This window comes from Pithys albifrons, chromosome 3, assembly GCF_047495875.1.
Source record: "Pithys albifrons albifrons isolate INPA30051 chromosome 3, PitAlb_v1, whole genome shotgun sequence".
Classification (NCBI taxonomy): Eukaryota; Metazoa; Chordata; class Aves; order Passeriformes; family Thamnophilidae; genus Pithys; species Pithys albifrons.
Window position 1 is genome coordinate 65,804,801 of NC_092460.1, and position 72,089 is coordinate 65,876,889.

At 39.0% G+C, this 72,089-nt stretch overlaps 2 protein-coding genes across 7 annotated transcripts; one reads left to right on the forward strand and one right to left on the reverse strand.

Moving 5' to 3' along the window:
• Positions 1–1,803: 1,803 nt before the first annotated feature.
• On the reverse strand, positions 1,804–35,793 carry RAB3IP (RAB3A interacting protein). 5 transcript variants are annotated; one of them, XM_071552234.1, is made up of 12 exons: positions 35,686–35,792; positions 32,839–32,904; positions 27,351–27,626; positions 26,881–27,142; positions 20,129–20,224; positions 17,574–17,651; positions 16,994–17,197; positions 12,133–12,261; positions 9,956–10,068; positions 5,055–5,154; positions 4,874–4,943; positions 1,808–2,257 (listed from the first exon to the last, which is right to left on the reverse strand). In XM_071552234.1, exons 3-12 carry the CDS (start codon positions 27,599–27,601, stop codon positions 2,175–2,177), a joined length of 1,386 nt encoding a protein of 461 aa, XP_071408335.1. In that variant the 5' UTR covers positions 27,602–27,626; positions 32,839–32,904; positions 35,686–35,792; the 3' UTR covers positions 1,808–2,174. The 5 variants fall into 5 exon arrangements, with proteins under 5 accessions (XP_071408334.1, XP_071408333.1, XP_071408335.1 ...); XM_071552235.1 differs by having other exon boundaries at positions 35,728–35,749; XM_071552232.1 differs by lacking the exon at positions 32,839–32,904 and having other exon boundaries at positions 1,807–2,257; positions 35,728–35,793.
• Positions 35,794–52,192: 16,399 nt separating this feature from the next.
• Positions 52,193–70,200, forward strand: BEST3 (bestrophin 3). Of its 2 annotated transcripts, none has more exons than XM_071549961.1 (9): positions 52,193–52,344; positions 54,024–54,118; positions 54,679–54,912; positions 60,751–60,905; positions 61,611–61,688; positions 62,089–62,241; positions 65,423–65,536; positions 66,815–66,966; positions 69,300–70,200. In XM_071549961.1, exons 1-9 carry the CDS (start codon positions 52,193–52,195, stop codon positions 70,198–70,200), a joined length of 2,034 nt encoding a protein of 677 aa, XP_071406062.1. The 2 variants fall into 2 exon arrangements, with proteins under 2 accessions (XP_071406062.1, XP_071406063.1); XM_071549962.1 differs by having other exon boundaries at positions 65,423–65,503.
• The last annotated feature ends 1,889 nt before the right edge of the window (positions 70,201–72,089 follow it).

Below are 72,089 nucleotides of genomic sequence, written 5' to 3' on the forward strand. Positions count from 1 at the left end.
ATTCAGGCTTTGAGTAGGCATCTGAAAGAGGCATTTTGTTATGAACAAAGTTTCAGTGAAGTCAATTCTGGAATTAGGCTGTTTTCTGAAGTAATTGCAATCACCAGACAAGCAGCTGTTGTGCAATTTTTATAAGCCCTGAGCACTCACAGTGACACAGGTTTTTCATTATAAACAGTTCATATTAAAATATAGAAAAGAATTTCAGAATAAGGACTTGAAGACACAAGCAAGCAAGTCAGCATTTACAAGATGTTGATGTAATTGAGCCAAGTAGTCATTACCAACATCTTCATCACCTCTAGTACAACAAAACCACTTCAGCAGAATACATTTTAAGTACTACCACGTACAGAAAGGACCCTTCTCTCTTCTTGAATGAGCAACAGGATTTTATTGTTGTACAGGATATTAAGTCAGAATAGTAACAGCTACCGGCTACCATTTGCCTACTGCTAGCTAATCATGGAGACAGTTGTATCTCATTATGTAAACTCAGGATTAACAATCATTTAGGAAGCATTTATGAGCCTAACATAAAACATAATACCAACAAACACAGCTTTCCTTCTCAGAGTAAAAGCAGATTTCCTCAGCCTTACTGAAAGAATAAACAACCCTTTATCACTTTATGTTAGAATTTTTTCAGGTTTCTCCAAAAGCGAAGAGCACCCAAGCAGAAAAGTTGGATAAAAATATTCCTTCAGTACTGAAATTGCCCAGGTTGGACATATACACTCCATTACTAGTAAAATGCTTAAGTTTAGCTGTTTGTTTTAATCTTAACTTTGAAATGTCCAATCAAAGCCAACAATTGCAAAGTGTTTTCAGGCACATACAAGCAACAAATAGGGCATTAAATTTCACTGCTCATTCTGTTTACTCTTGTGAAAATGGAGAACATTCCCGTAAGACAGTGATGAATAGTGTTGGTTTTGCTCAGCATCAAAAAAATCCGTACTCACCAAGATGCTTCTTGTTAAAAAACCAACTATATAAACACACCTTGTAATATTTGTCTGTTTACTTGCCAATGTTTTAATCTTACGTGCAATTGATCAATGGCTGTCAGGATCGAGATCTAATGTTTTTCCAAAAGGGCAAGTCTAGTACATACCCACAACCATGTTCCTGTAACCTCATCAGCTGTCTGCTTTCAGCTTAGACAATGCCCAGGAAAAGATGGACCGCCTGAACTTCAAGTGCCAAAGTAACACTTTTAAAAAAGTGTATTTAAGAGGCCATGATACTTTTTTGGACTGTCTGACATAATCTGCACATGTGGGGGGAAAAAAAAAAAGTACCGTTATATAGAAATTATCATCAGCATGTTAAAGAAATCACATAATGGAAATTTCCCGCTTTCAAGGACAGCTGTGGGAAAAATTATGTATAAAACACTGGACACTGGAAATTCCTAAAAAGCAGGATTAAAAAAAATTATTTAAAGGAATGAAAAAAAATAACGGAAGAAAATTGGAGGGAAAGAGGAAGTTTTCAGCAGTCAGATAGGGGGCAGGACAGCTTTCTAACCAAAGAGTCAACAATTTAATTTTATTGTTCCTTGATATTTGAAAAGCAACCTACTTTAAAGAGAAGATACTCAGGTCTATTATGCTGTTACTCTTCACTGTATGTTTCTTTTCTTACATATTTTTAAAAATAAAAGTATAGGAAAGTAGCACTTCAAAGAATTCCAAGTTCTCCTAGCTGTTAACTGTATTGGCGTACATGCATAGAGAGCTACATACATGTATCTAAACATTACAATGAAGAACATGTCATGCATTTATTCCTTCTTCATTAAATCAACTCATTTTTACATTTTGGAATGTTTTACTGGGGAGGTTCACATCATTCTGCATCACAAAGAACAGAAGACAGAGGCTGTTTCAGATTAACACTTTAATTAGGATTTTTATTTTTAAATGTAAATTACAATCACTAATACACTTGCAATTGCTTACCACATTTGTTCAACTAAATATTATATGTATGCATATACAGCATAGGTCAGTTTAAAACAATCACAGTACTTCTTAGTGCCACCTGCAAACGGAAAAAGATCTTGGACCCACACTTCGTGGAAATAAATATCAAGTGACAAAAAAAGATTCAGCAATTTCAGTTATGTATATTCAATAAAGTTCATGCATGTGCAAGAGTAAAAAGATTTAGAGCTCTTCCTTGTAATAGCCAAGTTTTGCTAGTGACATCTCTCGTCTCAGCTGCATAACTTCCCAGAACATCTGATCCACTAAAAAAAGACATAAATATCATTAAACATACCAAAGTCATATTTTATTTCAACTCATGTATTCAGGCTATTTCGCGCTACATGAGTTTATGAGAATTTCATAACAAACATTTGGTAAAACCAGAATTAGTACGTGTAAGGGTTAATCGTGCTTTGACAAAATTTATTCAAATATATATTCTAAAAATTCTGGCAGTCCTATTAAAAAAATCCCTCAAATTTTATTTTCTTTCTAAAATGGAGCAAAAAAATACATCAGTACTTCTTATCAGCTTCAATTAATTACAGTGCCTCATTTTAATTGCCCCGTAAATCTTCTGTAAAATTAAGTAACTACAAAAAACCCCAAACTTGAATAAGAATTGCTTCCTCAAAGAATCTGTAATGTTGTTACAATTGTTCCATTTATCATCCTTCTTCCTCCCTCTTTTCCTACAGTAATCCACCAGCAATAATAAGCTGAGTAGGAAACACCATTTTTAATTATTTCATCTGTATTTTCCTAAACCCAACCAGCCTACCACATACCGTCACCTCCTAGATCCACAGTAATACAAATCAAAATTATTGAGTATATAATTATTCAAGACAAAAATAATTTCCTTGCAGTCAAGACCCTGATGTAGAATGTCTACTAATATAATTAACCTGAACAACAAGTATAAAGTCTTCCTGACCATATTTCAAAAATCACTTTGTAGAAGTGAGGTCTGTCTCAAACTTCTGTGGCACAATCATAGAAATGCACACAGCACATTATGCAGACAATGATCATTCTACATTCTTGTGAAAGTATTGTTGAAATACTTACATAAAGCTACAAATGCAAATTCTATATTTTAGTAGTAAAGATGACAATTGAGCTGGAACAACAAATTCATTTTTTTTCTGAACTACTCATCAAGAATAAATCAAGCTGATAATGTTGAAAATATTTCATTATTTGATGTAAAAAAATAGTAACTTTTTTACCTCAATAGCAAAGGAAACAATTGAAACTTCATAGGCCCTCTTGGTCAAAGGAAAAGCCTTTTAACTATAAACCATAATAAAATTTAAAGAACATATTTTCAAGATCTTTAGCAGTGCTAGTCAATCAGTAAAAATTACCACCATTTGAAGGTTTTATTAAACATAATTTAGTGTATGAAACAGATGAATTTCTAGTGAATTCCAAGAGCCTTTGAGAGGGAAAATTAACAGCATTATTTTTTGTAAGGAACAGTTTAGCACCTCAGGAGTACTTCAGATTAAAGATGGAAACAAAATACTTGGATGTAGCTTGTGAAATTTAAAAACATCAGAACAGATGACTAGAGGCGAGGTAGCCGAGTAGGGCTAATTGTAGGCAATGCTTGATGAAGCAAATCCACAGAAACTCAAAAACTGGAATAATGAAATGCACAGACATCCAGAAACATTACAATGATGGTTTATTCTACTTTCAAAAATGCAACTGAGCTCAAAGATTCATTCACAGTGAATGTGAATTTTTTTAATTAACTATTGACAAAGGGCTAATGACACATTTTGTATTTGTGCCCAGTATATCCAGGAGCCCAAGTGATAAGGCTTGTTTAAAAAAAGTCTTGTACTGAAGGCTGTTTGGCAATACTCTTTGACCTGAACAGGAAATACAATTAAATCAATTGTGTTCAGTTTAAACACACTCATATCATCTTCACTTTCTTTTATCGTGATAAACAGGTAAAATGGTCCTGAAAACAGAGATGAATAACTAAAACTCCAACATGCAGTATATGTTTACATTCCAGAATTAGGGCTAGGTGTACAGTGCACACATTTTCACAAACTTCTTTAAAATACCTTTTTCAATATGTCTGCATAAAACAGGCAGTTGTTGGATTATGGTATTCTGACAAGAACAAAGCAGCTGGGCAACAATGGTAAACAAAACACCAAAAAAACACACAGCCTGAAGCAATGGCAGTGAAAAACACATTTCTGTTTTGGGGTGGAGAGTAATCAAGCCTTACATTTATAACCATAGCCCTAATCAAGAGATGTTGCCATGCTACTGCAATGACCTCTCAGCTGCACTCAGATGAATTATTACGGTACACAGGTTTTATGTATATAGAATGCGTTTCCTGTTTACTTTTTATGATTGAACTCAAAATACTGTTACTCTTGCCAGCTCACCCTGAAAAAGGTCTGACAAGAATGACTCTCAATTCTCAATGCACAAAATGAGAAGAGACACCAACACACTCAGCAAAAGCAAAAATGGCCCAGATCAAACTGAAGTTTTTGGTCTACAATATCTCAATATTCTGTGAAAGAGACTGATTTTTTATCTCTGTGTGGAAAAGCTGCGACTAACTCCTCATTACAGATTTTTCAATACATTTCTTACTGAGTACTGTAAGGGGTTTTCAGATGGACTAAAAAGCAATGTGTCTTATGTTGTTGTTTAAAAAAAAAAACACCAAGCCTTTTAGTGGAGAGGGATCTATTTCCCAAAATTATGATTACAAGCTGATAGCTTTCTTGTTAACTGTGAGGTCACAGCTATTGGGCATAGAGAAGCAACTTCTAGGCACAGGCACTATGTAAATTTCTCTTTATATATGCCAAGCATAATTTCCTACTCACCATCTTGCTGCTTCAACAGTCCTTGCTGAATGTATCGAATATATGTAAAGAAGTTACACACAGAGGTAATCTAAACTCATACAAAAATAATGGTGGTGGTTAATATAATTTTGTATAACAGCATGGGAAAAAAACCTAAATAACTACGATGCAAAAATGAAATTACAGTAAATTTACTTACCCTGTAACGACAAAAAGGAGAGATGTAATAATAACTGCTTGAATCTCCCAATTTGATTCTATGCTTGCATGACTTACTTTGTCCACTGAGAGCACATTTCCTACAAATATAAAGATCACATGATTTAATAACCAAATCTGACAATAATGTCTAAACACCTGCGGTTTATGGTGTTAATGTAACTGCTTCATACTGGCAGATACACGAGTCTCTACCTTCATTTTACAAGTTGCAATTATTACATTATGTTGCCAATTATTTTAGTTCCACAAGGACTAATTTCATTTCAATACTGGTGCATTTTTAATTGTCTTTTTGAATTTTAAAAGTTTCTTTAGCTCTAGGCATGTACTTCCCATATTCACTAATTCAAGGTTGGCTTGACAGCTCTGGAGCAGTGGGATTTCTTCAATTAACTCTTGATATGTGAAATAAGATTTAAATTACGAGTTAATGTCAACATTTAAACAGACTTCTTAAAAAATCCTCTTGATACTGTATTTCATCATAGAAAATATGAGCCCTACAGAAGAGCAGTCAATTCTCTGAAGCTTCTCTTAGATGTGTTCTGAGGCCAGCTTTGCATTTATGCCCAAATTGAGATGGTATTTTATATTCAGAGTATAAAATAATTTGGGACAAAGGAAAACAAGCTGTGTAGCAATAATTCTTTCTGTTACCATTAAAAAAGTTATGGTAAAATATTTACTTCTGGTATATTGCAACTACGCAGCATTTAGGAAAAGTCAGTAGTCACCACAAATTCTTCCCAAAAAACAACTTAGGAAAAGACAATGAATTTGAAAAATGTGGAGAATTTGATTTATTCTGTATAACAGCAACTCAGATGAACGAGGTTGTCATGGCAACCACTGTTCCACTAATTTTAAAAGCTGCTGGCTCTTCTCCCTCCCATTCCTACCTCATGAAATTAAGGAGTCTAAGAACAAGCAGCCTTTCAAAAATGAAACAAAAATAACTAAGCTTCTGTAGTTTCAAACAGTGGCTCAAACGCCCTTTTAAATAGCCTGCAGTAGGACCACAGAACCATGTAAGACAAAAGGAAATTGAAGTGTGCATTTTTCCACAGCAATTTATGAGGACTGACAGCAGTGCATTGATACAAGAAATCCTGTAGCAGTTGAAGCAAGCCAATCACAGTTTCAGTCTAGCTTTTATCACAAGACCAACTTTCAATGCTAGGAAAATAAACCCTTTTTTCCTCCTGGCTACATAATTACCCTCTGTTGTCTTCCATCACACAGGGTTAAGTGCTCACATGGTGGTTACTCCTCATTACTCAGCTCGGCGCTGTATGGCACACATGCTGCTTAGCGCTTTGTTCCCCATGGGCACAATTATTTGAATCTTGTGGGGAAACCTGGCTGTCTCCTGCTAAGGCAACACTTACTGCACTCCATCACAGGCACCATTCAGTAACTTCTGTATATCCAGAACCTTTCTTTACTCCCACCATGGCTCTCCACCCTCCACTCCTTACTTGGCTATTGGGCTATACTACCTTATATACATCTGTTCCCCCAAGTAATTGTACAACAAAATAATATTTTAAAAAATTACCCTAGTTTTTGTTATTATTTATTAGTTTGTCTATAGTAGGTAAGAAGATGTTTCAGTAAAAGCTGAATCATCCCAGGGTGATGAAGGAGCTGGCAGAAGAGCTTGCCAAACCGTTCTCCATCATCTTCCAACAGTCCTGGCTCTCTGGGGAGGTCCCAGATGATTGGAGGTTGGCGAATGTCACCCCAATCCACAAAAAGGGCTGCAAGCAGGACCCTGGCAACTACAGGCCTGTCAGCCTGACCTCTGCGCCTGGCAGGGTTATGGAGCAGTTCATCCTGAGTGCAATCACACAGCACCTTCAGGGTGGACAAGGGATTAGACCCAGCCAGCATGGCTTTAGGAGGGGCAGGTCCTGTCTGATCAACCTGATCTCTTTCTACGATCAGGTGACCCACCTGGTGGATGAGGGGAAGGCTGTGGATGTGGTCTATCTGGACTTCAGCAAGGCCTTTGATACTGTCTCCCATAATATACTCCTGAAAAAGCTGGTAGCCCATGGCCTGGACAAGTGTACCCTCTCCTGGATTAAGAGCTGGCTGGAGGGTCAGGCCCAGAGAGTGCTGGTGAACGGAGCTGCATCCAGCTGGCGGCCAGTCACCAGTGGTGTTCCCCAGGGGTCTGTATTGGGTCCAGTCCTGTTTAACATCTTTATTGATGATTTAGATGAGGGGATTGAGTTCATCATCAGCAAATTTGCTGATGACACCAAGTTGGGAGGGAGTGTCGACCTGCTGGAAGGCAGGAGGGCTCTGCAGAGGGATCTGGATAGACTTGAGAGATGGGCTGATTCCAATGGGATGAAGTTCAACAAGGCCAAGTGCCGGGTCCTGCACTTTGGCCACAACAACCCCCTGCAGCGCTACAGGCTGGGCACAGAGTGGCTGGAGAGCAGCCAGGCAGAAAAGGACCTTGGGGTACTAATTGACAGGAAGCTCAACATGAGCCAACAGTGTGCCCAGGTGGCCAAGAAGGCCAATGGGATCCTGGCCTGTATCAAAAATAGCGTGACCAGCAGGACCAGGGAAGTGATCCTTCCCCTGTACTCTGTGTTGGTGAGGCCACACCTTGAGTACTGTGTTCAGTTCTGGGCCCCTCAGTTCAGAAAGGATATTGAGGTGCTGGAGCGGGTCCAGAGAAGAGCAACAAGGCTGATGAAGGGACTGGAGCACAAGTCCTATGGGGAGAGGCTGAGGGAGCTGGGGTTGTTTAGCCTGGAGAAGAGGAGGCTCAGAGGTGACCTCATCACTGTCTAGAACTACCTGAAGGGAAGTTATAGCCAGGTGGGGGCTGGTGTCTTCTCCCAGGCACTCAGCAATAGGACAAGGGGACACGGGCTTAAGCTCTGCCAGGGGAAATTTAAGTTGGATATCAGAAAAAAATTCTTTACAGAGAGAGTAATCAGGCATTGGAATGGGCTGCCCGGAGAGGTGGTGGATTCACCATTCGTAGAGATTTTTAAACACAGATTGAACGTGGCGCTGGGTGCCATGATCTAGTAAATGGACTAGAGTTGGACCAAGGGTTGGACTCGATGATCTCCGAGGTCTTTTCCAACCCAATCGATTCTGTGATTCTATGCACTGTATAAAAATAAAAGCCTGAAACTGCTACTCTGATTCAGTGTTTCCCATTCAATGCCAGTGATTACACATAAGGCAAAGCACATCTGCTGTCAAATTACACTAAAATACTGCACATTCCTTACATATTGCTTATCTACAAGCAACACCACAGAAGTTCTTATTGATACACAGCTATTGTAAAACTGAGAAAGGAATATGCCTGACCTTTTGATACACCTAAAAAAAGTAAAATACAATCCATGCATTGCCATCTCCAGCTGTTAATCTGTATCTAGTCAATTATTTAAGGATTTCGTAAGCTCTAATTAAAAAATTATCCTACCCTGGAGAAAACAGGTTAAAAATATGAAGAAGTTTCTCAATGATGCAATTGAGTCTCCTGTCTAAGTATTTCATCATGTCAAGATATAGGGAAGTTGCTTGAACAACGACTTTAAATCAATTTGCCAATTGCTCTTTAATGACACACGACAGCCAGTTGTCCAGATTCTCTACTGCACTCATGGAACACAGCTCACAGCTGTCTTCAGGATCTTGGACATGAATTCACCACCCCTTGAGTAGCTCCGTTATTGGTGTGGGCCCTTTTGATGAAGGGCTGTTACAGTTCAATAAGTGTGTTTTCTAGTGACAGGAGTTAAGTTGAGGAATATACGAATGCTAGAGTTTTGCAGACTAGAAAAGATCAAAGACTAAATCGGAAAATACAATTTTCATTTTATACAGCTTCTTTGAGGAGAAAGTAAATAATTTTGAGATATGTTAATTGTAGTTTCTCTTCCACTCAAAAACAGAGGAAAAACAAGTAATAAAAAGTAATAGCAATGATAAAGAAAGAAATCTTAGAGAGTCAGATGAAAAAATTTTCATGCAAGTTTTCTACCAAAATTGAGCTCTCAAATCAAATATTAGAGTGAATTGTTAACTTGTCCAAAAGATCTCCAACAGAAAAGTCACATCTTTCTCAAGATTTGGAAGGCTCCAGATTAACACTGACCTTGCTTGCTTACTCTGAGATATGCTAAAGCACACTACACATCCCTTTCTTCTTCACATTTATCAAAGCCTCAGTGCCTCAGGCGAGTCCCTCCCATCTAACTTCAACATCTGCATCAGTGCCTGACAAGTCTTGCTTCAGATTCCTCTAGGACCATTCAAGAATTTCTAAAACAACCTTCCTGTCATTCAAGCATACTTTCTACTTTAGGTTCAAAAACCCATTCATCTTCATTCCTACTTCATTACATTCCTCCTACTCAGATTCAGAGGATTTACTCTATGTATCTCCGTCAAATCCCTCAGATACCTTTCTAAGCATCCTTCATATGTCCTAAATTTCTTATGGCACAAACATTCCAGTTGTCAGATATTCGAGTATGCACTACTTCAACACCTATTTCTTTCATGAAGCTGAGTTCAAAAGCATCTGGTTTAAGTATCAGGATGGACTCTTCCAAAAGGTGAATGCCACTTTGGGGGTCAATGCATCATTTAAGTGAAGTACACAGCTCCCCTCAAAAGGCAAGGTTTGTCCTATATTAGTCTCTTTTAAAGTTTTATTAGTTGCTTACTTTTCCTTAAGATTTTTAACAACCGTCCGTGAAGTCTTAGATTTTAGGAAATTAAACGTAGGATACACAAATCTGACTGAGCTAATCAGTTGACAAGAGTTTTCATAAGCCAAAAGATATCTCACATAAGCCAAGATTACCCCTCTGTGTAAGCTTAACCTACTTTGGTCCCCCACATTCAACTGCAGAAGCTTTCACAAATCGAACGGGTTGCAAGCCAACAGGTTCAATGCTCAGAGTGTTGTTTTCAACAGCTTCCAAAACAGCTGAGGCCAACTACAAGAGAAATTTAGAAAGCAGTTAAAAACAGCTCTTTATCCACTGCCTCAAAGCAGTGACACATTTCTTCTTCTGGAAAGTTAAGAACATGGGGAAAAAAATCAACTAACCAAACAGAAATTCTATTACAAATGAGATTTTGCTTTCATTGTTGAGCCTATTTCCAGGCTCCTGCTTAAATTCTGCCCTCCAAATAACCCTGCCTTCCCTGAGGCAAGTTAACTTCCTTTACAGACAGGAATGTAGTCAAGCATGTTTAAAATGCTAACAGTGTTTTCAGCCATTCCTCATATGCCCAAATAGCACATATATTTGTACATGCTGTGTTCTTATCAGAGACTGAATACGGTATAAACTTAATTTTAAAAAATTGGTCTAATTTTGTGTTTTATGATAAATACAAAATTATGCAGCATGTTTCTTTATCTTGAATAAAACAAGTAAACATGCCACTTTTTAAGCCACAGATAGCTTTAGAAAGGTTTTCCAACACATAAGACTGAACAATATACAGAAAAGCCAACATAACACACAGAACAGGCAGTTGCAACTGTCAAACAACTGTTGAGTTAAAACAAAGTGCAACTTTGCTCAGGTTTTTTTATGTTAATTCTTTATAAACACAGAATCATAAGACACTAGAAATGTGATCGCTTTGCTTGATTTTGGACTAAACATTTGTCCAAGACCACTGTTTCAATAGCCATTACTTGATTAAAAAAAGGTGCAATTTATGTTATTAATGAAATAATTTTGTGCCAAGGTTCTTTCCTATTGAGTAATAAAGATATTTTTCCTATTGTAGTTTGAGTATTTTAAAACCAGATCATTACTATTCAAGTAGTTAATGTGAAATCCTCCTTCTCTGCCATTTCTCAAGAGCAAAACACAACACACATACACACAAGAGGCCACTGAGAGTTACCCACTCAGATAACTACATTTCCAATTATTAATCAAACAATAAATTGTACATGTATTGTGTTTTTAAGTGCACATTAGCCTATCAATAGTCAGGAGAAAACAGAAGTCTGTCACTATACACAGCATCTGAACACAACAAAAGATGTAACTGACAAGTGCCAGAAGCCTCATTCTTCCCTTAAGAGGCAATATAAATCTACAGTAATTATATTACCACTGAAGCACAAAACCCCAAAATTAAATTGCTGGGAAAAACAACAGAATGGCCTACTTACACATACTGCAGAAGCAATTTAATTCCTGTAGTAACCAAGTAAACTTCTTAGTGGGAATGGTTCATATTAGCGTGTACACCAACCATAAACTGGTATACAGTTAACAAAAGACTGTGCATGACCATGGCCAGCAAGTAACCATAGATTAAAAGCATGGGAAAAGAACATAACACCTTCTGAAAACAACAGATTAAAATTATGAAGAAAATTCAGGATTTTTCTATGCAAGGTGTTTAATATTATTGGAAAAAATATCAATACTTAGGTCTTGAAAATTTCTTATTATTATTTTAACAAAGATCTAAGAATACACTCTTTTTTACTGACTGATATCACAACTATAGCCTGTAAATGCTGCTTAAAAAAAACTAACAAAGTAAAGCAGTTGGAGCTGCAATCCTAAGACAGGTAAAATTCCAGTCTTTCCTCTGTATGGGAGAACATGTGGGAATAGCACAAGAGAAAAGTCTCACAAGTCAATTCCTCTAAAACCGTATTTTTAAACTGCCCGTTTTGAATAATAAATATCAAAGTCTAATTCTTCTAACTCAAACCTCTCTTAAAGAAAACTTCCAGACTTGCTTGCAGCCTGCTTTTTAACTGACCTGAGAGAAGACTGGCCCACAGAATTAAATGTATTGGTGTCTACTGCCCCCTATATAAACAAGAGACATTAACAGGACACTATAAAATGGTCCATACTGCCGACTGAACTTTAGCACTTCACTGGAAACTGTCACATGCTAATGAAATGAAAATGGTTAAACTTAATACTGAAAACAATTTAATAGTCTATTGGCTTCTTGTAATACATTCATTAAGGGGAAAGCATCAGTGCCCACATTTAGACCATTTCCATTACCTCACTTTTGGAGAAGGTTAAACATGGAAAAATATCTTCCCGATAAATTTTGTCCAAGAAAGGACATGTTCTGTCCATAGTAGGCTCGTCCTTCCAAGATCTGAATTCATTGTACAAAGATAGGTCAGCCTAGAACACACACACAAAGATTTGCATGTTTTAGTACTGCAATTATCACACTACTGTCCAGCATTTGCAAATATCCACAGGTAAATAATGAGCATTAAAACACTTTCCACTGCACTGTGAAAGGATGCTGTTGTGGTACAGCTATGAAGACCTTCTTAAACACACTTTCCTAAGATTGCAAATATAAGCAAATCAAAACAAATAATTTTCAGGACACAGAGATAATTCATTTACTGTTCACCACTACACAAAGGACAGCTAATCAATTCTCCCCCATTTCCTAAGCTTCCAGGATAACTTTGAAAATGTAACTGATAGTTAAAAAAAAACCCCAAAACTAGCTTCCTTCTGGATGCATCTTCATTACAGTATTTTAGTCCACCTCCATTTCTCTGAGTTACAGAACAGTGAAGAAATTCAAAGAAAATTACTGCAATCCTAGACATCTTACATGTTCACCTGGCATCTGACTGTAACACACTGCTATCCAAACACTAAAAGAAAATAGAGTAACACACTAAATACACTAACAGAAGAAAACACAAGTCAATGTACAAATCAATTAAAAGTATACTGTCCTTCTTAATTTTTCATCTTTATGCCCAAACTCTCTCCTTTACCACCCCACAATAAAGGCAAAAATATTCACTGGGAATGATTTATTAGCCTGCTCCCCTACAGCTCCTCTAGTCAAAGACGAAATGCTAAAACAACCCATTAACTCATGCTAGGAGTAACCATGCTCAGTGTTATAACAAAATAATTTTACCTGCTTTGAAAACACCTTGTTTTGTCATCTCCACACCGAGAACAGTTAACAGTAGGAAGGCACCTATCCAGTCTGGTGTTTCAGTGATCAGTACTAGGCCATTATTGAAAATCTACATTCACATTATGGGACAGCCTGTCCCCTGGGCTGACTACCCACCAACAGCCAGAGCACACAGAGGTGCTCCCGGAACACATCACCTGCTTCATGGGCTCCAGGACACAAACCAAGCAGAGTGAGGATAAGTGCTTCTGACACATGCTCTAATCCAACATAAAATACTATTACCAGTCCCCAGTGGGATATGCCACACCATTCTGCTCCCCAAATACACCACCATCCTCAAATTGGTTTTGACATTCTGCTTCAGCACCTTTTCCCCTTCAACTGGTTAAATCCTTTTCTTGTACTATAACAGATCAGGATTTGAATTTTAAATTTTGTACTATTAAAAACAAATAGTACAGATAAGAGAATGAAAGAAGGAAAATGATGTATGCTAAAAACTGACTTTTAATGCTATTAAAAAGATCAGTATGCTGTTTTGAATCAACCTCATTGAGTCTTTTGTTCTTTGCCCATGCATTACCCCTCTCCTCTGAGTTCCCAGCATTTCGTCATTCTTTTACACATATGTTTTGCAGAGGTTTTTTTGTCATTTTCAGGGGTTTTTGGCTTAAGGGGTTTTTTTGCCTTGAAAGGTAACTTGCAAAAATCAGACTGCAAAATTTGTTTTTCAATAGAGTTACTTGCTTTATACTCAGGTACAATCAGGAATAACTATCTTAATTAGCCTAGCTCCTAAATGTTGTGGTTGCTAAGCCACCAACCTCACTGTACAAATAAAATTGAATAGACATACCTTGCTCCCTTTAGAAACATTTCCCGTACCTTAAAACCTATCTTAGGTCTGGCTTTAAAATGAACACACTCAAGAGATATCAGCAGAAAAACATCTATTTTTGATTTATACTATAGGATTCTAAAAATAAAGATGCACTTCTTATTAACTTGGTTATTTTCTAGATTAAATTCAATTTGAACCCAAACATACAGTTTATAAAGAAGTTGCCTTGAAAATACTGTTCAGTGAGCACAGTTTGATGCTCTTCCTTTCCAAGCTACAATGTGATACGCATGTATACAATGTGACACACGTGTAGCTCCTCCCTGCCCTTACTTATATTTACACTAGATCACAGTTTTGATTACCACAAATTAAATATACAGACAAATGCAATAATAATTATAGTTAAATTTTTAATACTTTTATTTATAGTAAAATAACAACATAAGTGAAACATTTCAAGCTCTTCCAGCAGCACTGATGCACTTACCGGCATTTAAAGTGAGTGGATGCTGCCTGTCTGCCCAAGAGCCAGGCAGCTACTCAGCTTATCTCAATCTTTTTAATTTGTAAATTAATTTGACAAGTCTATTTATCCCAGAAGTTACTACCATATGATAGGAAATATTTCTCTGGGATGTTGGGCACCCTTCCAGCTTCACTGCAATTTAGGGTGGACAGGCAGCCACTCTTGACTCTGTCGACATTCCACAAAGAAACCTGAGAGTTGACATGTGTTTAAACCCAGCCCCATCCAACACCTCCAAAGGCAAAGCTCTAGGTAGCAGACTCTCCATAAGGGTCCAAAGATACATTCCCCACACCAAAAGACTAATACATAGCCCCGAGCAAGGATACTCTCAGATCCCCTTTTGAAGTGGAGTCACTCAAAATCAGAAGAATGACACGCAAAGGGTAACTTAACTCAGTGGCAAGAACACTCAGCAAGAAGGTGACAGAAATGGGTTTTCAGATCCAGCTCCCATAAATGCAAAAACATTTACCTCAGACTAACTCTAAACAAAAGCAATAAACATAACCACTAAGCACTGGATAACAAAAGCAGGTGGGAAGGCATGCCTCCCCTGCTTAAAACAATGTCCTAGCCACCACGCTAAAGGCAGTCTTGCTTTCTTCAACCCCAAGCTACATTCCATTAAGTACTCCTGCTCAGAAGAAAAATACAAAGACTCAAATACCAATGGGTGGAAAAATCTGCATGTTTCTTAGTGATTCCCTGGGCTGTCACTGGAAGAAACAGTCACTGGTTTGAGCAGACGTCTCAAAGCGTCTCCTTATATGCAGCCAACAAAAAAAAAAGAGACTGAATTAAAGAAAAGTGTCAGACAGACTGGGTTCTCCTGCAGCATGTCCTTCACATTCACCACTTTGTCTCCACAAGAAATGGAGGCAAAACAGATTTCTCCCCTTTTACTCTTGCCCAACATTTAAAAATTTCATTGAGTCATGACCTCAGTGTGGTGCTTACAAAGCAACAGCATTCCATCCCAGCTCTCCACTTTTCTGAAGGGCAACATGGATTCAGTTTTAGCATGGAAAAGATCCTGAATACCACTGAAAGTAGGCAGGCAGGTTGTAAAGCTTCTGATTTTTTTTTTTTGAGTATGAAATCAAAACTGAAAGACACTTTCATTTTCTAGGTTTATTGCACAAAGGCATCTAGTACAAATGTAGTTAATGATGACTGGCAAAATAATGGCCACCATGAATCACACGAGATGTCCAGTTGGCCTGTTCCCCCTCTCACAATGGCCAGCAGCCACAGAGCTGGCTGAAGAAATGCGTGAGAGGAAAGACAGTGACATGTACTCATTTAACAGTCTCAAAACTTCTAGCAATCTGTAGTTAAAGAAGCTTTCAAAGCCAAATGCCCTATCTATCTTCTATATACCTTGAGAGGCTTTTCTTTTGTCACTTTGCATGACACTATTTTGAACACATTTGTATTTTTAATCTTGCTACCTTCTGAGGAGTAAAGTTGTGTTATGTAGTGACTGGAAATTATTTTCCTTTTCGCTTCCAGAATTTTCTTAGCACAAGAATTCATTAATAATCGTTCATCATTCGTCTTCCACATGTCACCCAAGATTGCAGAGATTTGTCTTATACCTCAAGTATCTCTCTCCACACAGAAATCCTTCCATAGGTTTGACTATCTGGGTCACACTTCCTCATATTTTCATTATGTCCTTTCTGAAATGAAGGCATCATAGCTGCATGCATCGAAACACAAATTTACAATATGTTTACACAGCAGTAGAATGCTTTTTTTTTTGCTATTTATTCCTTTCCTAAGAAATCCTAAGTCTCTGTGGGTCTTTGACCATCACTGAGCACTGAGATGGTGTCTTCAGACAATAATCAACAAGGACACTACCTGATTTTTTCCAGCACATTGTAGCTCTTTCGAAGTTCACAACTGCAACCTTGCGAGTTGCATTTTTTCCAGAGATGCCTCATTTCTCATTTACTAATTTAGAATTTCATCTGCTGTAAAATGAGGTCCTTCTCAACTCTGGTCAATTTTTGTTACTATCATTCCAAAGACTCAAGTACCAACCTCTCACCTCATTATTTCCTCATATTCAGTTACATTAGTAGCTTTAAAAAAAAAAATATATAACACACAGGTCCCTGCAATTACAGTGATAATTCTCCTCCTGCTCTCTAAAAATTGTCTTTTCCTTGTCATCTTTCATCCATTATTCATATATAAAATGATTCTTCTTTCCTATGATATTTTATGTAATGTTTATGAAAGTTTATGAACTTTCAGTAAAGAACTTCGTTAAAAGCCACCAGGACTTATTCAGTTTTGTTGCTTTGGTTTATTGGTTTGGTGGTTTTTTTTAATTACCATCATTAAATTATTAATTCCAATATTTGAAATCTTATCTTATTTTTCCTTAATAATTTAAAGGTAAACAAGACTTGAAAAAATCACCACCTATTGGTATGTAAGTGAAGTTCTTTCATTAATGAAAAATATCTCTAAAACATTACATGAAGATTTATTAGGTACTAGATTTACTGTGAGTAAAACAAAACAATAAAGCTAGCTTATCAGCAAAAATAGAATAATCCTTATACATTACCTCTTTACAGTCTTTTACAATTGGCTGCATCATGGTAAGGTCCTGATGACTGCCACCCATAGCACTGCTTGTACTTTTGTTTCTTGCATGGCCTTTCTTAAAAGGAGTTTTTCCAGCAGACTGGAATTCCTTAGTTGGAGATGTTGGTGAAGTAGACAGTACTAATGTTTTCAAAGCTGCTACTTCAGCCTGGAGGACATCAATCTTCAGGGGGCAGGGAGAAATAAAGTCATCAACAAACAAAAATATATTAGGCTATGAGAATGTTAAATCAATAACAAAATCTCCAGCTATCTTGGTTCAAATCAAGACTTCATCTTCCAACAGTACTAGCACACAGATGCCTAAGCAATTGCATATTGTAGTAACACTGGCTTCCTATGCACCTTGCTGGTTATCTGACATGATGCTAAACATTCTGTGGAGTGTGAGCTAAGAATATGTCAAGCAATACAGAACAACTTAGTACGTATTCTAATCTATTGCATACAGGTAATGCTCTATTTACATCTTTATGAGTCACACTTTAGATTTAAAACCATGTGAAAAGATAAAGTAAGCAAGCTGGAAAAAAGCTCACCTTTCCTTGTGCTTCTTTTAACTGTTTTTCTGCAGCAGCTTGTTTGACATTTGCTTCTTTAACCATTTTGTGTGCTTCCTACAAAAAATGTTTAACTGGTGTAAATGCTTCACACAAATTTATGAAAAATCCACCAACTAAGCACACACTTTTGCTTCACAGAGACTACTTGGGAACATTAAGTTGTGCAGTAGTCTGAAATGAAATAGGTACATTAAAAAAACCTCCTACGAATCTATCATTTAGATTAATAACTGGCCCACCAAGTTTCTTCTGTTTGGTCCTGAGCCCAGATTCAGGAATTCAGCAACTCCACCCACCCCTCTCCCCAGTAGGAACAATACCTGTCCTGAATGCCAGGCTCCAGTCACGCTTCGGTGGCTGACAAGTCAAGGTCCTTGACCCCCAGTGAAAGACTCAACCAGCAGCAACAAAAGCAACATGGGCACAGTAGCACATTCATAAAAACTTCTACCTTCTAGCCAGAATAACCAGTTTTAGACAACTGTAAACCTCTACATGAATGAACCAGTCAAACAACTATGAAGTCTAAATTCTTGCCATCAGTAAAACAAAGCAACAGCATAAAAACAGTTTGTCATTTAATAAACACTTCTTAAGTAGAACAGAGAAGGCACTAAAAAAAACAATCCAAGTGAAGAAACGCAGCTAAGCCAATAAAGAAAAGAGCATAAAAGGACAGAGGTTTTTAAACACCCTTTTACCTCGTACCTCCAAACCTTTTGTCTATATAATGTATTTGTTTGGGCTCTGATCCATCAATTTGCACCTATGATCAAATTACTGTCCTTATGTGGTACTTAGTGAAAGCAATGAACATGGAGATATCAGAGCCACCAACTAAATGACATGGGATAGGATCCTTTTCATATCTGTAAAGCGCCTAGCACATCTGGACACTATATAAATAAAACAAAAATGTTCATACATCACCATACCAAAAGATCTGGCTCCCACTGGCGTACAACACGGCTGTGTAATATGGGTTTGTAAAATTCTCTTAAGTAACAAGACACATGCAGGAATGGGAACATACACATTTATACAATGTGTACAAATACATTTAACATTGATCATGCAGTTTCTGCTTAGTGATGCACCTTTGAAAGCAAGGCATGTTACTGTGCTATTACAGTGTAACAATGTAATGTATGCATTCAGCTGTGCAAAACAAGTCTCAATCCTCCACTGGGATGCATTAATGTAAGCTCTAGCATTATCCACTTACATGGTTGCTGAAATTAGTGGGATACAGAACAAAACATGAATTCAACGGCTGTAGATCCCAGTGCAAAAAAAAGAATCAATAACTCTCACCACTGTGTCTTTTTAGGGCCTCTTAGTGAAATCATATCACAAAATAAAACTCAAGTAAAATGCCTGTAACAGCCTGAACAATGCAAACGTAAACTATTATTACTAATACATCATACTTCAAGCATTGTTTTAATAAACTGACACATGGTTCTGTTATAAAATGTTATGGATATAAAATTTCACTGATAACTTTATTTTTATTCCTCTATAGTTAAAATACCTGCTCAACATATTTGTTCTCACAAGTATTTATTCTAAAAAGTGACCTTCCAGTCTACAATTTGTTTTTCACGCAAAGGAACTGCTTTAATATTTTAAGTAAACTTGCCCTACTAGGATGACAAAACAAAATCCACAGAGCGGTTTTTCATTTTTGCAAGTCAGTATTTTCAAGGTTTTTTTAACAGCACTATTCTATTAATACAACATCATTGATTTAAACAGTGATACTAAACATATCTAATGCATCTTGATGTATATGTTGAAAGTCAACACTTACAATTTAGTAACATATAAATCATCCATGGATTATGAAATATATTCTTACAGTTAAAGATATTGTAATTTAGGCCCAAGGCATTCCTATATATATCCTAAGATAAAATGAGAACTGATCCTGCTTCAAGTATGTATTATACACACAAAAAATCCTAAATCCAATCTCACAATCTCTTTGCCTTTTCCTCAAATGAAAAGGTCCCACTTAAAGTCCAGGCTTCTCACTTGTAACCAGGTTTCACCTTGGTTCATCACTCAGTACTAACGTTTCTTTTGAAGCCTGTGGGTGTAGCGTGCTGACAGACCCAAAATTCAGAAGCTGAAAGATGCTTATGTAATTCTTACTTTCATTGATCTGCAACTACGTTATTTTTTTCTTTAGTCACCATGGCAACCCCACATTTAGCTCTTATCTAGATAGCCTTGTTGTCAGACAGAGAAGCTGTCTTAAAATAGATATGCCAAAAAATAAACTGATATAATTTCCTTATTTTCATCATTTTGTGTCTAGGCAGATGGGCAAGCTCAGTAAGATGTTTCTCATCTAAGTGAAAAGTCTGCTGCTGGCTCTTTAGCCTCTACAACACCACCCAGGTCTTCAGGACACAAACCCCCTTACAAGTTTATTGCAGAAAAATGCAGCACACAATATACTGGTTCTACATAAAACATCTGGCTCAGCTTCCTTTAAGTATATCACATCGAAGACTCCAACAAACCTCAAACAGACTAGCTGTAAGTTCTTCCAATTCCTGTCCAAGTTGATCTCGCACTTTAGAAAGCCTTTCACATTCTTCATCTTTTAACTTCAGCTCCTATGGAAAATTGAAAGTTATTTATTCTGACTTAGAGTAGTAATTTGGCCTTTTAAAGCTAATACCACAAGAGAGGGGGGACAAAAAGAAAAAAACAATCAGAGGAGCATAAAACCTTTGCTAAACAAAGCCTCTCAAAATATTCATCTTAACACTAAAAACAATTAAATTAATGCTATGCATATATAGCTATTTCTTCCTGCTGTACGGAAATATGCCAAGCCAATCTAAAGCATCCCTAAGTTAGACATCAGCATTTCTAAAATACTCTGAAGTAAAAAACCACCTTTTTCCCAAAAGTGTAAAAGACTAAATCCACTTAAAATATAGATTAAACTGATTATTGGGACAGACAGAACTAGCCATTCCTTAAAAGATAAACTAATCCTTTTTAAAAAACACAAAAAGAAAATTAAAAAGAAATCAAAAAGCACTGTCTCAAGACAATCCCCAATTCTAAACAAATCTTAAAACATATTTTACTATAAGCACTGTCTCCCAAATATATCCTTATGATGCATACAATTCCAAAAATCATACTGTAATTATATCCTTGCTCTTGTTTATGCAGATATATAAATAAAATTAAAGCAACTTGTGTTACTTGTCTACACTGCTAAAAAAATTGAGCAAAGGTCTGACCATAACCACTTTTACAGTAAGATTTTAACACAAATTTGGCAGTGTAAGGGTCCAATCTCATCTGTACTGAAGAGAAAATGGGGTAATTTGCAGAGGGGTACAAAAAGATTGACAAGAAATTTGAAAGAAATGTTCTTCTCCCCTTCTCCAACCATTAAACCCTGGAATCTCTTGCAGGAAGAAAAGAATGCAGAGAAAAAGAAAAGCACCTGACAGCCAGTTCTAACCTTTTAAACGTGGTTTTTTTTTTTGGCCTTAACTTCCTCTCTTTGCCCTCTTCCCTCCTGCCAAGACAGCTATTACAATGCCATCACTCTGGAAATGCAGGACCCAAGCCTGTTACTGATAGGTTGAAGACTTCAAACACAATCTAGCAATGATTTGCTCTGAAAACCTTCACAAGACAGCAAAGAAAACATCTGCCTTCAGAAAACTCTGGGAGGCCAGTTTAGTACTAGAGTCTCACAAAAAAGGCCCAAATGGCAGCCTCCCTGGTGGTTTTGGGAGGTACTTACTATTTCCCCCAAAGTCTTAGTGACTGAAGCAATGTTGCACACAACAATGTGGAAACTGCATCCTGCCTTGTAGCATGCCAATATTAGGCCTTGCTCTCAATTTCTGCAGTGAAATTGGCAACAGATTTTTCTGTAAGGTGAAGGGTCCTCTTTGACTTCAGCTCCCAGGCCTGAAAAGTGCTTAAGGACTCTTCCAGGCTCATTTAGTACCAAATGTATTATTTCACCCTTCTTTTACTTGGTTGTAACTTCAGACATTCAGGTTTATTTTTGGTCTAATTTGCCATTTGCAGATTTTTTTTGCTTTCCATATGCAACCTTTTAACTATTTTGAAAGGCACCACTTCATTTATGGGGTTTTTTCCAAACATGGTATTTCTCAAATAGTACTCCACTCTTACTCACTAGTTACAATTCTGTGTGATGACCTCTCTCTTTCTTTCTCAAAAAACACCAAACAAAAGGCAGCAGGAAAACAGCTACAGATGGAGGCATGAGAAGGAACAAGAAATAAAAAAAACCAAGATAAAAAACTGGAAAAAAGAAGAGGTAAAAGAAAGAATACATCTTAAATGGAGGTTACATTAATATTCAAGTCAAGAGTCTTCAAACTAACAATAAAACTACCCCAGGTCCACTTCTGGGCTACCATTACCAATATACTATTTATATAAAACAGTTACAGTTTTACCTGCAACTGAAAATACTAGGAGAGATCAGATTAAACTTTAGGCAGATGAGTAAAGTTACTTAACAAAAACGACACGAGGACAACACCAGGCAGTCTACTAAGCATGGCTGTGTAGCTGCATTTGTCACATATTAGGCAAGTCCCCACGACATGATTCAGAAGAAGCATAATATGCCACATTATTTTTGTCAAGCAAGTTTAAGCTCAGGTCTTTTAGGCAGGGCAGAAATAAAGAATGCCCAATGCAAAAAGCTTTGCAGTCATTAAAAACTTTATTTCTGCCTGTGTCTTAAAGTCATTACTGGAGACTTCCCTGCTGTACTCAATTAAAACGCAGAAAAGACAAGTCTGTGTGATAGATTAACCATTCATGCTGCAGTGCTCCACACAGTACTGCTTTGAAACAGTAGCAAAGATGATGAACTGTTATAAAGTACAGGACAAACACCTTTACTGAAGTAGGCAATAAAAAAAATTAGCTTGCATGGGAAAAAAAATCTGTCTCAAAGAGTCATATTGTTTATTTCGCTTTGATCTTCTCAAACGGACTACAGGGTGGGTCTTTAAAAAGAACCAGGGAGATAAGAAATGCAAATTACTGCTTCAAAACCTCTCGCACTTTAAATTCTAGAAAGAAAATCATCCTGCATCTAGTTCAGCAATTGAACCAAGTCAGAACTAGATGCATAACACCAAGGAAACAACATTTTCTACAGATATCACCTAAATTCTGAACTGTGGCGTTCTGCTGAATTCTGAAGTTGTCAAAGAAGTATTTATATTAGAATGTATTCCTATTTGACTGGTCTTCACTCAGCACACAAGTGAAAAAAGCTCCATAAAAATTAGTCCATTGCAACTACATTCACAAGCATATTTAATGTGACAGAAGGTTCAGAATATCCTTCCAGAATCAGCAGCATTTCACAAACTATTGAATTATCACCTTATGGCATGGGTGCAGCAGATGCCTCTATTTCACTTGCATGTAGTTTTCTACTTGCCTGAGAAAAGTTCTATGCCTAGGACACACTGCAACAGCAACAGAGGTGGGCAAACTGAAAACTTGCATCACTCCAAGACAGCCAGGAACTGCCAAAACACCCTCAGGGAACCAACACATCTTTAACAATCACAAGCCTGTGGCCTTACAATTCAACTACAATTTGATTTTAGAAAAGCTTGAAAGCACTGGAGTTATAGAGCATCCTCATTTTTACTGTTTGTTAGTTTATAAGCAAATAACAAGAGATTTTTTTAAATGCTGAATACAGTACTACTGGAATTCCTGGGCAGTTATAGTGAACCTGTTTGTTGATTAACCCATGCAAAGTTTTAAAGTGTCAGGTTTTATTGTCGATCTGAAGACATTAGATCAAATTGTAACACTCAGTTTGCTTCTGAGATAAAGAATCCATAGAGATTTAAGCTTTTGTAAATCTAGATCTGAGAACCAGGTTCTCAAACTACTGACTGAAATTCACAATACCACATTCTATACTGTCAACTCTTTCACAAGACTCATGGTATCATCAATGGGAAAAAAACCCTCAATTTTATCCTATTAGGAAAATACCAGTAATTCACATTTCCATTACAAAAGGTCAAACTTGTTTTACTTGTTACCAACAAGCATACACAACTTACTCTAAAAACCAAAGGAAGCATGGAAACTAAAGACCATGCTCTTTCCTCATCAAAGAGGAGGGCTGACCAGCAGTGACAGGTGATAATCTCAACTCTCCAAGAGAAAACATATCAACACAGAACCCCAAGTTTCTTTCTACGGTCACAGGTGACATCACTATATTGACAGTCTGACTGATGAAGAAATAACTTTGGGCCAAATCACACAAACATTCACAGGAAACATGACTATGAACTGCTACAGAAACTGCAAGCAAGCTGTCCAAAACACATGTAACATGCTGGTTAAGTCAGATGAAAAGCAAAACGTATTCCTTTGCTAGGACTCTGCTAAATCTGTACATCAAGAAATACCGTACATCAAAATACCAGCACTTTTCTCTCTGAGGATATCTACATGTGGTTGACCTTCCTTCAGTAACCACAGACACAGCTCACACCAAACATGGCAGAACAAGTGCAAATACATAGAGACATGAGGAGATAAGGTCACTGGCATTCAATCACTAAGACTTTTGACAATTTCTCAATTTCCCTGATGCTCCTTTAAAAAGGCAGTGAAACAAGGAGAAAAGTCCAGATCATGGAAAGCAAAGATTACTCAGTTCCACTTTTGGAACATCACCAGAAATTAAGACTTCAGTGAGAAAATAAGCAAAAACTTATCTGAATTGTCTCAAAGATTGAAAATATCTACATCATTTCAATTAAGGAAGCACTTTAAAAGGCAAAAGTATGTAAACACTCTTAGGTTCCATTAGTATAGAAAGCTGTGCTGCTCTCACCTCTGACTTAACTCTTCTCCCAATCTCATGACATGACTTGATGCTGCAACTGATCTGAACTGCAGCACAGTTTTCTCTCATCAAGAAACAAATTTTTGAAAGACTTTTAAAATTAACCTTTCTGCCAGCAATGCTGTTTATTTTGAAAGTCTGCAGTCTTAAGAAATACAAGGTATAAACAAAGCAAAGAAAAAATAATATTCATTCTATTCTGGAATAATTTATTCAGGAATCATAATTAATGTCTAACCATTACACACCATACATAAATTATCTAATACTAGGAGAAAAAAACAAAGGAGCACATTAAGAAAAAAGTTTCACTGCAAGTAGAGACATGAAAAAAACCTCAAGATCCCTAAGCTTCAAAATTTCCATTTTCTTTCTAGTTCCCTTTCTGATCACAACTGCAACAAATTAAAGCCAATCTTTAATGTGTATTACAATTGCATAAAGTTTGGGAAGGAAATTTAAAACAAATAAAAATTGCAAAACAGCAAATTTGCATTTACTTTGTTTGCTCCTGGGAAATCTGTAGCCTGTGAAGTTTCCAGGCTCAATGAGCTCAACAAAATAGAAGTGCAAATTGTAAATCTCATTTTGCTCACTGTTCTTAATAAACAGCACAGAGAATGACAGTGAATTTAAAGCCATTAAGAAAAAAAGACAATCAGCTACACAGAGACACTACCTATTTAATTACACTCCTGTAGGTTTTGAACTGAGTCTTCATCAACAAAAGTGAATATACTTTGAAACAAAAGTTTAAGGATTGTATGACACATGAGTATCACACAGTGGGTACAATACTATGTGAACAGCCACGACTCTTGGAAGAAAGAAACCAGAGGTGAATTAGGGATAGAAAAAACTAGTCCTCATACAGGAAGGGGAAGAAAGTAGATATTAGGGAACCAATAGGGTTTATTTCTGTAGAGTTTGTACAGACTCCTGCTGTGACTGTGCAATTATGAAACAGTGCAAGTTTAGGAAGGCAAGAAGACCAAGTTACCCATTCAGTATAACACTGCTAAGAATCACAGGAGGAGCTGAGAATTAGCAAAAACTTTGACATCAACAGTCTCAAGTTCGTGCTGAATTGCTTTTGCTAAGACCACCCAAAGAGTGTGAAAAAAGCTAACATGCAGTTAGTATGTCCTAACAGCCTTCATGCCATTTCCTTAGTAACAGCCTCAGCAAATTTCAGACTGAAAGGTAACAGTAGCAGGTCCAAGCTGTGGTGTTTTCAAGTACATGAGGTGTAATTTGGTATACTGTAAGGAGTTAGAAGAGCTTTTCTAAAGTTTAAATGTTAATTTTTTCTTACTTTCCAGGGTTCCATGCTTAACTGCTAGGATTATATGTTCACATGCAAGGCCCTCAAACTTAGCTCAGGTTAATGTTTTCTTTCAGTGGTCACAAGCTAACCAACACACACATTAGCAAAGGAAGCCACTACACAGCAATAAAACAATCAACACAAGATGGGATGTCAGAATCCATATTTAAGATTCACATTGACAAGGGCAAATGCAACTATGACAGAAATGAAGACGCATCCAACAAGATGAGGTAACAAACAGAGGAAAACAAGTTCAAACACCAGACAAAATGAGCGTAAATCTGAACAAGAATGGAATCACAGAGCAGACGAAAAGGCACAGATACAAATAGCCAAGATACAAATAGCACAAAATCTACTTGAAAGTTTAAAAACAGAGGTATGTTAAAATGACAAATAATGGCTTTGCATTTATATAGCACCATCCATCCAAACAAGACAAAGCGCTTTACAAATATTAATGAATTGAGCCACAGTGTCTTCAAAGGTATCCATATTCAATTTGAAGTGTGGTGTAACTGCACTCTAAAGAACACCAGTGACATCTTTATTGCTTCTTTCCTATGCAGGCATTCCCCTCTGAAACATCCCTGTTTCTAAAGCATTTGTATATTCCATGAGACATGCTACACTTTTATACTTTGGGAGAAAGAAGACTTGAAAGGTATATAATCAGTGTCTATAAATACTTATTCACTAACAATGGAATGACAGAAAATTACTCCTGTTCTCAAATGTCAGAATGAAGGAATGGCCTGCACTTCAAAGAGAAAGTTTATTTAACCAAATAATGCAGCAAAAGCTTTCATGGCTAAGTACCAGCAGCAGCACTAGAAAAACAACATTAGCAAGGAATAATTCTAACACATCAGCACTGCACACACAAAGAAAATTTACATAAAATAATTACATCATAAAAAAATCTATAAGAAATGAGTAGACTCCAACTGCACCTTCTGGCACATCTACCATTCTGCAATATTAGAAACACTTTGCAGAGAGAAAAAGCGGGAGGAAAAGACAATGAACCTTACCCTCTGAGCTTTTGCAAGTTCTTCTTTCAATCGTTCATAGCCCTTTTCTCTTACTTCCAGTACAGATGGGCTCCGTAAGTGAGATAAACTGTCTGTACTCAACCCCAAAATATCTTCATTTCCTTCAGCAACATCTGCTACTGTAGCACCCTGCAAAAACTCTCTCTCTACGTTATTGCTCTCCTTCCTGGCATTATTGTGATTGAATGACCCACTCTGAGGTCCAGAGGTAGAACAAAGAACTGCGTCGGTAACATTGATGCTGTAAAGAAAGCAATATATTTTTTATTTATGTAATACATTAAGAATAAATAAAATTGTAGAAATGGCAGTAGTGGTGTTGAATGTACAATTATGGGCACAACTTAATATTACAACTTGGTAAGGAACCTTAAAATTTTACCTTTAATAAAGCAAACAGCTTATATGCAACAAACTTCAGGATTTTAAACACAGCACGCAAAATTTACCTGACACCTGATACCTCTCCACAATTCAGCTGTCTGGGAGATGAATACACAGGTTGTGTGGGAAGGTCAGAAACACTTAACGCATTGGGTTGGATTGGTGTGGAGGACACGACAGAAGGATGTGGTCGGTAGATGACACTGGGTGAGGTAGTTTGTTCCTGAGTCCCTGGCTCATTTACTCCCAGAAGGTCTGGTGTGGTAGGCGAAGCGAGGTTCACTTCATGGAAGCCTTCCAAGGGGTCACTGGCCATAATAAAAGCCTCATCATATGAAACCCTGAATGAGAGAATTACATTAGCAGAATGCAAACAGGAAATATACCTGACAGATATTTGAATTAAAAAATCACTCATATATGGTCAGAGTACTTCATGACAGAATGCAAACTGTGGACTATTATTGCAAAGTGCAAACTTCAAACACCAAACATGTTTTTCCCACATGTTGCACTGGTGAGTCCAGAAGACCTAACCACAGGTTACATCTAAATGGGATGATAAAATCAGGAACACATCCTACATCATAAAACAAAGTACTCTTTAATATATGCTAGAGCTGTTTTGTATCAAAACAAATACATTTCATTCATGAAAGCGAGGGAGACCTGAAAATCAGTGAAGAAAAAAAATGTTAAACCTAAAGTTTCCACTTTTAATCTCAATGAAGCAAATTATCTAGGACAGAAATAAGGGAACCTTTAAATAAATTACAGTCTATAGTGGTTTTGGTTAAATTACTGATCTGATCTTGTAACAGATCACTGAAATGAAAGACTTTGCCAGTAGGATTTCTCATGAAGTGTGATGTATATTTACTACACTACACATTCAAGTGATCATCACAATCACGAATAAGTTTCCTACCAAAAATACATTACAGGTAAAAAAGCATTACAAATTGGCAATTTAACTGACAATATCTTTCAATTTATTTTTAATTACATATGTGTTTTGTAAGATCAACAGAAAACAAGTACAGCACATGACTTTTACAAGCCCTCTTTTTCAGCAATTTATCAGAGATGATAAAAATCTTTGCATAATTCAAAACTGAAGTAGGAAGTAGTATGAAGGAATCTGTGAAGCAATTACTTAGCAGTACTTATTCACTGCAAAAAAAGAAACATTTTCCATGTTATAGAAATACAGAAGAGAAAAAAATTCAGGCTTAAAAAAGGTACTTAACATGCCAAAAAAGAACTGTGTATCTAAACAAAATAATACATTGCAATTTACAGAGAAAGTTAGTTGGATTTTACAACTGAAAATACATGACAGAGAGAAGATCTAGAAAGATGATGGTCATAATCATGAACAGATTATGCCATCAACTTAACATGTACACGTAGTTAATTATCTACTTCATAAAGCGCACAAAACCACCAAGAATGGAAGCCCCAAATTACATATGAAATAATGTTTTAGGTATATTAATACTTTCTGGTCATCTTAAACCCAAAGAAGACTGTTCAAAATTGTTTTGCATCTCAAGGATTGTGGTGTTTATACACCAGTGCTGAACAAGTAGCTTTACCACATTGGCAGGCATGTGTGGGAGAAAATTCAATTGTTCTGACTGCAAGAATATGTTACTAATTTTTCTCTGTTAATTCCTACCAGGAGGGAAAACAAAACAAAACAAACGAAAAAAACCCCAACCACAAAACCCAGGCCCACTCTAAGAAATTACCCAGACTTAAGGGACAAAAAGGAGTTTACATGAATAAAAAGGAACATTTTTGGGGTCAGACTTTTTTTGGAGAAAATTTTATGCAGAAATCTGTTTTACTTTGAAGTATCAGAAGCAGTTGCACAAACATGATTTACATAGGAAAACACGGCAATAGTTTCATGCTTTGGAGCTTTTCTACTATAACAGAGATGAAAAGCTTACTTCTGAGTTTAAGTAACTTTAACAAATACTGTTTATTTTCCCTACAGTTTTTCTTAACTACTAAACCCATTATAATTACATGCTCTACATGATCATGAAGTCTGTTGAGTAAACAAATCAAAATGAAGGGACTGACAGAGCTACAGGACACTTTTTCAAAGTTAAATTTCAAAAATAGTACAACTATTACATGCCATTGTTTTACATTTAATAAGCTAAAATACTGCCATCTTGAAAAAATAAAATTACAGAAACAGCTCCCTATAGTACATCAGCCCAGTCGAAAAATATGCATTTTGCAGGTCTCAAAGTCAGGCTGACATCTACACAAACACAGTCACTTTCTAAGTTCCCACCACTCTCCTCTTTTTTGGCCACTAACTACCAAGATGTCACTTTCAGTTCTTGATTGTTTGGATTCCAGTCCTCACTATTAACAAAAGACACGGGCTTCTGAACAGGGATGTGGAAAGGCTGCCTGGATGGATGCCTTGCCTTTTGTAAGTCTACTGCACCTAGAAAAGTTCACCCAAGTCCACACAACAGAAGTAAAGATTGAGTCCCAGCTCAGAACAAAACGGGAACAACTCTTCTGCCACATATTCCCCTCTGTTGACTAGTTTCTACTTTGAGTTTGAAAGGCACATTCCTAAGTCCAATGAAAACTCACAACCTGCCTTGATATTCAACAGAGGTACCACAGAGTTTCACATCACCAGCATCATTATTTGTTTTCAGTTGCAGAGCCCCCTGGGGTGAAATTTGCTATCAAAAGTTTTTTTTTTTCAAACTGTTTTTTAAAAAATACTATTTAGCTTTTTGCAAGGAAAAAAAGAAACAAAAAGGCTCAGAAAAAGTTATTTGTTGGTTTTTAATATATTTTACTATTTCTGTACAAACCTCAGGGGTATCTGTTTGGAGCAAATACTTTAAGTAAATTGAGTAAGCAACAGGCTAAAAGATGCACCACTCCATATATTTGTGATAAGAGAAACAAATTCATCTACGTCATGAAGGGCAGAAGGTCATGTTGGCTCACAGAAAGAAAAAACAACTGGAAGCCTGCTTATTATCTTCCCAGTGTTCAAATGCATTTCCAGCTGTCCCTCTAGACCATGACATCAATTTACGATAAGCAAAGTAGCATGTTTGAAGGAATGGGGGGAGGACTCCACTCTACCTACGTGTTCCCACTCCTGCCTTATCTGCCTATATATCCTGCAGTACTTTTAACAGTAAGAAAAACAAAAAGCCCAAGCTAAAAAGATTATGGAATTTTATTTACAAGACCATCACTCTGCTTATATGTTAAATATGTATCACAGTCTAAAGCAACAAGAGACAAGTAATTAAATCCATGCATAACTTCTCAGCCATCAAAAAACAAGCTCTTTCTCATACAGTAAGTAAAAAAAGTTACAGAAGTTATTCCTGGAAGAGCTGAAAATAAAGTCCCTCAGCTAAGCTTTTCTCATAGCCAGTCAAATGGGCACTCATAAGCAAACCATCTGGGTAAAACACTTTCCATTCACAACGTTTTTCTTTCCCAGCATTACTCCTCACCAGGCTGTGAGCAGAGCCATGTACACCACCCAGACAAGACACAGCAGCCCCGATCAAATATCTCAGTTTCAAGACTCACCAACACCATTATGCTGTTACCAAGGCATCAGCTGAAGACATATTACACCTTAATGAAACCAAACAAACATGCCAAAAACCAGGTGGTCCTAAAAGTAAAAGCTCTCCTTTGGGAAAGAGCTCTTCAGGAGAACAGTAATCAAAAGAAGGGGAGAAAAAGCACATTAAATTTCAGTGACATTAAAGATTAGAGGCTTCCTTAAGACTTTGTGGGGTGGGGGTCGTATTATTGACTAAGGCAGTGATGAACAGCCTTGCTGTGAAGGGACATGAAGCAAATGGTAATTGGAGAGCTTTTCTAGGAGCCAAGCTGACGATGTGTAAAAAAAACCCCACAGAGCTTGACACAGCACTCTTTAGTAGTAGTTCTGCTGCTGTGAACAAAAGCTGATATTCTGACACTTCAGGGCAGCACACTTATTAAAAAAAATGAATTTTCTTAATACTTTTTCTATCACATTAACTTAAGGTGAAAGCCCGGAATTGCATTAGTGCCTACCAAACACATTATTTTTGTCTTAGCTGATACTATGCAATTTGGATTATATAAAAAAAACCCAGTACTGCAATAAATCAGGATGAAACAACAAAATAAATTAATTTCCTTATGCTTTCATCTGGAAATAAAGCAAATTTGCTGGGAGCTGTCACAATACTGTAGATTTTTACTACCTTTTCACTGCCACACGTGCACTCCTGACTAACCACATAACTTCATGAAGAAACTATGCTCAAACCTGTTATTTTATCTAACAGTAACTAAAACACACTACAAAAATGAGTTTAACAAGTCAGATTAACACTTCCTATAGCTTCTAACAGGAGTCAAGAACTATAAACATTTTTAACAGCGGTGAAATTAAAATGCTTAATCTAATTTTCTGTTATTCCTCTAAGAGTGGTTTAGCCACTTGCTTGAATCAAAGCACTCAATAAGTAAATACTAAAAAGCTCCCTAAAAAGCAGTAATTGCTGTGGTTTGTTTCCTTTTGAAAAAATTTAAAAAGTTGTTGAAAACCACCTAGTACAAACTCTAGAGTTTGTCTTTCACAGATTGCTTTTAAATACATGACATGTTGAAGATGACAGCTCTGAACAATCTCCTAACTGTTACAGTCTATTTAAAAGCAACACCAACACCAAACATTTCGGGAATCAGAAATCTCATTTTAACTATGATGGTAAAAAGTACCACCACAACAGGATGGCTACCTGCTCAAGTGAAAAAAAATCCTATCAGGAAAAAGAAGTTAATGTGTTTCTAAACATTTTGATGAAGAGCAAATTCTAGTTAGCATTTATCAAAAAAAGGTGCCTATCAGATACAGTGGTTTAATCTTCATGCTGCAGGTCTTTCAAAACATAACAGGCTCCAAGACCTCATTTATTTGACTCCTGAATCTGTTTCAGTTCATTTGGGAGGGGTCAGGAGAGTGGATTTTTTTGCAGTAGTTCCTCAGATAGATTGGCATTAGCCCACCACTGGGTTTCCATTCTTCTCAATGGGTTTAGAAATAAAATATTTTTAAATATTTGGCATTATAGAGTCTGTAATGTAATATGGTTTAAGCTTCAAAGAACTCAGTAGGGAATTACAGTAGTGGACTAATGAATACCTTTTAAAGCAGCAGTTAATTTGAGTACTGCTATTTCATACCTATCTGATGCAAATAGGCAGTTTAAAATTAAAATTGTAAGGCATATATAGGCATTAATTTTAAGTTCAAAATCTATTCAATTACATCTATCCAGTATTAAACATTCACCAGATGTAGGCACAGGAGGAAGAAGTTTGGTGGATATTTTTTTCTTAACTGTTTTACATTTAAGCTTAGCTACAGAAGTCAAGCCAAGTTTTAACACCATTATTGATGCCAGCTGATTGCCCGAACACAATTCAAGCTTTGGCAGAGGAGATCCCTTAAGCTTTGCAAAACGTAATTCCCACACTTACAATTTCACAATTATGAGAGAAATCTCTGCTTCAGGAGCGAAAATACGCAAGACATTTTTTCTGAGCCTGTAAGATATGAGAGCAAAGAAAGAGGTGAACTACTCCAGCATTTACATATTCTACTTTTATTTACAAATGACCTTACACCACATATTTACCAACCTGATATATTAAGCAAGATGGTAAACAGAAGGTAAATTGTAAATTAGGCAAATCTACAGAATTTAACAGCTAGCAAAACTTGGTTCAATGCAAGAGTATTTTTCTACTCCATTCCCTCTAGTTTTGTCATATAATACTATGATGTGGGTCTTTTTCCTACTCTTTACTGTCATGTTGGGCGTTCCATTTCATGCTGTTTTAAAAGAAACTCATAGTCCACATGGTAGCAAGATTCTATAAAGTTAAAGGGACTTTTGTTTTGATGAACTGATGATTTAAAAAAATCTTTAAAAAACTTTATTATAGATTTATCTTCAACTAGAAAAATACAGGTGCAGATAACAAGTCTCTCTCCTACAGAAAACAAGCAGCACACAAGATTCAATGACCTATATTTATGAAGTGCTTGTGAACTTATAAATAAACATGGTTTAGAGTCTGGTAGATAGTACATTAATGAGAGAAGGTAGTGCTTTGCAAAGTAGAATGCTACAAACTTTTACTGTACACTACATTCAAAGAATGCTGTTCTGTTCACAAAGACTTTCTAAACCAAGTTAATTAAACTGAAAATATGATTCTCTTTGCAGACACTGTTCTTTTTAAGGCAGAGCCTTACCTTGGAAACAACTTCACAATCCCATCTCAGGTTTAAGCCTGATCACAGTGACTGTAGTTTCATTCTCATTTTCAGTTAACACTGAAAACATTCAGTAAGTAAACTTAAATAAAACCTATCATGATTTTCATGACATTGTATCTGCAAATGCATTTAAAGAAACATTTTCTTGATTCATGAAAAATGGTTAGTATATTATTAAGTGCAATAAAGTCTCTAATACAAGTCTTGACAATCAAGTTACAGCAAGACCATATTTTAAATGCCACATTAAAAAGGGTCTTAAAAATAAAAATCCAAAGTACACATTTCTTTTCTGGGAAAATCCATAAACCTAAGTGGAACACTGAGCAATGAGCTCATTGGGTATTTTACATGAACTTTTAAATCAAGTCAATAAAAGCTATGAAGATAGCCGCAATCTATAATCAAAAGGTTTACTGTGACTGTTCTCCTACAGAAAAAAAAATCCCCCTTTTAAACATATTGCAAGAAGATAGATGTTCCAGTCACAGCTGTGAGGTGCACTCCCATTTGTTATTTATTAAAAGCATAATGAGAATGGTAAATTATTTATCCTTCCTTGCTCACTAGGTAACATTAACCAAGCACAACAGAATAATTGACTGCCAAGACACAAATACAGAAGGTCTAACTTTAACCCTTCCTAGAACTCATTAAACAGATCTATAAGAAAAAACCCAATAAAAATATTAAAGCAACAAGACTTCAGGTTTGGCCCTGGAATACAAATATTTGAACAGATGGTAGCTGCCAATACAAGCTTGTAGACTGAATAACTTTGCATCTGCTTCAAAAGAGAAGCTGACAATTTCATAGTTACAGCAGGTCTGGAGAAGATTAATTATTTTATCTGTCTAGATCACTGTTTTTGAGACTTCCTAAGAACATGCTTACAAATGAACACAGGAACATAAGAAGCAACATAAAGCTTAATACAGTATCTGCAAACAAAACAGAGAACACTTTCAAACTGATGAAAACACTGTTGCTTTCATTCTGCAAGACAAACATTGAGGGCATCATAAGGGCTCTGGCCACTCGGCGATCTCCTGCTTCCAGACTCTCGGGGAAATAGTGGAGCATCAGCACTTCGGTAGCACAAATACCTGCACAGCTCATCGCTTGAAATCAACTTGTAATGACAATTTACTTTCTGAGCCTTACTCTCTAAAGTAGCTGCATCAGAAATTAAGGCTAATTGCAATCTGCTACTAAACTACTACAGCTTAAGACCACTTATCAGCGACCACGTATGACACTCAATATTGCTTGACAGACCAAAAAGCAAACAGAAATCCTACAGGCAGGGGCAGCTCCACTGTCCTGGAGCGCAGAACACCCCTCCGGTCCCTACCCACTCTGCCCTGGCCCCTCTCCAGGGGGACGAAACCTGCGAAGGCTCCGAGGGGCCCTGCCCGGCCCTGCCCTTCCCTTCCCCCTCTGACCCTCTCCGCGCTCGCACCCGCCGCGCCGGCGGCCGAGAGGTCTGTGCGGAGAGGCGAAGCGAAGCCTTCACTGTCCGCTCAGCCCCGCCGCCCTTCTCGCTTCGGTCACTGCCCGCCCGTGCCCCCGGCGCCCCGCACTGCCCGGCAGGACGGCGGCCGCCCCGGCTCCGGCCGTGCCACAGCTCTTTGTCCGCCGCCCGTACCCCGGGGCAGCTGCACCCGGCGCTTCCCGGCGCTACTTTTCCCCAGTTCTGCTTTCGGTCGCGGCTGGACTCGGGGCCAAGCGCATCCCTGCGCCGGCTGCTCCTTCCGCGCCCACGCAAGCCCCGACGGAGCCGGGAGTGCCCCTTCATGGCCCGGGCCACCACCTATCCCGACGCTCTGCCAGGAGTGGCCCCACAACCCGCCCGCGCCCGGTCACGGCGCCCGGGCAATGGGCAGCGCTCCCCGGCGGCGCCGGCACCGCCCGCCCGGGCACGGGCTCCCGCAGGCGCGGCCCGAGCAGGTGCAGCGGCACTACGGGGAGGCGCGGCCCGGCCAGCAGCCCCCCGTTCCCGCAGGCGGGCCCGGGGCCGCGCAGCGCCCGCGCACACGTACCCGCCGAGCCCCGGGAGAGAAGAGAGGAGAAGAGCAGAGGACCTGCCGCCTCCACCGCGCCGCGTCCCCTCGGCCGACCCGCGGGGCGGGGCCGCGCGTGCGCACCGTGACACCGCCCGCAGCGGCCCCGGGAGGGGGGTGGTGTCAGGTGGGCGGGGGGCGGGGCCTACGCGGAGAGGCGGGGCCTACGCGAGGGGGCGGGGCCTACGCGAGGGGGCGTGGCGGGAGAGCCCCCGGGAACCGGGAGCGGGGCGGGAAGGACCCCGGGAACAGGGAGGGGGACGGGGAGAACCCCAGGGACCGGGAGCGCGGTGGGAGAGCCCCCGGGAGCGGCGCAGGAAAGCCCTCGGGAGGGGGGCGTCGAACCGCCTCGCTCTTCGAGGACGGGCAGGAACAGCGCTGTTAAGAGTCTGAGTGTTTTGTTGCCGTTGAATACACTAGGAAGTCAATCATTCCATGTTTAATGGCATGCAGTAACAAAGACACGGGATTGCACAATTAAAAATGAGAAAACGAAAGATATGCCAGGTCATTATCCAGCAATTTTCTTTTATGGGGAATGCATTGCTCCAGATCAGGTTCTGAGCCTCCCTAATGTATTATTAAAGACTGAACTGTACACGCTAAATTTCTGGAATGTGGCCAAGTACAGAGCTGGAAAAGGACTCACCTGCTAAAAAGAGGTGGTTTTCGTGTTCCCGTAGTTTGATAAAGAGCTCTCACCTCGGCCTGCCTGAAGCCATCATTCCTGCCATGCTGACACAGGCACGGGACTCAGAATTCCAGCTTTTCAGAGCTTAATGTGCAGCAGTCACTCTTTTCCTTACAGTCCTGGTCTGTCCTGTTTTGTGTGTCCTATGTCTTTAAAGGCAATAGGTGGAATGTTATAAAGGTGCTATAAATAAGACTCCATTGTAGCACTGGTCTGATTACGATGCCAAAACATGTTTCCAGTGCCAGCAGCGTTGGCTGCACAGCTTTCCTCGCTCTCCGTGCCACGGAACTGAATCCTGTGCTGCACAGTGAGGAACTTCAGCAAAAACTAATGCAAACATTATCTTGTCCCGTTCACCAGTTGAGGAATCGAGGCCGCATTCCAGTCAATAATTGAAACTTTAATTATCTTGACAGCTTTCCACTGAATATGGAAGTATCCTGTTTGGCCAGTCCTGCAGGACATAGCAGCAGACAAGTAATAATCTCTGTGGCACATTCCCCAGCCAGCAAGAAGTTAATTGAGAGCAAAATAATATGACAAAGATGTCGAAAGGCAAATGTACCAATGCCATTCTCATAAAGTAAATACAATACCTATAAATAGTATTATCTTCTAAATTACTTTTCAGATTGTAAATCTACACTGACTACAGGGGCACTCAGGCAGAAAAAATGGCTACAGAAAATAATAATCTATAGCTTTTCTTTTTTTTTTTCCTTTAGAAACCAAGCAAGAAGTGCAAGAAGTGGAATATTCAAATAGCAGTTATAATTTGAAGTTTGTCATGAAAAGCATCATAGAGCAGAGACATTCAGTTTAAGGAGCTTGAACCTTTACATTACTTAATTTGCTAATATTTGCATGCAATAGAACTGAGGCAATGCTATCAGAATACTGATTTGACAACTTAGAAGATGCATCGGAGTTCATTAAAAATATGATTGCAAAAGAGACATGGCAAGTGAAATTAGAAGTTGAAAACAACCTATTAAGACATAGTAAACCAACAAGAGTCTATAATTAGGATCTGTAATCCTACAGCTCTTAATCCTGTACAATGACTGTTCTTGGCATGACAATCTCCTGTCTCAACCAGATTAGACATCTTGCATTTCAAGAAATAAAAGCAATACAGTTCCAAAGACATTTGACTGTGCTAAAATTAATCACCAACAGATTTATTTTGTCAAGTACTCCTATATTTTGCTGTGTGTAATACTCTAAAGAGTCAGACAGCAGCAAACCACAGTAAGCATAAGTTACATGGTTAAAATTAAAAATTTAAATAAATTAACTCCAGAATCATAAATAAGAGAAGTAGCTTGGGGGGGAGCACACTGGGGGCGTGGAAGAAGAAAAAATTACTTTAATAGAGTATTTTTATCTAGCCCTTGACTCCTTCCTGAACTGCAAATCACTGTCAGAACAGGGCTACTCCTCCAGGCATCATGAACTGAGAGCCAAGGCTAACCCCACTAGCGAGGGCACAGTCAAGAGAAGGGATAGGGTGGCAATAGCAACAAGCTTTGGCATATATGTAGCGACCATCACACAGAGTAAGGTGTCAAATCAAGTCAGATTTGTAGACATGTAGATCTACATCTGTAATGCAGGTCTGAGGCACACCCAAGGAGGGATCAACCAAGGCAGACTCAGAAGACAAAGTACAGGCAAATCCTGGTGGCCTGGGTCTGAGCTTAAATGAAGCCCTGAAGTCCCTGCCCACTGTGGGAGGTTGATCTGCCCCCAGATGAGTCTGATCCTAGCAATTTAGACCTTTTAGTGCCCTTAGGTTCCTGGCAATCAGGAAAACTGGAAGTCCTTTGCAGAAACAAAACCATGGATTGTTGTTCTAAATTAGCAAAGTCACTGTTATCATAGGAAGGTGATGTACAGTTTGTAGCTTTGGTGGAATAACATATGGCATGGGTGCCATCTCTGATTAAATAGATGTAATGTGACAGGACCATTCAACAAACTGCACAATGTACGAAATCTGGAGGATGGAGTTTGCTGAAACTGCATTGTTTCTAATGAGTGCTAATATTTGCTGCTCCCATCAAATATTTTCACTCAGTTTGTTAAATCAGTTCTTCTGCTTATTTTGAACTCCTTGGCATGATTAAATGTCCCAAATCAGCTACATGGAAAGCTGAAGAGGTATCTTGGCACAGACTTGGCCACAGCAATCTATATGCTCATAACTGACAGCCTCACTTGTGTGGCTTCTCTGCAGTCATGCTGTGCAAGATGTGATAAACATCATTGCAAACAGTCCTTGCACTGCATCAGAGTTCCCATGAACTGCATCTCTGTCTGTCCCTGTCTTCTGTCTGTCTGAGAGACTGTATCTTCAAATGCTGTTTCCACAAGGATGGCTGCGGGATTTTAAAGAAACGACAAGCATCATTTTTCTTTGATCTGAATTTAATTAAATTTAATTTCTCACCTGTACACAGAAGCACAAATGCCAACTAATGAATTTTTTTCTCTTACAGGTTGGGAAGAATAAAAGAATGAGATGGTTGTTCTCTTTGTAGAAGATGTTCAAATGTGTGGTAGGGGAGGATGTCCCAACAATTTCATGGATAAATAAAGCAAATAAACTTTGAAATCTCATATTCTATTTGCTTACGGTACTTCTTACCTATTTCTCTATTAATTTTTTAAATAATGAATAAATTCTAATTATTGTGTCCCTTTCCATGATGATGTTATACAACAATACACTAAAGAAAACTAAAGCATGAAACTATTAATAGTAATCACATGTGCATTGCAACCCCATGGTGCAGTGAAAAGAAACAAATTATTCATTTCACTACATACAAAAAAAGGCACAGAGACTATAAGTCTTATCTATTTAGAAATTCACACCCCTTCTACTAGATCCCCTGAACCAGTGCTAGCAGTTTTGGGAACCATAGTACCCCAGTCAGGTATATTTCTTCATAGTTAACAAAGCATTTGGAAAGCAAATTTATCGGTACATTTGCATAAATAAGGATCCAACTCAGGAAGTCCTAAAAACTTCTCTCTATGCTGCTTTCCCTGGTCAACTGACAGAATGTTAAAACCAGTGAGGTCTGTGATTTTCTTCAAATCTACCCACTAAAAAAGACCCAAAATAAAAGAAAATAAGAAGGATTGATATTAACTGTTCCTGAAACTCCTTCTCAAAACTTCCAATGGTAGAGGACAGCACAGCCTCTCTAAGCAGTGCATTCCAGTGCTGAACTAACCTTGGAGGTAGAAATACTTTCCTAAATCTAATCTAATCTAATCTTCTTTGCTGCAGTGTAGGAAAAGAAGTAATAAGCTTATCTCAGTGGGTACAGAAAGCAGCCAAATTCAGAGTATTTGATAGCATCATCTATCCCCCACATTTTCTCAAAGAATAAACAGTTATTTTAATCTTTCCTCATAGATGATGCTTTTTAGACCTTCAATTGTTTTTCTTATTCTCTCTGTGTTTCTTCCTGTGAGTCTTCATCAGAACAATGCACAATTCTGGGCACAATGCTCCTGCTGAGATCTGACCAGCATTGGCTTTAAGATAGCACACACCTGCTTCTACATCACAGCAAATATCCCTTGCTTTTTCACTTATGGCAGTGGAATGCTGCTTAACCAGTCCCTCTCTGACTTGTGTGTGACTTCACTTGTGAGCTTTCTTCTATGCCCATTGATTCTTTCTGAATTCTAATCTTGTTCTGAAAAAAAAAAGTTTATGGCCCTTCATACTTTGCAGATTTGAAAAGTGCACTCTATTTCATCAGCCAAATCTTTAATCAAAGTGTTTCACGTTATCAGAACCAGAATGGTCCTCTGAGCTGAAATGCTGTTCTTTAACAATTGGCCATCCAAACCCATGTATTTGCAGTAGTTTATGCCAGGCAACATATCCCTCCCTTTGTTATGAGGTGTCATAGGAAGGAATTTCAAAAGCTTTATCAAACTCTATCTGTATCACATATGTTGATTCTTTCCTATTTGTCTTCAAATCATGTGCTCAAATCATTCAACCAATCTGTTGCAGCATCAAAACCACAAGCCACTTCACAGTCTTCGCCTCTGTTATCAGCGTTGTCACCTCTGTTGTCAATGCACCAAATCAGTGTCAGAAACAAGAGCTTAAAATGATGTCTAAAATGTGAATACTCATTAAAGTCCTGTATTCATTAGTTAAAAGTCAAGGCTTGAATACCAAAAAATATAAACTTGGGAAATAAATTCCTTTTATACACATCGTATGTGTAGACACAGCCAGCAGAACTCATTGTCATAGTATTAAAAGAATGCCACATTCTTTACTGAATTAAAAAAAATAAAAATACAAACCCACTGTTATAGGAATACACAGAACACAGGGAAGATACAAATTAATGAAGAATATAAATTCTTCATTAACTATTGAATTACAGGGATTAGTAAGAAATTTCCTTTTCAGGCACATTTGTTTACAACTGACCATGAAACTGATTGTTCAAACAAGCTGCCCAACTAGGCAGATTCTGCTGTTGAATATGAAATAAATAATGCATCTAAGTTTTTTGAAGGTACTTATAAATGTAACAATGCTAAGTAGAAGAAACATAAAAACTGAAATGGCCTTACCAACTTATGTAAGGACTGACATGTGGTTTCGTTTATCTTTAGAAGCAAGCCAGGGATGGATCCAGAGTGCAATTAAAAATAGCACATGTTCATCCCTGGTTGGAAGACAGCAGACATGCCAAACCTGAACTCAGAAAAAAGAAAATAAAAATCTGACAATTAACCCTCCAAAATCCAAATAAACTTTGTAGCTCTGACATACCTGCATTTAAAACTCACAATTTTTTTACTTGATAGACTCCAAAAACAGCTCCACCAAACACTGCAAATAAAAGCTGTGAAAAGCATAGAATGAGAATTCAGGAATCCTGTATTTTGTTCACAAGTCTGCTTTGGACCTGGGTACCCTCCCTGTGCCTTAATTTATCCACATCTAAACGAAATTAATGAAACTTCTTCCTCCTTCCCCATAACCTGTTACATGATAAAGTTTGAATAACAATATTTTTGAAGGTTTTCATTCTTTCCAACAGAAGTGGCTATAGAAATGGAAGATGGTCTGATTTTTCTTTATTTTTGCTGAGTGATGCAGAGATTCAAAACCATACTTCAGTCAAGGCTGCCAGGTATTGCTGCGTTCTGCTCTGCAAGGGAAAGTTGATCTTATGGAAAAGTTTTTACAGGGATCAACCGTTTCCCTGTGTGATAGAAATACTGTTTTAGTCACATTCTGTCCAGCATTACCTAGTTGGTATGGACATCACTGCACTGGGCAAAGGAATGCCTCACAGTTTAGAGTGGCTTTTCCATCTCCTTGCCCCCTTCTGTCTTCTCCAGCTTGGCACACTCACCGTGGCTCTGCAAGTTCAGCGCAGCAGAGAGTCATTTCTGAAAAGTAATCTGAATCCTTTGCTCAGTTGTGTCAATGGTAAAAAATGCTGAAATAATATTGAAACCAGAGCAGTTCCAGTGGCACAAAAGAGATGGATTACTGCTACACCTTCCAAAGTGACCTTAAAAATTCTAGGCTTCCCAGGATTCTGGTCTCCAGTATCATGTACATCTGTTACTTTGGCTGGAAATGTTCTCCAGCACTCACCGTGTCAGGAAACACTTTCCATCACCTCACTAAAACAGTCAAAGCAGGGATTTATCCAGAGAAGAGTGAAGGATAAATTCCCCAGCCAGCACCATTCAATGCCCATTTGTTTTCTGGGCCAGGTAATGGCTCAGCAGCCACACAGCGACCACAGGTTTGTGTCATCTGCTCTTGGCTCACAGACTGAACCTCATGTCTGGGGTAGCAATGAGACTTTATATGCTGTTTAAGCATTTTTTCTAAGTGAAAAGTTGCAGAAAGCAGAAAATGAGAGGGTTTGTTGTAATTCAAGTAGAAATGCTCAGGATTGCTGTCCATAGATAAAGGTTAGTTGTTTACTGTTGGTTCACTAAACTCACGATTCTTTTTCTTGAATGCTACTTTCTCTCTTTGTACTTTTTTCCCCCTCTTAATCAACATCTGAGAAGTGAACAAGTGAAATTCTGAGGGAAATATTTAGCATTGAAGTGTGTAAGGGAGGAAAGTCAGAGTTAGCTCTAATACAGGACTGGCAGGACCACCTGGCTCATGGAGTAAAGTCCTCAGTTTTATCCTTTCCATGTGTGCATTACTGCTATTTTTAATAACAGGAAGTATTATTAGAGTTCTCTGAACTAAAACTAGCTAAATAAGGAAAACACCTCACATCAGTTGTTCCCTTTACAAAAAGAAATTCATGGTCATTGGCCATCTTGATGTAATCCTATTTTATGCACAAATACCAATAATCCTAATATCACAAATACAGCAACAACAACCATTCCAAGTCCTTTCCAGACAATAACTAACTCAAAAGAACTTGCCTTTTCGAAACCCTTTTCCCTGCAAATGCTTTTCTATCTGTTCTTAGCCACCATCTCATTTTTGGAATCTCTTCTGTCTCAGCTTTCCCTTTCTCTATCATACAAGCAGATACCCCCATAAATCTCTCTGCCCAAGAGACAACTCAAGAAGATCCTCCATCCTTACAGTCCCATTTGGATTTGCTGGTAACATGACTCTAAATTTTGGGTTGAGGCCTCCTTTAATTTGAATGCAGATAGTGAAGCATGAACTTTCTCCCATGAGTTCCAGCATGGTTTAATCAGACCTCTAACAGGGTTGTATATGGTAAAATGCACCACAGTTTTGTAACAGTCATTACTGCATGGTGTTTTTATCTTAAAGTAGTGCACTAATCTGGATCATTGTCCTTGGATTTTCAAATACAAAAATAGAAATTTCTTCAAAAAATAAGCAAAAATGGTCCTTGTTAATCATTTAATGGGAGAAACAGAATGGTTCAGTTGTACTTCTATATGTATTGTTCATTGTTATTTATTATTTTTATTTTTTATTTTTATTGTTGTTGTTATTGTATTTCCATGCAAAGAACAAGAGTAATCATTTGCTATTCTCAGAGATGTAACATCACTCATTGAAAACCTAGACCCTTAAGCCATAGAGTATGAATTTATGAGGCTTCCAGTGTTCCTCACAAACCTTGACTGAGAGAATAAACATGCTTGTTGCACAAACAAAGATGCTTTATTAACTCTAGTACAAATAAGCACTTTTAGTGTTCTTATAACTTAAACATTTAAATGGGAGAAAAGATCCTTCTTTGTCAAATTTAACTGCCTGAGAAGTGAAGAAGACATTAGTATATATTATAAAGCACAGACCATCTACCATCAATATTCTTCAATGTCCACAACAATACAGAATTTTATTAATATAACTTCTTCATTGAAAAGAAAAGAAATTACAGTTTTGCAGCATCCTGCCTGTACAAAAGGATGATTATGCAAATGGGTGTGCAATCAGCTGCATTTTTAGGTAAGCAAATTCTCTAATATCCAGTGCTTGACATTGTGCAAGAAGTTTTGAAACCTTGGTCATCTTGCAAAGCAGAATGACACTGACGTCAAATAAGCCAGTTCATAAAGCAAAATGAAGCACCTCTCCTTCTGTGATTGCCTTTTTACCAGTTAGCTTTCACTTCAGCTATGTTTGCTTATATTAAATAACCTAGACCATTTCAGAGGAACATGATAAGGAGCACTTCAGAGATGTGGGTCTTAAGTCAAGAGAAAGCTTTCCCAATCAGTCCAGGCTCTGGTTTTTGAGCCCAGTACCTGGACACCTCATTCCTGGGTGCTTTGTTGATCTCTTCTGTCTGATGAGTCCCATGCCATGACATTAGTTTGCTTTTCTGTGTCTGTGCCTTCTGGCAATAAAAGGAGAATTGAGACTGATAACAGTCACAATATAATATTTCTAATACCAAACTCAGCACTACTGCCTAAGAAATGATGTTTATTTCATGACAAGGAAGTGGCAAAGTGAAGTGTTTCTGATTAGTTTTACACTACTTGGAGGATTGATCTGTCAGGACATCAGGCTTTATGCTACAGACACATTCATTTGTAATCCTCTCAAGTATTCTACCATGTGACTTCAGGAGATAAAGAGCCTCCTTTAAAGTATATTTCCATAACCCACATTGAGTGATGCTAAGTACAGTGGTATCTGTCCCACTGGATTTACTTTTAATTATTGCAATTTCTCTCATGAAAGAGACTGTAAGATAGCACAGCAGCTCTCTACACATTCATTCTATGAGCAGAGGACATTTTATGTTAATTTACTGATTTATTTAAGACTAGAATTCCAGCAGCAAGTGACAGTAAGTAGGAAAGTATAGCAAAACTCAATATATTCTCATCTGAGGAAATCTGACAGCAGCTTCTTTAATACTGTTCTCTTCATAGCACTTTTAATTATTCACTTCCTTTCAATAAGAAAATTCTTTCATGTTGTTCAAGCCCCATTTTAGCCTAGTTATTATGGCATTTCTTTGGATATTGGCATTATGAGTTGTTGTTATAGATACTGAAGTGTTTGCTTGAAGCTTCACTAGCACACAATATGACTTGGTGTCTCTTCCAGAAATCTTCAAGTATATATGGGCTCAAAAATCAAGCACAAAAAGAAGCAGAAAGCATAAATAAACAAAATAAATAAATAAACAGCACTGAGCTGTCTTGTTCAACACCGATGGATGACACCAGCGGAAACCTGTCTAGTTACACAGTGCTAAAATGGTTTTGTCTCTGTGTGATTTGTATACATTCAAAGTACATCAAGAGAAAATTAATGCAAAATACAGGATTATCAGTGAACATTAGTAGAACTGCTTATAGAAAGGAATTTCTGAAATACGTTTTTGTGGATGAAACATCTCAAATTCATATCTACCTTATTCACTTGTAAAAGAAAAGAACATCTTTTTCTCCTGTTTCATGATGATACAACATTTGCTCAGGATGCCCATCAGGAAAGGTCAAAAAAGCAGAAGAAGTAACAAAATTAAGGTATTCATTGCAAATGGGAAATACTATTTTATACATTTTGCAAATTCATTACCCTTTTGTAACCTTTTGGGAACATAATGTATATAAAAAAAATTTCTGCATGCTGTCTGCAATATGACACATGCTAAAGTTAACTGCACGTGATAGCAAAGGTGTGAATACCTTAACAAAATATAACTCACTTCCCACGGCTTGAAGAGATATTCATTTTGATTTGTTGTCCACAGTAAGACTGCTTATAGCTTTTAAATGGTTTCAAAATCTGCAAAATAATTTCTTGTATACAAAGGCAAAAATAATTAGTGGTTTATAGTATAAAGAGCACTGGAGTTTCAGCAACATTTTGCAGGTCTTTGCTTATTAGTATAAAATTTAAAGAATTTTTTATAAAACTTAATTTGCTGCAGTGGACTCAGTTATGTTTAAAAATCAAATAAATGGTCATAGTTATACTTATTTGCTATGGTAGAAATAGCCACACAGAGGATAGGCAATACTAAGACAGATGCTTACAGTAATTTTTCTTTATTTTCTTTCAAAAATGTGTATTTATTGATTTCCTCTATTTTGTAGTATACATCAGCTGCCTATTAGACTGTTAGTCAGTTGGCACCCTCTTTGAATATGCATCTTCACTAAGTAGTTTATTAAAGTGCTAGGGAATCACTCCAATTGCACATGTCAACATTGTCCAGAACCAAAGGAGGGTGACTATCATTAACCAACAGTTTCTCAATCCTTAGGTTTAGCTGAGACTTTTGACAGAGACTGGGAAAAGCTTTCACTGCTGTTTCCTTCCTCACAAGTTTCTGTCCTAAAGCAGAAGAAAGCTTATGTCTTGAATAAAATGGATTTTTACAGGATTCTGTAACTAGTCTTTTATGACCCAAAAAACACCTCACACCTCTTCTGTAATCAATGAGCTTTTGGAGCCTACAACTAATGTGGTGTTAATGCTGTGGATTCAAAATATCAATGCAAAGTTAAACTGAAGAGCTGCATCAAAACTTAAGACTGCCTTAAAATTTACAGTAAGAATCTCCACTCACTCAGGCTAACACAGATATGAGAATCAGCTAGAAAAGGCAGTAAATTCATTTTCTGGGAACTTTGCCATAGCAGTTGCAAGCTATTACTCTCTCCCCCTTTCTTTCCACTTTCAGGTGACCCAGGTATCCCATGGGGACTGGACAAATGTCCCCTAGAATGGGAACATCATTATCTGGGAAAGGGTGTGCCCAGCCAAGTCAGAGAGTGCAGTAAACCACACAGCAGCCTCTGTTAGAAAGGGCTCTACATCATTCAAGTGTGCTTATCTGTGGGAGGGGGAAAACAGAGGAAGAGAGATAAAAACATCACCTGTCTTTGGGAAATATCCAATGAGGAATTAGGGACACTTCAGTTATAAAAAGGGGAATATTTCCTATGGAACCAGTCACAATGGAGCTACACAGCTGGAAACCTGTGTTTATTTTTCCCTCTGAAAACATAGGAGCTCTAAATCTCGTGTCTTCTGCAAAACAGCTCAGAACCAGTAAAGCAATCTCAGCCATTTCAATCTGCAGGAAAACTGAAGAGCTGCCAGGAAAACCACCTGATCGCCACTGACACACAGAGGTGCTATTATTTACTGCTCAGTGAGACCAGCAAATGATTATACTCAGCAAAGAAAAATGTTTTAGACTAAGTAATTATTTTACCAGTGACCTTAAAATATCCCTGTTGTTAAGAGTTTTCCTTGCAGAGGGCAGTCTCTGTAATAGGATCAGGCAGTATGTTTCTTCATGCCAAGTCACTGAATGCTAAAATGATTTGTCATCTTTTGGCACAGGCCACTGCCTGACACACACATGCCACAGTCTAATGTCGCGCCTGCTTTGACATCAAAGTGTCTTCCTTCAGCCATTACCAACAAGAGGAAAGGCAAACAATGGCAACAACTTCTATTCTTTATGAGAGAGTTTTAATTAAATAAATGGTCTCAAATAGCTTACTGAGACTAAGGCAGGGGGAAAAACCTTTCATCATAAAATGTATTAAATCTATAAATCTTGCTTAGTCTCTCCCCCTGCAATTTTTTTATTTACTTCAATGTCACATTATTTCATTCTCTGTAGAGATTTATGGCAACATTATATGACATCTCCTGGGCTTTCACAGTCTGTCACCTTTTACGACTCCTTCTTAATGCCATGGGGCATAAAAGACATGGTTCATGTCATTTTACAAAGGGAAAGGGGGAAAGAAGTCCTATCAGATCCTCCAGCAACAGAAAAGTTTTCACATGCTGAAATATACCATTGTGAATAGGTTCACTGAGACTTTTGGTATCAGCAACTCCACCTGTTTTGAGAGATGTGTATTTTCTACAGCATACTCCAGAGTCCTGATTTACCAATTCCAATTAGCAAAGCAGCAATGTAGAAAAAGGTGTGCTCCAAGGTGGGATCAGGGTGCTGCTGGGGCACATTCTCAGTTTTGATGGGATTGTCTCCGGTCTTCCTATTCAGATGTAGTTAATCGGTGCTATTCACTGATGTGTCTTCACAGTGCTTGTCTAGAAAGATCACACTTTTCAAGAGAAGTCTCAGAGCAAAATCCTCCCTTCTTGTCCATCACATTTTAAAGAAAATAAAGTGAAAAAAACTGTATATGCCAGCCACACCATTGCAAGATTCTTTACTCAAATGAAAGAGGTCCTTCCAATGGCAAGTGGCGTTATAATTATAGACTAGAAAAAAGCAAGATCAGCAGCTGCTGCTGCTGCTGCTGCTTGCGTTTGTTCCCTCTGTAACTGACAGGACAGAGTACTTGGCAAAAACAGACTTCCAGAAGTGGAAAGACATTTTAACCCCTGTTCTTGTCAGTCCACTCCTCCTGGGGCTCTGCAGCAGCAACCCCTTGCTTCAGGTTAAGGGAAGAGCAAGGTGACTATTGCAGAGCTGAAGGGGACTTTGTTTGGGACGTCTGAGAAAGAGGAAGGGTCCAGGATTTACTTTCGGGCTTGGATTACCAAATCAAGATAGCAGGTCAGTGGATATAGCGTGAGCTTAATATGTTTTTACAGTTGGCTTAACTCAAATCTCTCTCACTCACTTTCTCTCCTATGCCAAGAACCAAGCAATAAGGTGATACAATGGCAAGGGTTAGGTCTGCATAGAGGCACTATTTATTTATGCATTCTTTAATGTGCCTTTCATGGTTAGTGAGGGAACACTAATGGTTGTTATTTTTTACTGTAGTTTCTCTGTGAATCGTAATGCATCCTGAAATTCTCAACCAGGCAAAAATCCCATTTACAGCTGGGCTCAATATTAATGGGGGACACACACTAGTATTTTAAATGTTTACGCCCAAAGTCTTCTGATGATCTTAGCAAAAGTGGAGTAATATATAACTCACATTTCAGCCTGTACTTGAGAAAGGTTCAGAGAGTGAATAAACACTGAGCAAAAATAAAAGCAGCATGATAGATATGAGTCAAGGTTCCTACAGGCAGCAAATGGGCATAACTTGTGTATGTCCCCAAAACTCACAAATCCATACCAACATAAAGCCTAGCCCTGTATCTGCTAATGAAGTTAAGGGCAACACAATTAATAGAACTGTTTTTCATAACACAGGTGCCTGTGGTATCTAATCTAATGTGCTCTTTCCTTCTTCTGCCCTGGCCAAAACAGTGCTCAGGAAGGAATGTGCTGGGGGGCATCATTATGCTTTGCTCTTCCTGTTTGTCTCCCTTTTGGCTTTTAAATTTCCTGTGGCCACAAGTAATGTTGGAAGGACTCTCAATCAACATTCTGCCCATGAACCAAGGGTTTGGGACCACTGTGCCAGAGCCAGGCTCAGCCCAAGCCTTTACACCAAACTTCCCATTGGAGGGGGAGGCCATACCCAAGGAGTTGTAGTTGTTCCCAGAAAACAAAAAAAACAAACACAAATGGAGATTTAAATTTTCGTTTGCTGTGTTGTGAAAACTAGTCAGACAGACACATAGCTGTCTTTCATAGTTTTGTACAGTCCAAAGCATTCTATAGTCACCTAATCTGACCTAATGTGTATTTTAAGACATTGAAATATATTATCCTGAAGTCCCTATATGAACCCAATGATAAATGTTAAACAAAGCATTTTCTTAGTAGGAAGATAAAACACAGTGCACTAAGGCAAGGCAGGGCAAGGAAACCAAGGCACCAAAGCCTGAAACTGGTCTTATAGTCCCACTTTTATTTAACCCCATTTCAGAGGCAAAAAATAAAAGTAGGGGCCAGTGCCTCCCCAGTTAATGAGAAGAGTTTCTACTCAGAGCCAACAGCATTGAGTAAAGTGCTAAGAGAGATGGCTGGGATGTGGTCACGTGAAGTATAGTTGCTTGAATCAAGCAGACAACATGCACTTCATGAATAAAACTCTCTTCTCCCAGTCCCATACCAGGGGGAATATTCTTAATCCTGAATCCTATTAATATTACAACTCTGCATTTTTGGCCAAAACCCATGCACTAGGCCTTGCAAAACAAGATTTGCTTCAGCTCTGTAGAGGAGGTGGACTCAATTTGTTCAGCTTAGCTACTGACCAGTTTCTGGCACTTCCCAGTCACTGGGATGCCTGGGAGGAACAAATCCTTCCTGAACTTCATATGCAGAAACGGAGAATTGTGTTTTTGACACTAATCATGCCATCCTGCAGAGCTGCAGATGCTATGAGGGTGCTGCAAGCAATCTAATTCCCTCCATGGCCCAGAGCAGAAAAGAGCACACAGAAAGTTTAACAAATGCCCAGATAGCAGGGGAGACAGGCAGAGACCTCAGCCCCAAAGCTGTATGTCTCAGCTCTGTGAATTCTTCCTAAAGGTCATCTTCTGTACAGCTCTCTGCTCTTAGATTAAAGACCCTAAACCACAGGATGTCAATCTAGTCCCGTTTGGTTGCCCCAACAGTTAAGAATTTGTGGTTTATTTCATCCTGTGTTTGTCCAACTTCATCCTGTAATCATGGCCCTGAGTTACAATGAGGGCCTGGGTTCCCACTGAGCTATAAGCCCTCACATTATCAGACATCTTTTCAAGATCTAAGTCCCTAAATGCAGTCGGTCCCACTGGAGATTTGCATTATAAATTGGACATTAATGGGGAGAAAGAGATACATTTGTTGATGATATCGATTGAACACACATACTGCAGAGCATCAATGGGGTGATCCCAGGCAACTCAGTGTATTTTTAGGAGAATTTTTTTACCCCATTCCTTCCCTATAGCCCAGAAACAGATTTCTTTCATTGTTTATAAAGCCCCATTTCTGATGGAGAATGGATTTTTTTTTCTATTTTCTTAAGCATTGCATCCTGACCACAGAATTTTTAGCAGACAGGTCTGCATTTCTGCATGCCAGTCAGCCAGTTTGGTTCCTGAATTGAATTTCCGGGAGTACAACAACACAATAAAAATTTTAAAGGTCTGTGCTAAAACTCAGGAAAACCACTATTTGGATGCTAAAACATAAAACCTATGTCTCTTAAAAAACAAAACAAAACAAAACAAAAACAACGAAAACCAAACAAAAAAACCCCGAACTAATCTGCAGTCCCACACTGGAAAACCTCAAGCAGCCATTCTGCAGAGGAAAAGAGACAGCCTGTCAGCAATTATAAGGGTTCTGGTGTCTTTTCCCTGCTGATTGCTTTGGTGGCTAAAAGAAAAAGTGGCACTTTTACAGCTGAATTTTAATGGCATACTTTATGCTCTGGCTCAGAGACAGAGTCAAGCTGCATAAAATGCTAGCAAGTCATCTGTTAACTTGGGGTTCAGATGTTTTTTCCCAAGTGTAAGTGTCCTACAGTAGCATCAAGAAAATATAGAGAATTATGTTTGTGATACATAATAACTATCTTGAGTTTTTGTGCCTGTCTTAGTTACTCCCTTTCTTGCATGCTGTATAAAAGTGCTTTCACCCATATTTGGAGTTAGGGGTTTTTTGTAAGCACATCAAAGTTCCTGTAGCATCTCCCTACACTGGGTACACAAGTAATAAACCCAGCATAAAGTATTCACCTGTGTACTTTTAGTAGTACTTTAATTACACTGTTGCACGCTGCCTACCCAAGCAATCCCATGTCTTGTTTTGCATGGCCATGCAATGTTGAAGTATTGATGAGTAAGTCTGGCAGCCAACAGGGTTCCCCAGCTGATCTCAGCTGCTGTCGGAACTGCTAATGAAAGAGGCAGTCTCTAAATTTCATTTGGTTTTTAGATTATTATAATTACCAAAGCCAGCTAAAAATACTGTCTGGGGAAGAAGGTGCATTTGTGTAATTTAGCTTAATTTCTTTTACAAGAAAATGATAAGCTTTGAAAAAAATTTCAAGCAAGTTTACGTCCTATTCTTTGCTCTCAGCAGAGTGAAGCAAACTGAGAGTAACCAGAGACTTCAGAAGTGTAACATGTCTCTGCCACTCTCACCCAGGAAGGCGGCCACATTCAGTGCTAACTTGTTGGGTTTGGGTAGTCTTTGAGGTAAAGCCCAAATACAGCCTTGCATCAGTCAGTCTGCAGGTCTCAACAGGGCTGGTAACTGCAAGATTTTTATTTCTCTCTTTCTATACACATGTATGAATGCACATCCCATGTATTTATGTACACATACTTTTATATGTTTATATTTGCAGGTATATCTATGCATCTATCTATACAAGGGTGCATTCAGATTAGGATATGCTGTCTAAAATGTTGTTGATTTCCTGCTTCTCTTCTGCTGTTTCTAGGGACAGCCTGCCAAGACGATGACAGTCACTTATTCCAGCAAAGTAGCAAATGCCACTTTCTTTGGATTTCACAGATTGCTCCTAAAGTGGAAAGGCAGCATCTACAAATTACTGTACAGAGAATTTATTGTTTTTGCTACTCTTTACACAATGATAAGTGTATTATACAGGTACATTTTTTCCAGTTCACATCTCATTAAATGTTATACTGAAGTTTCACACTTCCTAGTGCTAGGTTGATGAATGATGGGGGGGGGGGGGGGATGTTACTACATAATTATTATCTTTTCCTTGAAACTTTTCTAATATGCTTTCCCTTCCATGTTTACTGTTCCAGTGAAAGTATGTAGGGAATACGTCTCTGTCTATCTTATTCAGTTGATTGTATTTTCAGCCTAGCATTGAACAATTATCTTACTGAGGTTACACTAAATAAACCCTCACAGCTAGCCTAGGTTATACAGCCTTTGTCATTCTGACATTGAGCTGGAGGTGGTGAGTGTGCCTCTCTGCTTTAGATGATCAGTATGGGCCTTTTGTTCTCCTTGAAGAACTCTTGAGTCTTCAGTTGCTCAGTAATAGTATCTTTAACAACCCTGAGAGGTAATAATTTGAAAGTGAAGTTATACATCCAGGAAAAGCAAAGTTCTGCTTAAAGCTAGGAAAGCATGCAAACTTTATGTTTAGGCTTGCAGAAAGTTAAGGAAAACTGCATGGAAGCCAGACACAGTTATTATCTGTGTGTCACCCTGCACCTGGGAGGATCAGTTAGAAGAGTTGCTTCTTCCACCAAGGTGTGAATTAAACAATTGTATGATAGATGCAATGCATCGATTAGTACAGTGAAACTTTTAACTGATGAAGTACACTACACAGAAGTATCAAAATCATGACTCAACTCTTACCATGATCTGTAGTTATACCTTTGACTGTTTTTTATGTGAAGCAAGGGGAAAATGAGCTTCAGGTTGTAATGAATCACTAATTTTCAAAAATGTTCAGTAATTTATACTTTTAAACTCAGAAAGAAAGTTACAGTATCAATATGAAAAGAAACACCAGTCTCACATTTATTTAAATTAATCTAGTTTTACTGAAATGTCAGGCAGATGAAGACCTTGGTAAATACAACATGGAAAGCTTTCTATATGTGCCCCGACTTTTATTACACAATTGTAAACAAGCCCCACCAAATATTTATTATGTGTCTTTACTATGAAGTCAAAGAATAACTGTAATAATACTCATACATAAAAATAAAGAAGAATGATTATATTTAACCTGGTTGTATTTCATTACATATCTTTTCCCATGAGCAGAAGTTGCTGCAGTCCTCTCATTTGCTACAATGTGGTGAATATTTTCCTCACTGCAAAACAAATACCACTGTTATATTTTTAATCTTGTGAAAAGAAAAAATTCATAGGAGTAAGAGTAAAAAAACTGCTGCAACAACATGACATTTTCAAATAAGAGCAGATAGAAACTGGTAACTGCTAACCCCTCTGGAAAAGGTGAGTGAACTCTACTTGCAGACTTACAGTTTACTGTCATCTTTGGTCAGTATGAAACAGCAAACTGATTCTCTCCAGGTATATTGACCCTAATTAGTAGAGCCCGTCAAACTAGTCATAAGAAAACTGCAAAGACTGGGGCATAACGTTGTCTTTTCCTCCGGTTTCTTTAATTCAGGCGAAAAGCATCCAGCACATTACCTTTAAGAATTTGCTTGAAGACATTAGCCAAGGCTGCTCCTCATTGCACATACCTGATTATTTATACATGTTTGCACTTTGTAACTAGTGCCAGAATATTATGAGAGGACAAATATGTTTTATTTTTGCTGCAGATTTTTTCTTACAGGTAGCCAAAAACGGTTCTTTGAAAAATTATCCATTTACTGTGACAAATATGCTGAACAAATCCCGGTAACTTTTGTGCTTGGTAAGTACCAGTTAGACGTGAAATTATTCTGCAATGCTGTCTCAGTTCAGGCATTTTGTGAATGTTCATGCATGGAAGCATTTCAGGGCTGAGAGGCATGTGGGATGACAGAGGCTCACAATAAATCAGCTTCCAACAGGTCTCCTTAAACTCAAGTTGCTGTTGTGAAGTCAACATTTATGCTTATGATCTTACTATACCAACAAAAAAGGTTTCCATGTCTGTGCTTGTATATGTATATATGTATATATATATTGCTGACTAACACTGATACATTATGCCTGATCTTTCAAGGCACTAAATCCACTTAAATTTCACTACAGAAGAGGAAATTTGGAAGTACGTAGGTCTGAGATACTGAGCTGAAATATGTCATTAAGTTGCAGTGTCTAGTAAATAATTAGCAGTGATTGCATTCTGGTTTTTGACATGACTTATTGCATTTATTCTTGGAAATGTAGCAGCTTAGTGTTATGAATAATACTCTGCAGACTCAATCAAAGTAACCTAAACAGAAATCTTGAGAGGCACTGGACTTTTTTCCCCCTTCTAACCCCCAGGTTTCTACGTTACTTTGGTGGTGAATCGCTGGTGGAACCAGTTTGTGAACTTGCCCTGGCCTGATCGCCTGATGTTCCTCATCTCCAGCTGCGTGCAGGGCAGAGACGAGTACGGGCGCTTGCTGAGGAGGACCCTCATGCGTTATGTGAATCTCACATCTCTGCTGATCTTTCGCTCTGTGAGCACAGCCGTGTACAAAAGGTTCCCCACCATGGACCACGTGGTAGGAGCAGGTACCAGAGTCCTCCTCCCCAAAATTGCTGTGCTTACCCTCAGAGGTGGGGGCACAGGGAGAGACGGAGCCAGACTCACTTTTCTTTCCTCTGTGGCCCCATGTGTGCCTCATACTAACACTTGTCAAAGCAGTCACCTTTTTGTTAGTAACTTAAATTACATGACTTTAAGCAGGCATCTTTAATGTTCTTAAAGTCTTAATCTAGCAACACTATAGAAATCGAATGATTTTGAGACTCTTATGTGAATCTGCTTTCAGACACCATGGAGACCATGGGCCTGCCCCAAACACTGAGACATATGGAGCAGGTATAACACTCTCTAGATCAAGAAAAATAACAAAGCTGCAATGTAGTATGATGCAGTAGGAATGGTGATTTGTTGTATGGCAGTGCCTCAATGTCTAGCATATAACTTTGTCTCATGGATCAGAGGCTGATGTCTGCAAGCACTTCACAAATACAGCTTTATCTCAATTTATTTCATGCACCCTGCTTTTTAAGTAGATTGTACATTTCAAGTGTTGTCATTTACTTTAAAAAACCCTTAACCCCAAGGGGTTTTTCTTTATATGTAAAACCTTACCTTAAATTTAGTTTTTCAGGGATAAATGTACTAAGTATTAAGCACATCTTCATGTTCTGTTTGTTTTGATAACACAGTGAGTCTGATGATGGTGAAGAGAATTCAGTCATGTAATACATGATTGTCTAGGAAGGACTGACCATTGAGTATTTCAAGGCAAGGGACACTGTGCCTTCTGAATGGCATGGTAGAACACCAGTGCAAAGGTGTGGGGATTTGTTCCAAATAGGAGAAGTCATATGTTTTATACTGGATGTCTTTCATTTCTGAAATTTCTTCCTTTGGCAGAGATTATTAAGCAAAGTTGTGGCACGTTAAAATATGCAGTGTTTATATAAGTATGCACATTTCAAATATGTGTAAGAATCTCTGGATATTAAAAAAATCCAGGCAGAATGCACCAATCTTACTGGAAAAAAATCATTTATTTTAGATTAATTGGATTTTGAAGCTCTTTTCCTTATGCTGTTCAACAACAGTGTTTACCTGGGCCTGTGAAAGGTCAAGGAAGCTTCTGTCACTCTCCCCAGCAACCTGCTCCTACTACGCACTGGAAAATTACAACATTTCCAGGCAGCTAATCCAGCTCTGCCTCCCTATTGAGAATGACAATCTGTTCCAAAAGAGACAGAATGTCACAGTGTTGTGCAAAAATTGTAGACTGGAAAACAAATTTTGGTTGTTGGGCTTTTTTAACAGTGGAAAATACTCTACTATAAACTAAGTATTGATAGTGTAGTCAGCTCGACATTTCAGTCCTTATTCTGTAGGTTTTAAAGAGTATTGTGCTGCATAACTTTTATTGATACAGTACTGGGTATATTTTTCTCCTATTAACATCCAGTGATTTAGACAATACTCTGCAATCATTCCCTCCCTAGCTCCCTATGGCATTACATATCAGACTGCATGGGAGGGAGGCATTTCATATGAATGTGAGCAGCAGAATCTGATACTTACAGCACAGTCATCATTGAAACAACTTGTGATGATTTTGCATTTTGCTGTCAAACTGTGAACTGCCACAGTGTAACTACTACTACGCATTTCTCTTTTCATCAAATACTGCTTAAATTCATAGATTTTAAATCTGAGAACAGTATTATGGTAATCTAGTCTGACTCATCCATAACACAAGGCACGAAAGCTTACTAACAGCATCCTTTATCATGTTGCAATTTCTGACTGAGCTGTAATATCTTCTAGGAATATAACTAGCCCAGGTTTAAATTCAGCTCGATATGCTGGAGGCTACACTGCATCCTGGGTGAACAGGCATTCAGGTGAACTTGCTGTTGAAGAGGGAAATTTTATCCTCAGTCTGAATTTGCACAGAGTCATCTTCTATTCACTGGATTTTGTAATGGGTTTGGGTTATTCTCTTTTTATAGTTAGATGAAAACACCATTTTTCTGTCAATAGTTACCTGATAGCAGAGTGCATAAAGGCTTGAATAAAACTCAGAAGCTTTACCCTATGTAGTCTCTCCCTATACGATATGCTCTTCAGTGCTGGACCTGTCTCCTGACTCTTTTTTGTATTTTAACATTCTTTGTGGAACTGTAGGCAGTAGATGCAAGCAGATTCATGACACGATGCTGAGTGCTGCAGCACATATGTCATATATCAGCAGCAGTCCTGAGCAGAGCGCTTCTGTTGGCTGCAAGGTACAAGAAGGAAGCTGGATGCTCAAGAACACAGGTCTTAAAAATCAGAGTAAAGAGTGAGCAGCTGGGCAGAGAACAACCCAAAAGAGCTGATAGAAAATGAAGAGAAACATGAGCTGTGAGCTTGACAACATGAATACCTACGGATGGTTGAACTCTGCAGTCCCAAATCCTCTACTGGAAGGAAGCACATAAATTAACACTTTCCCATATAACACAGAAGTAGAAACTTATCTACTCATTGTTGTTCCTTCTTCTCTAACCAGTAGTGTTCAGAATATTTGATGTGGGTACCCTGAACCATTCTTGTCTCAAACCATTCAGTTTCAATAAGAGAACTGAATACTCCTTGAATTACTTGAGGGAAAACATGAGTTATTTTTCCAGCCAGGCTTGTGCTCTCATCAATTATTTTCCCATAATATCTCTGTGGCTGACACTGTTCACCTTAGTGTTGATTGCACCCCATGTCGATCTTATACTTTCACAAGGATTCAGTGCCCTGTCATTCCTTAGATCATCATTTTCAAGATCTTGGCGCAATATTTGACAAATATTTCCAGTTTTCTGGAGCTGCTCCAGTTTTCCAGTGCTTGTCAAAACCAGTGTTCTTGTTTAGAGAGTCCCTCAGTTAATTCTTTGAATACTCCTAAAAAAATTATGACCACATTTAGAAACCATATAATTTTATTAACTGAGTTTTGATATCCTTCACTTTACCACTGTAATAACAGTAAGTGGTTCTGAACCTCCTGTTGTCTGTACCTGCCATAACCTTCACCAGCAGTAAGAGCAAGCCAGACTTAGTAATTTCAGCAAGAAGTATACTAGGTGTTAGTAATATTCATCAAAGATAATATTTAAATAATATAAACACAAACACCTAACCTTCAAAACTAATCTCAAATTGAACTTTACTGTTGAAAGGACAAGATTTTGTTGAGTTTTCCTAAACAAAAGGTGCCCAGTTTCAGTGTGTCCTTCCAGATAATGACTTTCCAGAGCCTCCAAGTGACTTTCATCCGGTGTTTACTCCAGACTGTCAGTTTTCTGTTATTCTGCCTCTCTGTTTCAGACTGACAGAAACATCTTTTCCTGTCCTGTAGTAATCAGGCTGGCCAGGCAGAAAATGAAGGCAGCCTAAAAGATTTAATTTTAGGAGTCAGGAATCATGACTAGCAGGTCAGTTTGTCTGGTTGCCTGATTATTTCTGTGCAGTTGATTATGAGACCTGACTGTGAAATTGCACTGAGCAATATGCAAATGTCCTCAGGCAAAATTAGCACCCCTCTGCAACAAATACTTCCCTCTGCAACTGCATTTCCCCCTCCTCTAGTGGCATCTCCTTGGCAACAGAGCTCCTCACCAGCTCCGTGTGCCCAATACTGGCTTTATGCAAAGTTCAGGGGAGGAGAACAAAGGTCATGTGGTAAATGGGATGTTACTTTCTGAAATTCTCCCTCACTGGGGCTGTCACAGCAAGGGGACAAAAAGACAAGCAGCTTCTCAGGTCAGCATGAGATCTGTGAGAGGAGAAGAACATGGAAACTGGATGTAAAGTTGCACCTCTGATTGTGATCATGACCACAGAACCTCTCAGCTAATTCAATTTATTTGGTTGCACTGTTGTTACTAAAGGGGATTGGGAGGGTAAGGAGTCACACTGCTGGTGCTTTCAAATGAGGTGTCCTCTAAGGGAATCTAAATAAAACAGGTGGATGTCACTCTATAAAAATGAATTGATTTTCTCATAACTCCTTAAATGAATGGGGTAGTGGCTCACTCATGTAGAAGTTTACAGACAAGAAGAACATATAGATATGTGTGTATATATATACACACACACATATACATACATATATACACATATATATGTATATATATATATAAACAAATATATACACACACACAAACATATTTATATATATAGAGAGAGAGACATTTACTACTATGGCATGCTCAGCTCCTCTTCTCTGCAGTACACCAGACATGTGAATATGGAGGACATTTTTCCCCATGTATAGAGTAAGTTTTCTAAACCCAACTGCGTCATATTTATTTGTGCCTAATCAGAGTCCTGTCCTTGCCTTCCTTCTCAGTAGTTGCAATATTTCGAATCTCCTGTGTTGACTTGTTGCAACTGTACAACAGTGACATCTTCCTCAACAACAGAATATTTAAGAAGGTCACTTGTTTAGCAAATCTCATTTATCCTTATTCATGCTTTTATACAACAAAACTGAGCTTCTGGATATTTATTTTTTGCTGCCTCATGTATCTTTAGCAATGTTAGCAACCATGGATATATTCTTAGTTACTAGTTGGAGTCTACTCTGAATTCCTGTATTTAAATTTCATCGTTCAATCTTGTAATTGATTGGCTGAGCCACTTGTTTAGGGGCTATCATGTTACTAGTTTTGTCTTGATTCAGAGTGAATGTCAACACAGCAAAAGAAGCTTTATACCCACTCTGATAGATGACACACACCTGAGCAAAAACTAAGATCCTCCACACCTGAAGATTGCTCCAATCCCGGAAAATGCATGATTTAGACAAAGGAAAATGTGAATTTTCTGGGATTGCTTTTTCCAAAGGCTGGGTGAAAGGAGGGCAGCAGAGCAGAGCAGAGCTTTCTTCCCACGTGGGGTAGAGGTGTTGCTCCAAAAGCCAGTTGCTGCTCCCTTGCCAGTCATAGGCAGCAATTGGCTCTGGTGCAAGTTTTCTTACACACAGCCCTGGCTCCCCTGCTACCCAGCCTTGGATTTGCTTGCAGCAGGGAGAAGAGCTTCACAAGGCAGGAGACCTCTTCAGGAAACAAAATGCCTTCCCAGCACCCCAGCGAGGCAAATTGCCAGGCAGAGAGCAGCCTGAGCCCGCAGCCCCACAGCAGGTCACCTGGCCTGGTGTCCCATTAGCAGCAGGATTCCTGTGCATGGTTCCCTCTCCATCTCTTTGCACACCTTCATAACCCCAGATAAAACATGAAACAATCTGGCAGGGAAGTATTTTGCTGGCAGAAGGCACACTCTCTGTTGAGCTCTGTTTCATTAACGCATTTGTATCCTCTGTTGCTTGCTCACTGCTTTGCAAATTTACCAAAAAGTTATCAGAATCAGGTCACATAACTGCCCTTACAACATATGTTGAGATGATGCTAAAAGCCGTCATTGCCGAAAAGTGATAGTTTCTTGATTGATATATCATATTCCTTAATTTTTTGAAAGCAGAATATGAAACTAGAGAGTAATTTGTACAATTCTTAGTATTATATATATCTACAATATGTCAGCAGTTAGCTATGAGAACACAATAAGAGCAAATTATTGCCTATATTGGTAAAGAGGAATTTTGTGTAGGCAGTTAATGCAAAAATAGGTTGTGTCAAGCAACATCTATCCTGGCAAATAAAGCTAAAAAAAAAAAAAAAAAAGAGAAGGCTACTAGTTAGAATTATAAATTGTCTTTAGAAGGGTTCTATGAAAATATACAAAAATATCAAATAACAGATTCAAACATAATCAAAATTTATGTCAGCAGCACTGAAAGCACAGAATAAATTAAGTCTTTTGTTTTGGGTAAACAGGTTTTATGACAAGATATGAAAGAAAACTTTTTGATGACCTTAAGTCTCCCCATCTGAAATACTGGGTCCCATTTGTCTGGTTTGGCAATTTGGCATCAAAGGCACGAAAAGAAGGAAGAATTCGAGACAGTGTAGATCTACAGACACTGATGAATGTAAGTAGAAAAAGTAAATCCACAGAAAACTAATCTGAAATTTCTATGTGATAGCTTCTCCCTTACATAATTGATTTTACTTGACATGCACAGATCTCCTGTGTCACCTAAACTATCTTACTCCAGATTTCTCCCACTTTTCTTTGTGTACCAATGTACACTCAAACACACACAGCAACAGTTTGCTGGGAACCTTTTTATATGACTAAGAAGGTATTGAAAGAAGCAACAAATTGATGAATAAAAAATTATCGTAACATCACTGTAAATTCATATTTATTCAATTGCTGAGGCTATGAGAAACGAGAATAATCTGACATTTCAAAAATTTTAATATCAGTTTCAGGGAAGATAATCTTCCTGAATATTTCATTAAGTGGTAAAACATTCTTTTTATTATATAATGTATTCTCTTTCATGTATCACTAGACTGGGGACAAGATAGAAAGAGAAGAAAATTTGTGAAGAAATACATAATATACTAAGCATTCCAACTTCATAAACCAAGTGAATATTCAAAAGGGTTGCTGGATATAGATATGGTATCAATTTATTTGTACTATACTTTCATAGCTCCCTGTCCTTTTATATGAGCAAGAATAAACTGTAACAAAATATTTATAGTTCAGAATGGTACCCCATGCAATTTCACTTTGTTGGGGTTTGTTGGTTTGTTGTTGTTGTTTTGGTTTTTTTCCCTTTTAGGAGATGAATAAGTACCGGTCCTGGTGTAGCCTTTTGTTTGGTTATGACTGGGTTGGAATTCCACTGGTGTATACCCAGGTACTGAACTCTTTTCCTTTAGCAAATTCGATACATGATTTCCATAAAAGTGGAGGTTGGTATAAAACATTCTTAGTCTCAGCCAGAGTCTCTGAGCTATGGAGCACTGTTTCACTCCCACAGGAGCATGGAGGCCTGGTTAACTATTTAAGTCATATTTAACGCAGAGACGTTTTGAAGATCTTGCATAATTTAGAAGAGGGGAGGGAGGTACTGAAATGTTTTTATGCTTCCTGGGTGTTCTTTCTGACCATTATTATACCTGTGGCCTTTGTATTTGCAATACCTCCTTACAGATTTACAAGTCACATGGCAAAAGGCAGTCAAAGGCTTTTGGAGATGCATTGCTTTATGCATAAGATTGTATTATTTCATTTCAATGAAGTTTTTTTCTTTACAGGTTGTTACTCTCGCAGTCTATACTTTTTTCTTTGCCTGCTTGATAGGACGCCAATTTTTGGATACTGACCAAGGGTATCAGGGACATGACTTAGATATTTACATTCCAGTCTTCACACTGTTACAGTTCTTCTTCTATGCAGGATGGCTCAAGGTAAACTACCTTTCTGGAAAGGTGATGGGGGAACCCTCTCTGGGAGGCTGGTCAAAGTGTCAGATCTGTGACACACTAAATTCACCAAAGATTACTGAAGTTACACCAAAGCTGAGTTCAACCCCAAGCATTCTGTGGTCATACAGAAACATCATGCAACACATTTTTAATTCCACCTGAGAGATTGTTTCTGTAAGAAACGGTCATGAACCTGAAAGAGCCCATTTTAATAGCACCAACACAGCCACAACTCCCCAATGGAGTATTACTCCAGCAAAATCAGGTCTCAGGACTTGGCCTATAAAATGACAGATGAAAGATAAAAAAACCTTTCTCCCACTCCACTGTGCAGTGGGGCAATACTGCTGCAGACCTGGCTTTGGCTGAAAGGGACTGAATCATACTTTCTCCTCATGATCAAAGCCAGCCTTCAGTATCTACTGTTAACTTCATCAGATGCAGACAATTAAAGTCTCCAGTTCCACAGGGCTATGAAAGACTGACAGCCAATATTGGCTACAACTCCACTGCATAAAAACATTCATTAAAGACTTATAGAAGCAACTGGATGCTGCCCATCAGCCCATTGATGACTGCTAGGTTAACAAATCACCATCAGTCTGGTAGTTGAGTAATTAAGCCACATACCTCAAGGTGGTTCTCTCCTCTGAGGCAGACTAACTGGAAAAAGGTTTCAAATAAAAAGCAAATTGGCACATTAGGGTCTGTGTACATTAAGATTCCCTTTTGTATTTATTTTGCATGGCTGGAAACTTTTAACTTTTCTGGTAGAATATAAATTGCACAAAACTGGCCAGTTTTGGAGCCCCCTTCCCACAGCCAGCTCCAAAGGGTAAAGTAAAGACTGCAGCACACCGTGCTGGCAGATTGTGAGGAAAACTGAAGTGCCTGCAGGGCAAGCTCCTCTAGGCCTGTGTCCTAGGAAATCAGAAGGAAAAGGGGTTTGCTGCAATGGGACCAGCCTGGATGGGAGCGGTAGAGAGCGGAACAGGGGGCTGGTGCAGTGAGGGTAGCAATTTCTCCTGGAGACAAGTGAGGCTTTATCTCTAGGCAATGTCTTCCAGGGCTCTACTAGTGGGTTACAAAGCTGTAAGCTATTCCTGCTGACCATCCTTCTGGTGCTCCTGAGGGCAAATGGTTTCCCCTTCATCAGTACCCAAGGATATTAGTAACATCTCTTCCAGTTAGGCTTAGGGCCTCCAGCCAACTCCTGGCTATGGCAGGCATGAGATGCCATTGTAACTGAAAAATATTCAGGAAATTAAAGGGAGGAAAGGAAGTTTTAAAAAGCTATTTTAATATCAGTGGTGTTCCCTCAGACCGGAGGTTCATCCAAACCTTCAGTGCCCCAAGTCAGGATATTTCTGTCTTGAAGGTTACAGCTGGTTTCCTGCCAAGTGTGTTTGGCTTTGGCTGCCAGGCAGCAAAAAGGGCCCTGAGATACTGACTTCCAGTAATGTGCCAATTCCTCAGAAATAATGACTAAACTGAGTTCATTCCTTGGCCTCAAGCCTAGTCTGTTATACCTACAATACAGGGCCAAAGTTTCCCATCATGTGAGACACTTCTAAATCCCCATTTTCATTACAGGGATAGATGGGCTGTCCAAAGAGTTTAGTTGTCCAGCACTACATTCCTTTCTGGAGAATAAAGCTATGTCTCACATTCCAGGACCAGGTCACTCAAGGAAAGTGCTGTCACTGTTGTTCCAGTCCTGCTGAATTTTTTAAGCTCATGTGATAAGTTTTACAGGGGATTTTTGGGTGGTGATCCCCTGGTTTACATGAAGCGGATCCAGTGTTTTCCCTGGAAAGCCACAACACAGATTGTGTTCTGGTCCCTCCCTATTCCAGCACTTTTGCAGCTATACTCAAAATTTCATACCATAGACCTGGTCAGTGAGTGTAGCAGAGGTGATCCCAGTCTTCCCTTATTCGTCCTTACAGGTGTTTTTGTAGGATTGGTCTACTTAGCAGTTCCTTTGTTGTCTGCCAGTGCCTCCCCACAGCACAGCGGAAAATTATCCAGAGCGCAACTGCCTTACTGTTATAAGTCATTTAGATCATAGCTGTTCATAGTGAGGTTAATGAGCAGGACTGTTTAATCCTTGCTTTACCCATATCCACATTAAACCAAGGATCTGATTGCTGCTCCTGTGCATGGCCTAGTGACCTCTAGGAAGGCTTGGAAGGGTCATCAAGAATGGAATCAGCTTCAAAAGCAGGGCTTAAAAGAAGGAAGTAAAAAATAGAGAAGCAGTCTGCATTTCCTAATTTTTTTTTAATTTTCTTATTTCATCTTTTTATTTCTCCCTTGGCAGCTCTGTGCTTCCTTCTCACAATGTACTTTGGTGATCATGGAGATGGAAGGGCAGTATCTGCTTGTTTTTCCACTGGATATGAGCAGCCAGAGAGAGTTCTCTGCCCAGACTAGTTCCCAGGCTAAGGTGCCTCATCACAAAGGTGCCTAAGCCCATGGTTGGGTCATCTCCTCCACAGAATGGACTTCTTCCCTGCAGTTTCAATCACTTCAGACACAGAAACCCAAGTCAAAAGGCTGAATTAAAAGGCAGACTCAGATTCTGTCTCTTGTATTTGGCTGGAATGACGCACAGAGCCCACTTGAGTTAAGTTTTTTTGTGGGCTGCTTTTCCTTAAAAGCTTTGGAAGGCTGCCATTAGGATTAACCCCAAGAAAGAAGCAGGGTCTGAGGGTTAAGCTGGACAGACAAGCTCTACTCCATTCAGCAGACTCCAGCTGCAAGGCTTGGGAATGCTGACCCAGTGCGCTGGTAGACTATCATAGACAGTGGTGCAGTAACAGAGCCCCTCGCTACTAAACCATTCATTTAAATGAGCCAACAAGAGTAAGCAAATGTAATGACTATATTATGTGACAATTACCTTGGCACAGACATATCTCAATTCCCAGCAGGCCAGCATCAACAATCGTGATTGACAGCACCAGCGAGGCTCAGAGTTACGGATCTATAGAGAAAGCAAGCTGCTCCTTCTCTAGGCTGGCAAAACCATCACACAGGAGATCAAGCTAAGATTGCAGGTGACAGGCAGGGAGAGAGAGAAATCCAACCCTACTTTCTCTGCAGCAGTAGTTCTGACACAGTATGCCAACTTCTCTTCACTGTCTCATTTTCTTTTCAGGTCGCTGAACAACTCATTAATCCATTTGGAGAAGATGATGATGATTTTGAAACTAATTGGTGCATCGATAGAAATTTACAGGTTGCTGTTGTTATTTCTACTTCCAGCTTTACTGTAACATAGGTTATAATTACATTTAATCCTATTTCTTAAATTCAGGAACAAATTAGGGCAACAAGTGTCAGCAAAACAAATTCTTTCCCTGAAGGAGTATCTGTGGCTGTGATCCCCAGAGTTTGTTTCTACAATCTAATTTATCTTGATTGTGTTATTTGGTGTTTATGATGCCTGACTAAACATGCAAATAGGTGACCTCAAACTTTATGCCTTGGAAAAACATGTAATGTAGGTCAATCGTGCAAAATCCAAAAGCCATTCCCACATAGATAAGAACATATTTTGTTAATCTGAATGTCTTGAGATTAAAATACTGCATATGATCCTTCCTTTAAAAAAATAGGCAGTGAAAATGCTACAAGAATCACACAGGGCCCTGAATTAATAATAAGCAGGGCCAGTACTACTTGCTGCCACCCACAGCAGCATCTGTGGTTGGCACAGGAGCCAGTGTCCTCAGTGGCAGGAGCAGTGAGATGACCAGGGTACACATTTGTTGCAGTTACCTCCAGTTCCCAAACAGCCACTGTCTGTTGTGCCATGAAGGAGCTCAGAGATGCGAGGAGGTCCCGCAATACCCACTGCTCCCCTTGCACAGAGCCAGACATAGGGCTGGCTGAGCTGCTGTCAGTTGCACTTGAACTGAGGGCCACTGAGAGAGCAAAGCAGAGCCCAGGAGTTAGAGAGAGCAAGGACAGGCTAAGCAAACCACTGTATTAATCAAAGTGATGCAGGTTGCACTGGAGTGGGAGAGGACTTCACACTGCCAAAGATGCCCTCTGGCTTAGCACTGCTTCAGGGCATTCACACTGTGATGCCTTACAGCCCCTCATACCAAATACATCAGAAGGCACTGGAACAGGATGGTCACGTATTTGGTTCTCAATGTCTTAAAATGAGCATGAAGCCTATCAGAAAGACCCTTGACCTCTGGACATTTTAAGGAGCACAGCTAATACTTTACACAGACTTTCCATAGCATGTGGAGGATCACATGTAAGTACATCATGTGTGTGGGAAGGACTTCAATCTGACATAAATATCTTTGCAGTACAGAAGACTCAAGTTACACTAAAATTTATACTTCCATGAATATAAGTGGATATAGGGGGTTTATTTTATAATACTGAGTCTCTTCCTACTGTCCAGGCCATGATGCACAGCTTGTGTTAAAAGGTTTCTGAAAGAATTGTTGACCCATGGAGTATAAAGCAGGTTATTTCATATACTGTACTATGCTGAAAGTGACATGATTTATACCCAAAAAAATTTAAGGTCTCACTTCTGGCGGTGGATGAGATGCACATGAACTTGCCAAGAATGGAGAAAGATATTTACTGGAATGATTCCTCTGCTCGGCCACCCTACACAAAAGCAGCTGCTGATTACTGTATTCCTTCATTTCTTGGATCGACTATTGAAATGGGGTGAGTGGCACTAAGGTCCTTCATGCTGTCACAAAGGTCACTACCCCTACAGCCCCTGCTGATTGACAGTCAGCACAGGGAGGCAGGCTATGACAATGCTGCATGTGGGGAAGATGGAAATGCGGAATGATGTTAAGAGGGAGTGGACAGGCTCATGTTGGTGGGATAATATCTGCAGTGGTCCCTGTGTGCGCAAATATTGTGCACACATAGCTAAATTGTATAATTAATAAATACAGCATGTTTGCAGGGACAGTTTGTTGACGGTCTCTGAATCTCAGGATGGCACCTGAAGACAGTGACTGACTTTACTTAATAATACTTTCTTCATTACAGCTGCTTCATACACACAACTAGCAAAACAGCTATTCCTTTGCTCATTTAGTTAGCAGATGACAGCTACAATCAGTCCAGATTTTTATGAAGATTAACAAAAAGTCATTCTAAGTGTTGTGTGACTTTTCATTGACTAATCTAGGCATGGAAGTTGGAGTGGTCAGATTTTGTGAAGGGATGAAGAGGATTTACTTACAGAGATCAACACAAGAGCCATTGATACAAAGAAACATATAGAGGATATAGGATTGCCCCCTGTTGTTGGGATCTACCTGAGAAATCAGTGATAGGCCAGTTAGCTTAGAAGCTGCTACTTTAAATACTTGTGACACACAGTCACATAGACAGGTCAGTAAGTGTAAATACCATCATGCCTGAACAAATACCAGGCAACTAGATGTTCTTATCTGAAAATCTTTTTTAAACTTTACGCTAGCCTTTTTTTAACTTTAAAAATTATCTCAAGATGTTTGCAATTTTTTTATCATTTCCTGCCTTTGTCAAAATAAAATATACTTAATTTTGTGTTTCATTTGGCCTTGAAATTGCTGATTTCTCATTTTTAGTCCTCTTATTTTTTCATTTTTGCATGCATTTTACTACAGAGGACAATGGTTGATATGATTCCTTTTTATCACAATCAGCCTTTTCGGAATTATTTACTTCTGGAAAAACTACAAAATGGCAAAGAGAAAAGTAAAGAAGAAAGTTAAAGAGAAAAACTCACAGAATATAATTTGTTTTACTGCAATTGCTAGAGGGAAAGGGTGGCAAAGAAGAAACTTTAAGTCTGCAAGCAATTTTTTTGATAATATGCACTTCACACAAAATATGAAGGAAGAAGTGAATAAAAGGTATCTCCCTGTTAGCCCTGTGAAATGCAAACAGCTCCGATGTGTTCACTTTTTATTAATTATTTTCTCATCTTAACTGTTTATGTGTTCATATCTCTAAAAATAATGGGAAGTTCTTATGCAAACTTCAAAAACAAGTTCTAAAGATTCATCCAGATCCAAAGCAAATATATAAAACCTGAAGCCTTCTTCAGTCACCTCAAGTTGATATTAGGAACAGGTTGCCCAAAGAAGTGGCAGATGTCCCATTCCCCGAAACACTCCAGTTCAGGCCGGATGGGGCATTGAGCAAGCTGATCTAGTTGGAGCTGTCCCTGCTCATTGCAGGAAGGTTGGATTACACGGCCTTTAAAGGTCCCTTCCAATGCAAACTACTCTATGATCTTCACAAATGCTGGATGAAATTCCTCTGTCCCTCCAGGTTAGTGTTGCCTCCCTGTGCTCCTTAGCTCAGATTTAGCCAAAGCCCCTTTGCCATTCTTGCCCTCAGGACAGATAACTAGGCCAGTTTGGCTTGTCTTTGGGGTACACTGAGTCAGTAATGTGTACTGAATGCACTGGCAGGTGCAGCAAAAGTTGTTCTCATGAACCACCGAGGCTGTTCAGGAGAAGAGTCCCAGGTACAGGTGAGACTTTCAGACATTCTATCACATCCCAGATGTGAGACTTGGCCATCTGAGTAATTCCAACATTTTTTGAAACAGTTGCACTCTTCTTTCAGCATTAGCTTTTTCACTGTTGTTATTTTTGCCCAAAGGATTCTCCCAAAAAATAACTGCAGCACCAAGCAGGACTCCTTTCTCCTTGTTCCCTCACCTTAAGCACAAGCCTAACCATGTGCAGCCTCAAAGGGCTGCAGCCCAAATAGGAAATGGTGCCAGATACCTGTCTGGATGCCCTCCCAGCCTGGTCCTCAGGCAAAGAGACACCTGGATGTGGAGAGCTCTCTGTGTGATCTGGCTGGTTCAAAGGCACAGGCGCTCTTTCTTTTCCTGGCACTTTCATCCTTTTCATGCTCTTCCTTAGCGGTGCACTAGGGCCTTGGTTCTTATGTCTTCCTGCTGAGACAGAGGGATATATGTGCCTAGAGACCTAACGCTTCCTATATGTAAGTGAAACCTACTACCTGGCTTTATTTGGCAGGCTGGCTGATACCGAATTCCTCTATGGGGAAGAGTGGCCCTGGGAAGAGGAGAAACACCACAGACAATATTCAGTGTTGAGAAGAGTCAAGAGATTTCTCAGCGTCCATGAGGGTCCTTCCTACCCAGATCACCGACGTTACAGTCGGCAGACAAGTGAGAATTCAGTGTTTTTCCCAGCAGATGAAAAGGGACACATCAGGCGGCTGCAGGAAATGCACACAAGGGGAAGGCACTCTGCCTCGAGCTTCAAGAAGAGACATGAAGGAGCTGACAGAAGTAACAGGCTTCGCAGTAGCCGAGATCTGGGGCCCATAACTGAAACCTCAAGGAACGAAGCACAGTTTGGTGACAGTGACACCTCATCTGAGACAAACAAGCCAGTTCCTGAGGTCATTATCTCTGAAGCTGAGGAGAATGCACCTGGTGTGCTGGACAAACCAGAGCTGCCAACAGAGCGCTCTGCGAGCATGCCAGAAGAGAGGCTCCAAAGGATCCTAGCAGAGGCAAATGTGGCTCTTCTGAACCAACCTTTTTGCCCCCCAGAAATGACTACATACCTCTCAAACTCAGAAGTGCATCAGTCACTTCCTAGTGTGATAGGGGAGCCCAAACATGAGCCCCATGGCAGTAACATAGCTGGTCTCATAACGGATCATGAGAGAAGCCTTCAGCGATGGAGTTTACCAAGCTTCCATAGTCCTAATACAGCACAAAATGCTGATGCTCCACCACCACTAACAGATTCTAGGACAACTTCACAGCAAAGGACCTTCAGTGATGGAAAAACTGTTACTTCTGCTCCAGAGATGTTTGAGATGCAGCACTTATGGGAAAACATGGACAGCAAAGAAACAGCCATAGTAGAATTTTCTAATGATGAAAGTGAAAGAAAACTTTGACCCTGCTTCCTCTGGGTTTGACTGAACTTCTCTTGAATGTGGTTCTCACACATTTACTAAAAGTGCAAAAGCACAGACTCGATGCTCAGACAAGTCCTGAGCAAGATCCAATAGAGGATTTGGGCATCTAAATAAGAAGTGTTTTGGTGACATACTTTAAGCCACTATGTCATTAGCTTGAAACCTGTGACCTTTTGGGGAAAACATTTACAGGGAGAACTGGGAGGCTCGGGAGTAGATGCAAACCATCTAGTGCAGAGAGCAGTGAGCTGTGTAGGCTCAGCTAGAAGAAACACTAAGGTTATCAGAAGAGCAGAGATGCTTTTGTCCACTTTGGATCCAGGCTGAAATCTGCTGTCTTTGTCCACTCCATCAGGTTAAGGTCACTGACATGCTTGTAAGACCCACCACTTGGTTTCTACTCAAGTGGCTTGCAGATGAGGTGTGGGTTCAATTCCCTCCACAGCCTGGAGAGATTCAGCCCATCATCTCTCACTCCCTGGAAGAACACTTGAAAAATCAGGGTCCTCATTTGTGTAGGACAATAGCCTGCCCCACTCCTGCTGAAGCTATGCCACCATAGTGAAAAAATAAAAGGATTAAATGTCTAATTTCATTAAGAAAAATGGAAGAGGCAAAACTGCTGATGAGCTAGGCATGGGAGGTCTCAGTCTTGGTCTTTGCTCCCTGGAGCACTGTATGTGGCATAGCCAGTGGCTGTTTATTGTAAAATGAGGCTCCCACCTGGCCTTCCCAGAGATTACAGGGCTGCAGCACTCTCTCAAGAGGTGATGGAGCTGCAGGAGCAACTGAGCTTAGGGCTCCACTCTTTGGGAGATCTTCAGATGGAAGTGTACAGGCTGCAGTCATCCCAGGCAGACAACAAAATGGCCCAAGACTGCCCGCAAAATTGCTCTCCACTTCTTTACCTTGCCCCCATTCCCATGCTTCTGAGACTTACTACACACATTCTCCATCAATTGATTAGGTGGCGGCTGCTGCTCCAGGGGTGGCCAAGCAACCTCCCTAAAATTCCTGGTAGTGGCCTGGCCTTTCAGCTGTCACTCCTGCAAGATGTCTGAAAGCAGGCCAGGAGAACAGCAGCAGCTCCTTGTTTTTAGCTCTCACTCACATTTACAAAAACATAGTCCAGAGTATGTCACCAGCATTCTCCCATGAGTAAGTATCCAAGTAGGTGGTCTCACCAGAAAAGGGAAATACAAGGTAGCTCAGGGGCTGGAAAGAACAGAGAGAAGGGGAGACACAGAAAATTATGGGTCTGCAACAGCCAGCAAAGGCAGTATGCACTGTATGGACAGCAAGTCCACCCAGCTCTCTTGCCCAGAAGGTTGCACTTCAGACAATAAAGCAGCATCTCTGCCAGGGTAACTGTAGCCCCAGTGGCTTCTGAGAGTCTTTAGAATTCCATGAAGTTGGAAAGGGAATAAACAGACCTGCCTGCTACTGCTCCTATGGTCAACAACTTAGGTGAGGAGCCCTTCCAGCAGGTTATCACATTCAGGAGGACTCTGCTATCTTATCTGCATAGGCTTTGAACGAAAATCAACTACCCTCCCCATTTCTACTTCTTCCAGCTTTGTTTTAGTCTGGGAATCATCTCCTACTGATGCACATTAGGTATGGTCTGAGCAGAGCCACCCTCTCAAATCCTTCGAAGACACTTAGAAAAGCACATGGATCCCCATCAGTTTAGGAAGCAGAGGGAACCTGGCCCAAGGAAGAGCTGTTTCAACTTATATTATTGGAATTCTAGGTATGCAGAAAAACCAAGCGCAGATTTCCCAGGGACCTACAGAGGCACATCTTCACACCATGAGGTGAGGTGACACTGGTGTCTGACAGCAGCTTAGTGCAGTTTGATCACACTT

Bases quoted from the DNA above. Each gene is read 5' to 3' on its own strand.
- RAB3IP (XM_071552232.1), bottom strand. From the start codon at position 27,601: ATGGCCAGTGACCCCTTGGAAGGCTTCCATGAAGTGAACCTCGCTTCG. The intron at 17,652-20,128 runs GTTTGTTGGAGT...CATTTTTTGTAG, and splicing joins TTACAGCTAGTCTGTTTGAG to GAAGCACACAAAATGGTTAA. The intron at 4,944-5,054 runs GTAAGTAAATTT...GTATGAGTTTAG, and splicing joins CTCCTTTTTGTCGTTACAGG to ATTACCTCTGTGTGTAACTT.
- BEST3 (XM_071549961.1), top strand. From the start codon at position 52,193: ATGACAGTCACTTATTCCAGCAAAGTAGCAAATGCCACTTTCTTTGGA. The intron at 52,345-54,023 runs GTACATTTTTTC...TTTTTGCTGCAG, and splicing joins ATGATAAGTGTATTATACAG to ATTTTTTCTTACAGGTAGCC. The intron at 54,119-54,678 runs GTAAGTACCAGT...TCTAACCCCCAG, and splicing joins CCCGGTAACTTTTGTGCTTG to GTTTCTACGTTACTTTGGTG.